The sequence below is a fragment of the Lepidochelys kempii genome, chromosome 1, assembly GCF_965140285.1.
Source record: "Lepidochelys kempii isolate rLepKem1 chromosome 1, rLepKem1.hap1, whole genome shotgun sequence".
In the NCBI taxonomy this organism is placed as follows: domain Eukaryota; kingdom Metazoa; phylum Chordata; order Testudines; family Cheloniidae; genus Lepidochelys; species Lepidochelys kempii.
The window spans coordinates 6,393,561-6,465,649 of NC_136380.1; the positions used below are offsets into that span (position 1 = coordinate 6,393,561).

Sequence of the window (72,089 nt, forward strand, 5' to 3'; positions counted from 1 at the left end):
GGGACCTCAGGAGGTCATCTAGTCCCACCCCCTGCTTAAAGCAGGACCAATCCCCAATGAAATCATAACAGCCAGGGCTTTGTCAAGCCTGAACTTAAAAACCTCTAAGGAAGGAGATTCTACCACCTCCCTAGGTAACGCATTCCAGTGTTTCTCCACCCTCCTAGTGAAAAAGTTTTTCCTAATATCCAACCTAAACCTCCCCCACTGCAACTTGAGACCATGACTCATTGTCCTGTCCTCTTCTACCACTGAGAATAGTCTAGAACCATCCTCTCTGGAACCACCTCTCAGGTAGTTGAAAGCAGCTATCAAATCCCCCCTCATTCTTCTCTTCTGCAGACTAAACAATCCCAGTTCCCTCAGCCTCTCCTCATAAGTCATGTGTTCCAGAGCCCTAATCATTTTTGTTGCCCTTCGCTGGACTCTCTCCAATTTATCCACATCCTTCTTGTAGTGTGGGGCCCACAACTGGACACAGTACTCCAGATGAGGCCTCACCAATGTCGAATAGAGGGGGATGATCACATCCCTCGATCTGCTTGCTATGCCCCTACTTATACATCCCAAAATGCCATTGGCCTTCTTGGCAACAAGGGCACACTGTTGACTCATATCCAGCTTCTCGTCCACTGTCACCCCTAGGTCCTTTTCCGCAGAACTGCTGCCTAGCCATTCGATCCCTAGTCTGTAGCTGTGCATTGGGTTCTTCTGTCCTAAGTGCAGGACCCTGCACTTATCCTTATTGAACCTCATCAGATTTCTTTTGGCCCAATCCTCCAATTTGTCTAGGTCCCTCTGTATCCTATCCCTGCCCTCCAGCATATCTACCACTCCTCCCAGTTTAGTATCATCTGCAAAGTTGCTGAGAGTGCAATCCACACCATCCTCCAGATCATTTATGAAGATATTGAACAAAACCGGCCCCAGGACCGACCCCTGGGGCACGTCTCTTGACACCAGCTGCCAACTAGACATAGAATCATAGAATATCAGGGTTGGAAGGGACCCCAGAAGGTCATCTAGTCCAACCCCCTGCTCGAAGCAGGACCAATTCCCAGTTAAATCATCCCAGCCAGGGCTTTGTCAAGCCTGACCTTAAAAACCTCTAAGGAAGGAGATTCCACCACCTCCCTAGGTAACGCATTCCAGTGTTTCACCACCCTCTTAGTGAAAAAGTTTTTCCTAATATCCAATCTAAACCTCCCCCACTGCAACTTGAGACCATTACTCCTCGTTCTGTCATCTGCTACCATTGAGAACAGTCTAGAGCCATCCTCTTTGGAACCCCCTTTCAGATAGTTGAAAGCAGCGATCAAATCCCCCCTCATTCTTCTCTTCTGCAGGCTAAACAATCCCAGCTCCCTCAGCCTCTCCTCATAACTCATGTGTTCCAGGCCCCTGATCATTTTTGTTGCCCTTCGCTGGACTCTCTCCAATTTATCCACATCCTTCTTGAAGTGTGGGGCCCAAAACTGGACACAGTACTCCAGAGGAGGCCTCACCAATGTCTAATAGAGGGGAACGATCACGTCCCTCGATCTGCTCGCTATGCCCCTACTTATACATCCCAAAGTGCCATTGGCCTTCTTGGCAACAAGGGCACACTGCTGACTCATATCCAGCTTCTCGTCCACTGTCACCCCTTGGTCCTTTTCCGCAGAACTGCTGCCTAGCCATTCGGTCCCTAGTCTGTAGCTGTGCATTGGGTTCTTCCATCCTAAGTGCAGGACCCTGCACTTATCCTTACTGAACCTCATCAGATTTCTTTTGGCCCAATCCTCCAATTTGTCTAGGTCCTTCTGTATCCTATCCCTCCCCTCCAGCATATCTACCACTCCTCCCAGTTTAGTATCATCCGCAAATTTGCTGAGAGTGCAATCCACACCATCCTCCAGATCATTTATGAAGATATTGAACAAAACCGGCCCCAGGACCGACCCTTGGGGCACTCCACTTGATACCGGCTGCCAACTAGACATGGAGCCATTGATCACTACCCGTTGAGCCCGACAATCTAGCCAGCTTTCTACCCACCTTATAGTGCATTCATCCAGCCCATACTTCCTTAACTTGCTGACAAGAATACTGTGGGAGACCGTGTCAAAAGCTTTGCTAAAGTCAAGAAACAATACATCCACTGCTTTCCCTTCATCCACAGAACCAGTAATCTCATCATAAAAGGCGATTAGATTAGTCAGGCATGACCTTCCCTTGGTGAATCCATGCTGGCTGTTCCTGATCACTTTCCTCTCATGCAAGTGCTTCAGGATTGATTCTTTGAGGACCTGCTCCATGATTTTTCCAGGGACTGAGGTGAGGCTGACTGGCCTGTAGTTCCCAGGATCCTCCTTCTTCCCTTTTTTAAAGATTGGCACTACATTAGCCTTTTTCCAGTCATCCGGGACTTCCCCCGTTCGCCACGAGTTTTCAAAGATAATGGCCAATGGCTCTGCAATCACAGCCGCCAATTCCTTCAGCACTCTCGGATGCAACTCGTCCGGCCCCATGGACTTGTGCACATCCAGCTTTTCTAAATAGTCCCTAACCACCTCTATCTCCACAGAGGGCTGGCCATCTCTTCCCCATTTTGTGATGCCCAGCGCAGCAGTCTGGGAGCTGACCTTGTTAGTGAAGACAGAGGCAAAAAAAGCATTGAGTACATTAGCTTTTTCCACATCCTCTGTCACTAGGTTGCCTCCCTCATTCAGTAAGGGGCCCACACTTTCCTTGGCTTTCTTCTTGTTGCCAACATACCTGAAGAAACCCTTCTTGTTACTCTTGACATCTCTCGCTAGCTGCAGCTCCAGGTGCGATTTGGCCCTCCTGATATCATTCCTACATGCCCGAGCAATATTTTTATACTCTTCCCTGGTCATATGTCCAACCTTCTACTTCTTGTAATCTTATTTTTTATGTTTAAGATCCGCTAGGATTTCACCATTAAGCCAAGCTGGTTGCCTGCCATATTTACTATTCTTTCGACTCATCGGGATGGTTTGTCCCTGTAACCTCAACAGGGATTACTTGAAATACAGCCAGCTCTCCTGGACTCCTTTCCCCTTCAAGTTAGTCCCCCAGGGGATCCTGGCCATCCGTTCCCTGAGGGAGTCGAAGTCTGCTTTCCTGAAGTCCAGGGTCCGTATCCTGCTGCTTACCTTTCTTCCCTGCGTCAGGATCCTGAACTCAACCAACTCATGGTCACTGCCTCCCAGATTCCCATTCACTTTTGCTTCCCCTACTAATTCTACCCGGTTTGTGAGCAGCACGTCAAGAAAAGCGCCCCCCCCCCCCAGTTGGCTCCTCTAGCACTTGCGCCAGGAAATTGTCCCCTACGCTTTCCAAAAACTTCCTGGATTGTCTATGCACCGCTGTATTGCTCTCCCAGCAGATATCAGGAAAATTAAAGTCACCCATGAGAATCAGGGCATGCAATCTAGTAGCTTCCGTGAGCTGCCGGAAGAAAGCCTCATCTACCTCATCCCCCTGGTCCGGTGGTCTATAGCAGACTCCCACCACTACATCACTCTTGTTGCACACACTTCTAAACTTAATCCAGAGACACTCAGGTTTTTCTGCAGTTTCGTACCTGAGCTCTGAGCAGTCATACTGCTCCCTTACATACAGTGCTACTCCCCCACCTTTTCTGCCCTGCCTGTCCTTCCTGAACAGTTTATAACCATCCATGACAGTACTCCAGTCATGTGAGTTATCCCACCAAGTCTCTGTTATTCCAATGAAGTCATAGTTCCTTGACATCACCAGGACCTCCAGTTCTCCCTGCTTGTTTCCAAGGCTTTGTGCATTTGTATATAGGCACTTGAGATAACCTGTTGATTGTCCCTCATTCTCAGTATGAGGTAGGAGCCCTCCCCTCACAGACATTCCTGCCTGTGCTTCCTCCCGGTATCCCGCTTTCCCACTTACCTCAGGGCTTTGGTCTCCTTCCCCCGGTGAACCTAGTTTAAAGCCCTCCTCACTAGGTTAGCCAGCCTGCTGGCAAAGATGCTCTTCTCTCTCTTCGTAAGATGGAGTCCGTCTCTGCCCAGCACTCCTCCTTCATGGAACACCATCCCATGGTCAAATAATCCAAAGCCTTCTCTCCGACACCACCTGCGTAGCCATTCGTTGACTTCCACGATTCGACGGTCCCTACCTAGGCCTTTTCCTTCCACGGGGACGATGGACGAGAACACCACTTGCGCCTCCAACTCCTTTATCCTTCTTCCTAGAGCCACACAGTCCGCAGTGATCCGCTCAAGGTCATTCTTGGCAGTATCATTGGTGCCCACGTGGAGAAGCAGGAAGGGGTAGCAATCCGAGGGCTTGATGAGTCTCGGCAGTCTCTCCGTCACATCGCGAATCTTAGCCCCTGGCAAGCAGCAGACTTCTCGGTTTTCCCGGTCAGGGCGGCAGATAGATGACTCAGTCCCCCGGAGGAGAGAGTCCCCGACCATGTAGCCATTGATCACTACCCGTTGAGCCCGACAATCTAGCCAACTTTCTACTCACCTTTTAGTGCATTCATGCAGCCCATACTTCCTTAACTTGCTGACAAGAATACTGTGGGAGACTGTGTCAAAAGCTTTGCTAAAGTCAAGAAACAATACATCCACTGCTTTCCCTTCATCCACAGAACCAGTAATCTCATCATAGAAGGCGATTAGATTAGTCAGGCATTAATTCAGAAGACTGAATTAATGTGACCCCACAAAAGAGGCTCTTGTTTTAAGTATTCCAGGCTGAGAGTAAGTCATTGCAAGGATCTTAGAGGGAGGGGCAGGGTGGCTGCAGGTCTACATCAGGCACCAAGGTGGCACTCTGTGATGGCCCACATCCGCAGGGACTTAGAATCATAGAATCATAGAATATCAGGGTTGGAAGGGACCCCAGAAGGTCATCTAGTCCAACCCCTTGCTCGAAGCAGGACCGATTCCCAGTTAAATCATCCCAGCCAGGGCTTTGTCAAGCCTGACCTTAAAAACCTCTAAGGAAGGAGATTCCACCACCTCCCTAGGTAACACATTCCAGTGTTTCACCACCCTCTTAGTGAAAAAGTTTTTCCTAATATCCAATCTAAACCTCCCCCACTGCAACTTGAGACCATTACTCCTCGTTCTGTCATCTGCTACCATTGAGAACAGTCTAGAGCCATCCTCTTTGGAACCCCCTTTCAGGTAGTTGAAAGCAGCTATCAAATCCCCCCTCATTCTTCTCTTCTGCAGGCTAAACAATCCCAGCTCCCTCAGCCTCTCCTCATAACTCATGTGTTCCAGTCCCCTAATCATTTTTGTTGCCCTTCGCTGGACTCTCTCCAATTTATCCACATCTTTCTTGTAGTGTGGGGCCCAAAACTGGACAAAGTACTCCAGATGAGGCCTCACCAATGTCGAATAGAGGGGGATGATCACGTCCCTCGATCTGCTCGCTATGCCCCTACTTATACATCCCAAAATGCCATTGGCCTTCTTGGCAACAAGGGCACACTGCTGACTCATATCCAGCTTCTCGTCTACTGTCACCCCTAGGTCCTTTTCCGCAGAACTGCTGCCTAGCCATTCGGTCCCTAGTCTGTAGCTGTGCATTGGGTTCTTCCATCCTAAGTGCAGGACCCTGCACTTATCCTTATTGAACCTCATCAGATTTCTTTTGGCCCAATCCTCCAATTTGTCTAGGTCCTTCTGTATCCTATCCCTCCCCTCCAGCATATCTACCACTCCTCCCAGTTGGCCAGAGTGTGTTGTGCTCTTGGAAGCCATTACCGCAGGGCGGAAGTAAGCCCAGCCCCCAGGCTGCTCTAAACTCTGCTGTGTCAATGGAAGAACAGGCCAGAGAATCAAACCCCTTTAACTGGCTCCTGGCCCTCCCCACTCTCTACAGTGCAGCTGGGCCTGTCACAGCTTGGAAGGTTGGTCCTGTCGTCTAGGCACTGCTCTGCAATGCAAGATAATTCCACTGCAACTTAAGAGAGATGGGTTTGATTACCTGCCACGTGTAACCATGGACAAGCCACTGGCTGTCTCTGAGCCTCTGCACACATGGATAATAGCCCTGTCCTGGCTCACAGAGGTGGCAGGAGGATACATTCATTCAAGGTGCTCAGATAGCCCTGATCTTAGGGTCTCAGACTGTGTCAGGGTTCCATAGAGCAACACCTCTGACATTTGTCTATAAAAGGCCTCTTCTCACAGCCTCCTGTGACAGCTGGCTTCTGGGAAATCCCGTGACTCCAGCTCTTTGGTTTCTGTGGCAGATGTTGGGGTGCTCGGGGGTGACAGTGAGGTGTAGGTAGTGGATTTCTGAGGTTAGTGTTGGAATATCATGGGGATGCCGAGCATTTCAGCACAGTCACCGGACCAGTGTTTTCAAGCCCTTGAGGCTGAATGGGTCTAACTGATGAGCAACAGCCACAGGGCTGTTTTGTTTATTTACTAGGTAATCTACTTTGATCTGTTAGCTATCACTTATAATCACTTAAAAATCTATCTTTCTGTAGTTAAAAACCTTGTTTTATGTTTTATCATAACCAGTGTGTTTTGAGTGAAGTATCTAGGAAAATCTCAGCCCCGTAAATAAAGGATGTTGCATATCTTTCACACTTTGACTAGAAAGCAGCCTATATTAATGAACTTACGCTATAGAGAATCCTGTGCAGTGCAAAATGGAATAATTTTTGGTTTATACTCCAGCAATCTGCAAGGCAGGGGAACTGTGAACTTGGCTGTTGTCTCCTGCCTGTCTTTGAATGGCTTAGTTAAAGCACTCAGGCAGCTCAGCTGGGTGTATGACACCACCTGTTGTCATGTTGGGTGATAACAGGGCTTGGAGACACTGGCTGTGTCATCATCAAAGCAGCGTAAGATTGACCAGCCCAGCTGGAGGGCTAAGCAGCATAGCAGTTCCCACAGCTCCCAGACTGCACCCCCTGGGTGACAACCTGTCACAACTGTTTGTGTTACTTAGCTTCCTGGGTTCATCAATAATCTCCATGGAGTCCAGTGAGATTAGTGATGAAGCCAGGAAGCTGAGTAGCACATACTGTCTCCTCAGCAACCCTGGAATCTCCATGGCACATACTAATAAGCAAAAACTTCCCTGTGCAAACCCCGCAATAGGGGGCAGATGTCCATAGCTATGCCAGGAAAAAAATTACCCTTTCCTGGCCCATTATGTCTGCCCCCTATGGTTCCCAACATTCTCTTAGCTTTTTTGACTGCCACTGTCCTCTGAAAACTGCAAACTGAGCAGATGTTTTCAGAGAACTATCCTCCATGGCTCCAAGATCTTTTTCTTGAGTGGTAACAGCTAATTTGGAACCATCATTTTGTATGTAGAGTTTGGATGATGTTTTCCAATGTGCAGTACTTTTCTTTTATCAACTCTGAGTTTCATTTGCCATTTTGTTGACCAGTCTGCTTTGGACTTAAGTATATTGAATAATTTTGTCTTGTCTGCCAGTTTTGCCACCTTATTGCTTACCCCTATTTCCAGATCATTTATGAATATCTGGAACAGCACTCGACCCAGTACAGATCCCTGTGAGACACCACTGGTTACCTCTCTCCATTCTGAAAACTGACCATTTATTCCTACCCTTTGTTTCCTGTCTTTTAATCAGTTACTGATAAATGAGAGACCCTTTCTTCTGCAAATGCTTACTTTTCTTAAGAGACTTTGGTGAGGGACCAAAGGCTTTCTGAAAGTCCAAATACAGATCACCCTTGCCCACAGTTTTGTTGACCCGCTCAAAGAATTCTAATGATTTCCCTGTGCAAAAGGCATGTTGATTCTTCCCCAACAAATCATGTTCATGTGTGTGTCTAATAATTCTGGGGTTTTTTTACTATAATTTCAACCAATTTGCCTGGTACTGAAATTAGGATTACAGGCATGTAATTTCTGGTATCGCCTGTGGAGTCTTTTTAGAAATCAGCATCACCTTAGCTATTTCCCAAGCATCTGGTACAGAGGTTGATTGAAGTGACAGGTTACATACCACAGTTAGTAATTCTACTTTTTCATATTTGAGTTCCTTCAAAACTCTTGAGTGAATATCATCTGGTCCTGGTGACTTATTACTGTTTCATTTATCAGTTTGTTCTAAAACCTCTCTGAAGGGTTCTCACACCCGGGGTACAGACTTGGAGCTGTTGGAATCACTGAGCCCCCTAACCATTCAGCTGGGCTGTCCTCTCTCATACTGCTCTACTTTTGACACAACAAATCTCTCCATGCCCCAGCATGACAGCAGGTGGTGCCACATACCCAGTTGAGATACCTGAGTCCTTTACCTAAGCCACTCCAGGAAAAACAGGACACAAGAGCCAATTTGCCAGCTCCCCAGATTACCTAGCTAATAAGCAAAATGCAAAATAAGCCTGACATGCTAGATAGATATGAATTAGCAATTTCTCACCCTGTCTGATGATACAAGCCATCCACCAAGTTTTCATATGCAAGCTAGAAATCCCTTTAGCCTGGGACCAGCACTTCCCCCAGTTCAGTCTTTGTTCCTCAGCTGTTTCCAGGAGTTCTCTTGTATGGGGAGTGAGGCCAAGAGATGATGTCATATCCCATCTTACCGAGTGGAAAAATACAGATACCAAAATGGAGTTTAGTGTTATGTGGTCTGGTCACATGCCCTTGCATTCCCTGCTGAGTCAAAGCGGCCATTTTCCATAGGTTGTCCTAAGTGTTCTCAGGAAGGCTCACCAGGTGGGGGATACGCTTCTCCTAGGGCCCATTGTTTCCACTAATGGCCCATGGCCCTGAATAAGCCCTTCACAACCTGCTGCCTAGACTGGAAACATTTTGCCTAGTGGGTGTCACCCAGATGTAACTACATTTGAAATACAGATACATAGTCAAGATTCATATCTTAAGAGACAGAAGTGATACATGCACAAAGATAGGATCATAATATTCTGCAAATCACAACTTTTCCATGGACCCTCAAAATACTCATTTTGTACAAGATGCATTATGACTATATTGTAATCATATCATAATTATTAGGGCTACAATTATATCACAGAGGTCACAGAAGTCACAGAGTCCTTGACTTCCTGAGACCTCCACAACATTTTCTGCCCCAGGTCTGGACTGCTATCAGCAGGCAGCCCCACAGCTCACAGCCACTACTGTCTGCAGCCCCCCGCAGCTCCTAGCTACTGGGCAGCAGGGGACCCTGGAGATCCATGGGGCCCCCAGAGCACCCACTCACTGCAGGCACCTGGGGTCCCCCCTGAAGCCCAACCACAGTGGGCATTGCGGGAACAGCCCCTGGCAGCCCAGCTGTGGTAGGTGACCCCCTCAACAGCCCAGCTGCGGGGACCCTGCAGGAGCCCAGGTGCATCAGGTGCCAGGAGCTCCCTAAGCAGCCCAGCCAACAGGACAGGGATTGGATGCAGATTGGATCCCACAGCAGCCCAGCCTCATCTCTTCCTCGGAGGCTCGGCCCCCAGCTTGGCCAGACCCAGGCTGCGGGACGAGCATCCCAGGGAGCCCAGGTCACTGTGGGGAGTGCCATATTCTCCACCTTCCCTTGATGGCATGCCCTGGGGGTTGGGGACATGGGCTGGGGGTTGCTTTCGGGCCCCCTGGCCTTCCTGACCATGGCAGGTGAAACATCCGGGCTCCCTAGGCAGCTGTTACCATGGCCTGGCTCACGCCGGGGGGAGTGGTTTGAGCATTGGCCTGCTAAACCCAGGGTTGTGAGTTCAACCCTTGAGGGGGCCATTTAGCGATGTGGGGCAAATATTGGAGATTGGTCCTGCTTTGAGCAGGGGGTTAGACTAGATGACCTCCTGAGGTGCCTTCCAACTCTGATATTCTATGATTCTAAGCTTCCAGGCTGGCCAGGATCAGAGCCTTGGGAGAGGAAAAGGAGCAGGGGGTAGGGCCTCAGGGGGAAGAGGAAGGGCATGGGGAGTGCCAAAGCTGTTTTGTTTTTGCCTTTTGAAAAGGTGGTCACCCTACAGTGAATGGGCTGGGCTGGGATAGGAATTAGCCATGCCTCTGTGGGGAACCTGAGGTCATTTCCACCCCTTTGCATTGCTGGGACAGCACAAACGGAGGGGAGGAGGAGGGAATCTGGGTGAGAGTGTCTTGCCAGGACTCCTGTGTTTCAGATCCTCCTTCCCACTCTCAGCTCTGCTTTGCCTCGGTGAAGAGTGGGCTCAGCAGGTGTGTTGGGTGCAGAGCCATCAACGGGGGAGAGTCTGACTGAATGGCTTCTCCTGGGGATCCTGCATTAATCATGTCTCAGACATGACTCAGTTTTAAGCACCTGACTGAGGACGTGGGGGAAGGGTGGGTGTCCATGACCCCTGAATAGACCCTGTCAACAGCGGTTGCAGCACGGCTGGGTCATGCAGCACCCTGAGTGCTCAAGAAAGGCCAGGACTATGACTACAGAACAGGTTTGCAGCTTTTTTTTCATGGCTTGTGGATGTTTAACCAGAGATGGGACAATGTGACAGGCCAGGTATAATGGGAAACAAGATCCACACCACTTCTCTTAGTGATTGTATTTGAAGGAATTCTGAGATTGGAGCAACAACTGATATGGCCCTTTATTAGCCAAGATCCCACGAGTCCCCTGCTTCTCCACGAATATACTCACTTTGTAAATGTTGCTTCCTGCCTTGGTCTCCTTCCTCCACTGCACTGTCCTCCCTCACCAGCCCCTCTCCCATTCCTTCAGGCCTTAGAACCTGTCTGAACCTCTCTGTAGAGAGTGGAGATAGCAGCTCATGTCACCATTGCAGGAGCCGGGTGATGAACTGGCCCTTCACTTGACGAACACCCTTATTATCCTTGCACGAAGGTGTTTGCTTTTCACACTGTACACAATTGGATTCATCAGTGGTGGGACCAGCAGGTAGACATAGCCCAGGAGAATCTGAAAGAAGTGAGAAGAGCTGTTCCCAAATCTGTGTATCACAGAAAGACCAATCACTGGAATGTAGAAGATCAGGACAGCGCAGACATGGGAGATGCAGGTGCTCAAGGCTCTGAGGCTCTCTGTGTGGGATGTGATGCTAAGCACTGTTTTGAGGATCATCACGTAAGATAGCAGGATGAGCAGTGAGTCCAGCCCCACCGTGGAGACTATTATGAACAAGCCATAGATACTGTTGACTGTGATGTCTGAACAAGCCAACTTCATGACCTCCTGGTGCAGGCAGTAGGAATGGGAAAGGACATTGGCTTGACAGTATCGGAACCGTTTCAGGAGAAAGGGGAGTGGGAATGCTAAGGCCACCGCTCTTAGCACAAGCACCAGTCCCATCTTGGCTATTCTCAGTGGGGTTAAGATGGAAACATATCTCAGAGGGTCACAGATGGCGATGAAGCGGTCAAAGGCCATCGACAAGAGCACAGAGGATTCAATGAATGAAAGAGAGTGGATGAAGAACAGCTGAGCAAAACATGCATCAGGGCTGATTTCCCTAGAGTTAAACAAGTATATGCCCAGTATCGTCGGTATGGTGGCTATGGATAAGCCAAGGTCCGTGACGGCCAACATGGAAAGGAAAATGTACATGGGCTCATGGAGGCTTGGTTCTGTTTTTATAATGAACAGAATGACCGAATTTCCTACTATGGAAATAACATACATTAAGCAGAAGGGGATAGAGATCCAGAGATGGACGTCTTCCTGCCCGGGTATCCCACTGAGAAGGAACACTGCAGAGCTGAATTTGGTGTCATTGACAGCTGACATAATGTACTGGGCAGGTCCGAGGAGTATTGAGCTTTCCTTCCTGAAAGGAAAAATAACAGGAGACTAGATTATATTGAACGAGACATCTTTCTTCTCTCAGTGCAAGTCTAAAGACTTCCAGGAGCTCAAGGAAGATCACCAAAACATAGTGCGGCAGAGCTCCAACCTTGCCCCCGTGGGTCCCATGCTTCCAGGCTGTTTATTATGTAGGCATATTCTTAATATTTGTAATTCTGCTTATAACATTTGTAATTCTCCTATTTGAAATAATTGTAAATCTGCAATATTGATTTGCAACTCCAGTTTATAATATTTGTAATTCTGCTTATAACATTTGTAATTCTTCTATTTGAAATAATTGTAAATCTGCAATATTGATTTGCAACTCCCCATAACTGTTGCCGGTGTCTGTGTTAAAGTTTGCAAACCTTCAATTGACTGTAAGTACCTTGTGAGCCATTAATTAACCCTAAGCGGTACTTTGTGATTAAGATAGACACCTGCAAACCTAAACCACTCAATTAACTCTACTCTCTCTCTAAACTGATACTTTGTTATTGAGATTGACGCTTGTAAACCTAAACCGCTCAATTGACTCTACTCTCTCTGAGTTGCCAACTTTCTCTTGATTGTAATTGAGATTGACGCTTATGAATGTAAACCACTCAATTAACCTTACTTTCTCAAATGGTTATGCTCAATTGACTCTACTCTGTAAACTGATACTTTGTAATGGAGATTGACATGTTTTCTTGTTATTGTAACAACAACCACGAAAAGCCGTTAATTGGAGCGGCGCTCATAGAAATATCACATAGAGACTCCCACCCTCCATAGTTTGTATCAGGAATGTTAAAAGAGGGGGAGTCTCAAATAAATAACACCTTTGAATGTTAAAAGAAAGTTAATACTGAAGGAATGTTAAGAGAAAGAGAGTCTCAAATAAATAACAATACTCGGTGAAATGATAAATGTGTTCTTATTAGAGTAAAGAATGTATGTGAATGAATGGTTGGTTTGGAATAATCGGGGAAGTGCCAGCCTAGGAATTCGGTATCAATCAGCCGAAGAAGGCACCAGGTGGAAACAACCAGAGAACCCCCGGAGGGCATACTGGGATCCACCCGACCAATTCAAAGGATGAAGAAAGCTGATGAGCACCTGACAGCCGTCCCGGAGCCGTCATGACTAACAATATGACAAAGCAATTTCCATGGACTGGCATAGGAAGAAATTCCTATAAAAACAGACTCTAAGGACTGAGAACTTTGAGTCTCCGGTTCTGCCACTACCCTTCAGGAGCATCGGATGCTCATCTGACACAGACTCGGCTCCACTCTTGTGTACAGGCTACCTGGCCAGTACTCTGTCACGAGCAACTTCTAGGCTGGTAACTATAACCCTTATGCAGAACTGGTATGAATGAATGAATGAATATATATATATATATATATATATATAGTTAAGTAAGGAATAAGCAATGATACAACAATGTGAGGTTTATATATATATATATATATATATATATATATTTATTATTATATTTACAATAAATGTGGCATTTTGCCTGGTCCCTTTAATAAGATCCTGCTGTTTCTTTTATTTTATTGGTATAACAATACTAGCTTCAGAGGCTCATCCATTTAATATTTTTACTTCGTTTGATTCTATGCTTTCTTTAACGTATAGTGCCACTACCCCACCGGCACGACCTGTTCTGTCCTTCCAATAGATTTTGTATTCTGGTATTATTGCGTCCCATTGATTATCCTCATTTCACTACGTTTCTGTGATGCCTGTTATATCAATAGCCTCATTTAATACGAAGCACTCTAGTTTCTGTGATTGCTATTATATCAATGTCCTCATTAAATACAAGCCACCCTAGTTCACCCATCTTAGTATTTAGACTTCTAGCATTTGTATATAAGCACTTAAAATTGTCACTTTTTAGCTTTCTGCTATTACGTGATGTAATTGAATGAGACTCTTTTTCATTTGACTATTTCTCATCAGATCCTACCTGTATTTTATCATCTTCCATCTTCTACTCACTAGGACATAGTGAATCTCCATTAATAGATCCCCTCCTAATGGATGTCTCTGTCCAAACCATGTGCTCCTCCGCAGCGGCCAGCTTTTCCCCAGCCCTTACTTTAAAAACTACTCTACAAACTTTTTAATGTTAAGTGCCAGCAATCTGGTTCCATTTTGGTCTGACACAGTTTAGCCATTCTTATGTTCTTATGTGCTGAATATAAGTGTTAGAAATGGCTTCTGGTTTGTTACCAGGAGACCGTATCATGCATCTGTTCACTGAACAAAGAATTAATAGCACAAACTCATTGCAAACAGTATGTGGAGTACTTCTCAAATACATGTAAACCCAATCTTTCCTCTCTGATCTTCTTTCAGAGATGATTTCTCAGGTTAGAGTGGGACTTAAAAAGTAACATCTGTCAACTGGATTTGTTCAGAACCCTGCATCTCAGCCATCAGCCAACCACTTGTCAGCAATCAAAAGTCTAGGAGCTCCTCTGTCCCTGGGTTAATTAATAGCTGACTGGTTCTCCTCAGGTTCTGTTCTGTCAGTCTGAAGCCTGTACCCGGAGTGGTAACAGGCACTGGGATCAGTACATGAAATATTCATTCTTTGGGCTCTCAGTCTCTAATACAGTGATTGTCAACATTTTTTTCATTTGTAGAGCCCTAATAAATTTTGAATGGAGGTGTGAATACCTTTGGAAATGTTAGGCATTGTCCGCAGACCCCCATGGGCCACAGACCACAGGTTGAAATCCACTGGTCTAGTAAAGTGGCAATTCTTCAACAAAAAAATCTTCAAAAACAGACTCCAATGAGAGACTGCTGAATTGGAATTAATTTGAAAACTGGATACAATTAACTTAGGCTTGAATAAAGACTGGGAGTGGATGTGTCATTACACAAAGTAAAACTATTTCCTCATGTTTATCCCCCCACCCGCCCACTGTTCCTCACATGTTCTTGTCAACTGCTGGAAATGGCCCACCTTGATTATCGCTACAAAAGGTTCCCTCCCACCCCCGGCTCTCCTGCTGGTAATAGCTCACTTTACCTGATCACTCTTGTTACATTCTGTATGGTAACATCCATTGTTTCATGTTCTCTGTGTATATAAAATCTCCCCACTGTATTTTCCATGGGATGCATCCGATGAAGTGAGCTGTAGCTCACGAAAGCTTATGCTCAAATAAATTTGTTAGTCTGTCAGGTGCCACAAGTACTCCTCTTCTTTTTGTGAATACAGAATAACACAGCTGCTACTCTGAAACCTACATAGTAACCACAGCACCTGTTATTCAGCCATGTTGAGGGTCTGCAGGACGTGTATTTCAAAGTCAAATGCATGTGAAATTTCATTTCCCACATGAAAGTAGTCTATTGCTTTCTGGCTGTCTGTCCTGTATTCATGAAATCCGTAGCACCCGAGAAAGGTATTGGGACAGGCATGGAGCTGAGTTGCCATAAAGAATGTGTATGTTAAACACAGTTCTTGGGATGTTTTCTGTAGAGCTGTATTGGGTTAACTACTGTAGTGTTTATGTTATGGCTACATTCGGTGAAACCAGTGTGGCTCTTCTCAGTTTAACAGCAGGCTGACGGAAAAGAAGCAGGAAGGGAAGCAACAGCTCAAGAAAAGCCATCTCTCAATAGGCACTTCAAGGAGGTTGAGAGACAACACTGGAGCTATAAACTGGGAAGAGCCTATTCCCAGGCTCCAGCCACAGCACATAGCTTGTTTTGCCAGCGCTGGGAGTCTGTCCAGAGGTGGGGCAGCTGTTGCTGAGAAGCTCTTCAGAATAACACGGACAGACACCGCTGGGGAAGTCTGAAAGTGCATGGCCTGCCTGGGCCCCTGTCTGAAAACCCTTATTCTCCCATGTTACACTTTATTCCTGCTGTTTAGATTAAACACTATTTTGGTTCACGGAGGCTGGCTGGTCACTCATCCCACCACTAGTCACGGGCTCACAAAGGGAAGAACCACAGGTGCCGAACCCACTCAGACCTGCTCTTCAAGCACAGTCAACCATGACTGTGCTGTAGCCAGAGCCCAGTCTGAGGGTGGGAGGATCGCGGGATTCCACCCCATGAGAGATAAGGCTACAAGGCCTGACATGTGGTACTCATTGACCAGAGAGGGGGCAGAGATGCCAGTAGCCCTGTAATTTTGAGGTGTCTCTACAGGGCATAAGTCCTGGAGCCCTCAGCCAGTCAGGAAACAGAAATATGCCCTATCGGACTTGTTACTACAGAGCAATGCAGCTCTGAATTCCTGCACTCACAATTGTCCATGACAATAAAACCTTTGAAAATGCATTTGCTGATTAAATTTCCAGGAGAAAATAAACTTGATGCAATTTGGGAACTAGTCACTGATATTTTGTGGGGTGTCCTCTTGCTCAGCCCCTGGCAGGATCGGGCCCAGAGCACACAGCAACTCTAGAAATGGGACCCCTGGAGAAATCCTGACTCGGGGCATCGGGATTTTAACATTAGAACCCCGCTTTGAATGTCAGATTTCTGTGTAGCTGGAATAATTCACCATGGAGCATGGGGGGGAGGGGATCCGTATATGTAACGGAGGGGATCCCATGCTACCCTAGCGCTAACTGACCTCCAGCCCCTTCACTGAGTCACCCCGAGAGCCCAGCTGTGTCCTCTGCCACTGCACAGAACATCTGGCAATGGAAACAGCTTCCAGCCTTTACCCTTCACTTCACATTTTAAAGATAGTGAAACCTGCCAACGTACCCAGTTCCTGGTAGGCGTGGAGATGCTGACACCAGAGGTCTTCACCCTAAACGACACGGAGTCATCAGAGAGATTGCACTGGCAGCAGGCAGTATCTGTTCAGATAGGGATGTGACTGTCTTTATGAAGCATGCCAGCACATTCCCTTGGGGGCCACTTGGCCATAAGGGAACCTCAGCTGATTAGTTTAATGTGCACCAGCTTTAATCCTTGGTTCATTCTAGTACGGGAAAAACTTCCTAACTGTCAACGTAGTTAAGTGATGGAATAAATCACCCATGGAGGTCAGGGTGGTTAATGACTGGAATAAATTGCCTAGGGAGGTTGTGGAGTCCCCGTCATTGGAAAATTTTAAGAGCAGTTTAGACAAAGACCTGTCAGGGATGGTCTAGATAATATTTAGTCCTGCTATGAGCACAGGGGTCTGGATTCAATGACCTCTACAAGTCTCTTCCAGTCCTATAATTCTCCCAGAGGAATAAGCAAGGGGCCCCAGGATCCAGGGATCTCCATAGTCAGGCACAGACCTCAGCTATCCACTTGTAGGTAGGCCCAGCCACCCACAAATCTGTGGGCCTCCACAACTTCTCTAGGACCCTCTCCAGCTCCCGGCTAACACAGGTTAATCAGAGATGTGCTACCAGAGCCTGTCACAGTAGCTACTACCCACCTTCATAGACATGGGAAGGCTGGTTAGAGTAGCTGATGGGCACAATACATCACCCATAGCCTGGCAGGGATGTTTCGACCTTCCATACTCAGAATGCAGCCATAGACTCCGTCAGTGCAACCTTAATTTATGTAATGAGGAACAGGCAGATAAAAACCTCCAATTTCTCTTGGGGATCCAGGTAGTTGCAGCTGAGCAGCATCATGGCATAAGAACATAAGAACTAAGAACGGCCATACTGGGACAGACCAAAAGTCCATCTAGTCCAGTTTTCTGTCTTCTTACAATGGCCAATGCCAGGTGACCCAGAGGGAATGAACAGAACAAGTAATCATCAAGTGATCCATCCTCTGTCGCAATTCCCAGCTTCTGACAGAGAGCGGCTAGGGACACCACCCCTGCACATCCTGGCTAATAGCCATTGATGGACCTATACTCCATGAACTATCTAGTTATTTTTTGAGTCCTGTTATACTCTTGGCCTTCACAACATCCTCTGGCAAGAAGTTCCACAGGTTGACTGTGCATTGTGTGAAAAAACAGCTGGCAGCTGAGCTTTCAGAGAAAAATGATCCATTTTCTATGAAAACTCGCTGGAAAAAAAAAAGGATGAAAAAGAAACATTTTAGTTTGGGCCAACATTTCTCATGGGGGAGGCGAAGAAAGTGTATTTTCCAGCCCAGCTCTAGCTCAAACCATGGGCCTCTATCACTCATGCTACAGGACCATACCCCTAGGTGACAATACTAGCCCCCATCAGCCTCCCTCACAGAGCAGCCCCTGGACATCTGCTAGTGTGTCTCTATGCCAGCTCTATATCAAAGGGATCCCCTGGAAATGGCTTCTCTGCAGCAGTCCATCCATCAATGGCACAATTGAAGAACATAATAACTGCCATATTGGATCAGGCCAATGATTCATCTAGCCCAGTGTCCTGTCTTCTGACACTGCCCATGTAAATACTTCAGAGGGAATGAACAGAACAGGGCAATTATTCAGCCATCCATCACCAGTCATCAGCTGTCAGATTCTGGCAGTCAGAGGTTTACAGACACCCAGAGCCTGGGCTGCATCCCTGACCATATTGGCTAATAGCCATTGATGGACTTATCCTCCATGAAGTTATCAAATTCTGTTTTGGACCCAGTTATACTTTTGGCCTTCACAACATCCCTTAGCAATAAGTCCCACAGGCTGACTGTGCATTCTGTGAAAAAGAACTTCCTTCTGTTTGTTTTTTTTTAAACCTGCTGTCTAGTAACTTCATTGGGTGAGCCCTGGTTCTTGTGAAGGGGTAAATAACACTTCCTGTTTCACTGTCTTCACTCCACCCATGAATCTATAGACTTCTATCATGTCCCCCCTTAGTGGTCTTTTTTCCAAGCTGAACGGTCCCAGTCTTATTAATCCCTCTTCATATGGAAGATGTTCCATACCCCTAAAGATTTTTCTTGCCTTTCTCTTTACTTTTTCCAGTTCAAATATGTATATTTTGAGATGGGGCAAACAGAACTATGTGCAGTATTCAAGGTGTGGGTATACCAGGGATCTATACAGAGGCAACATGATATTTTCTCTCTTGTTACCTGTACCTTTCCTAATGATTCCCAACATGGGCAGCAGGCGGAGCCCACATTTGGGGATGCTATCCCCCATGGCCTCACCCCCTTTACCCAAGGCACAATCCCCCCACCCCCGCAGCCAGAGCGCAAAGCTCCCCCCCCCCATCCTAGAGAAGCCCAGAGCCTCCCGAGCCCCCTAGGCTGGAGCCCCGAACCCCACCCAACCACGGACCGGCCAGAGCCCCGCCTCCCAGCCATGCAGCTCCTCCTCTCATGAGACCCCCAAGTCACCCCACAGGAAAAGCTTGTCTCCTCCAAAGAACGTGAGCTTTTTATACGTGCCATGCAGATTCCAGGGCAGGGGAGGCGGCCATTGTGACACTGCCCTCATGTGATTATGACATAGTTATGATGCATTGAGTACAAAACATACCTTGTGAGGTGTCTATGGAAAAGTTATGATTTGCAGAATACGATGATCCTAGTTGTAAGCATGTATCATTTTATGTCTGAAGTTATGGATGTTGACTATGTATCTTTATTTCAAATGTAGTTGCGCATGGGTGACACTCACTAGACAATGTACTTCCAGTCAAGACAACTGGTTCTGAAGTGCTTATTCAGGATAATGGATCAGTAGGGGGAACAATAGTCCCTAGGAGAAGCTTGTCCCCCACCTGGTGAGCCTTCCTGAGACTGCTCCAGACAGCCTATGGCTAATGGCTGCTATGACTCAGCAGGGCATGCCAGGGCATGGGACCAGACCATATGACACTAAACTCCATTTTGCTACCTGTATTTTTCCACTGTATAAGGTGGGGTGTGACTGCAAGCATAAGCCAAAGGTGAAGAAATTGCCTCAAGTAAATTGTACTCCATTTTGTTTATTTTGCTTTATACTCCATTTTGATAGCTTTGAATTAGTAAGAAGAAATTGTTCTGAGTTTATTCTTTGTTGATTGTACTAATGATTTTAATGCTTACTGTTTGGTATGTGAGTGAAGAATGTATGGGAATTAACTAAGAAAAGACAGCTGGGCCGGATGGTCAAGGAGGAAGTGGAGGAGTTGAGAGGCACCAAATTTCATCTGTCTGGCAGATTGACAATCCTAAAGCAAAGGCAGACACCCCAAGGACAAGATAAAGAGTGGAGCCAGAGGGATGAGATAAGAAACAGCTGCAGATAACTCCCAGTAACAACCCAAATGATGTTGATTGGAGCAACCTTGACTAACAGCTCCTATGTAACACAGCAAGGTCCAGACACTTGGGTGGGAACTTATTACTGTAAAAGAAGGGTGTGTTGCCATGGCACTTTGGGTTCATTCTACATCAATATCGGCTCTTTGAACGTGTTCGACAGAGGCCCAGCTCCCCTCTCTTGTGTGCAGTTTCAGCTGGGCACTGGAACTGACCAAGCAACACTAAGGACTGGTAACTATAAAATCCAGCTGCAGAACCTTTGGGGGCAGGGGGGAGGGGTGGTGAATGGAATCATATGCTGATTTTAATGCTTAAATTGTACTCTCAATAAATGTGGCATATTGCCTTATCCTCTTTAAAAGATTCCATATGCTTCTTATGAGCATAACATGACATCATCTCTTGGCTGCACTCCACAAACAAGAGCACTCCTGGAAACATCTGAGGAACAAAGACGGAACTGGGGTGGCGGGGTGAGGGTGGAGTGCTGGGTCCCAGGCTAAAGGGATTTCTAGCCTGCATATGGAAACCTGGTGGACAGTTTGTATTATCATTCAGGCTAACAAACAGAGGCTGGCTGTCTCACCAAAAAAGCAGTGCAAGATTGCCAGCGCAGGTTAAGGGGCACAGCCTGGAACTTGTATGGTACATTAAAAGACCCAAAAACTTCTCTGTGCAAACCCTGCAACTGGCGTCCAGTGGCCACAGCTGTGCCGGAGGAGGCTTAGCCTCTCCTGGCCTATTATATCCACCACCTATTGTTCCCAACATTCTGCTAACTTTTTTTGACTGCTGCTGCACATTGAGCAGATATTTTCACAGAACTATCCACAGTGACTCCAAGGTCTCTTTTTTTGAGTGCTAACAGCTAATTTGGAACCATTATTGTGTATGTGTAGTTGGGATTATATATTTCCAATGTGCATTACTTTGCATTTATCATCACTGAATTTCATCTGCCATTTTGTTGCCCAATCACAATGTTCTCTGAGATCCCTTTGTAATTCTTCACAGGCTGCTTTGGACTTAAGTATATTGAATAATTTTGTCTCGTCTGAAATTTTGTCACCTCACTGCTTATACTTTTTCCAGATTATTTATGACTAGGTTAAACAGCACTGGTCCCAGTACAGATCCCTGTGGGACACCATTATTTACTTCTCTCCATTCTGAAAACTGACCATTCATTCCTACCCTGTGTTCCCTATCTTTTAACCAGTTACTGATCCAGGACAGAACCTTCCTTCTTATCCCATGACTGCTTACTTTTCTTAAGAGCCTTTGGTGGGGGACCTTGTCAAAGGCTTTCTGAAAGTCCAAGTACACTATATCCTCTGGATCATCCCTGCTCACATTTTTGCTGACCTGCTCAAAGAATTCTAATAGATTGGTGAGGCACGATTTCCCTTTGCAAAAGCAATATTGACCCTTCCACAACAAATCATGTTCATGTATGTGTCTGATAATTCTGTTATTTACTATAGTTTCAACCAATATGCCTGCTACTGAAGTTAGTATTAGTGGCCTGTAATTACTGGGATCATCCCTGGGCCTTTTTTTTTAGAAATGAGCATCACATTAGCTATTACCCAGTCATCTGGTTCAGAGGCTAATTTAAGTGATAGATTACATACCACAGTTGGTAGTTCTGCAATTTGACGTTTGAGCTCCTTCAGAACTCTTGGGTGAATATCATCTGGTCCTGGTGACTTTTACTGTTTAATGTATTAGTTAATTTTAAATCTCTGTGATGGGATATAACCCCCGTAATGCAGTCTGGGAGTGGGTGGAACCGCTGAGCCCCTTAGCCATTCAGCTGGGCTGGCCTCTCTCACACTGCTCTGCTAGTGACACGACCAGCCTCTCCAGTCCCTGTTATCACCCAACAAGACAGCAGGTGGTGCTGCACACCAAACTGAGCTACCTGAGTGCTTTACCTAAGCCACTCAAAGACAAATAGGAGACAACAGCAAATTTTCCAGCTCCCCAGCCTTGCACCCTTGCTGCAGTATAAACCCAGATTTATACCACCTTGCACTGCACAGGTATCTGCACATTCCAAACTCATTAATATAGGTCCCTTTCCCCTCGATGTGGGATAGATATGCAACAGCTCTTTTTTTTTACAGAGCTGAGGTTTTTCCAGACACTTCACTCAAAACAAACGTTATGAGAAAACATAAAACAAGTTTATTAACTACAGAAAGATAGATTTTAAGAGATTATAAGTGATAGCAAACAGATCAAAACAGATTACCTGGCAAATAAACAAAACTGCAAATTAAGACTAACATACTAGATAGATAGGATTTGAATTAGTCATTTCTCACCCTGACTGATGAAACAAGCAGTACACCAAGTTTTCATGCAGAGGTTAGAAATCCCTATAGCCTGGGACCCCAACATCCCCCAGTTCAGTTTTGTTCCTCAGGTGTTTCCAGGAGTTCCCTTGTGTGGGGAGTGAGGCCAAGAGATGATGTCACTACCCACCTTAAGTGTTTGTTCCATATGGTAGGAACCCTTTGTTTCAAGCCAAGTTCCCAGCCCATAGTGTGAGGTTACATTAACAACAATGTGTTAACCCTTGAGGGCTCAGCAGAGTGCTAGTTAATTATTGAGAAGTAAGGCATTCTCTGGGAACTATCCCACCCTCTGACTCCACCACCTCATCCAAACTTCACAATCATCATTGTTGTGTACAGTATTAAACTGTTTAAAACTTATATTGTGTGTGTGTGTGTGTGTATATATATATATAGTCTTTTGTCTGGCAAAAAAAAATCCCTGGAACATAACCCTATTTACAGTAATTCTTATGGGGAAACTGGATTCACTTAACATCGTTTCACTTAAAATAGCATTTTTCAGGAATACAACTACAACGTTAAGTGAGGAGTTACTGTGTATTTTTTAAAATAATGTAAAAATGTGAGGGCTCTGGGGTGGGTATGGTGATGAGGGGTTAAGGGGTATAGGAGGGGCTCATGCAGAGGTGCAGCGGTGAGGGTTGTGGAGTGGGACTGGGGTGTGGGGGGGCTCAGGGATAAGGCAGAGGGTTGGGGTGCAGGCTCTGGGTTGGGGCAGGGCTGGAGATGAGGAGTTTGGGGTGCAGGCAGGCCAAAGAGGAGGACTCCCCCCAGCCCTCTCCCCACTGGCAGCAGCGAGCTCCAGGGGAGGGGCCCCGTCTCCTCTCACAGCAGCACATTCACCTCACGCCACAGTCACTGTGTGTGCTCCTTGGTCTCTTCTCAGGCTCAGGAAGCCCCTTCGCCTCCCCTGTGGTGGGTGCTGGGGATGATGGGGGACAGAGGGCTGCCATCACATTGGGCCTTGTTCTCTGCTGCTGCCCCTCATTGTAGCCTCACTGGGGGTGGGGCTGCCCCGGTCCATCATGGTGCAGGAGCGGTGACTGTGGGCGGGGGGACCCCATGTGTTGGTGGAGGGTCCCACCAGAAAATGAAAGGGTCTGAGGCGGAAGGGCAGTCTCAGGGTCAGCCTGCCCTGGCACTAGTAGATGGGGGCACTAGGACCCTGCACCATCAGTTGGAGAGGCAGAGATGCTCCGGGCCTGGGGGAGGTGCATGGGGGCAGCAAGTGGGGGCTGGGGGACACTCACGGGAGGCATGTGGGTGCAGCAGGTGGGGATGGGGGAGAGACCTGGCCCCAAACATTGCTGGAGCCCGGGCACCATGGGCCCATACAACTCTCCACCCCTGCCAAGGAGTTCTTGGGACCCAGCTTAGTTTCCCTGTGCCTCTGAGAGCATCTTCCCATCTGTTTGCCCCTTTCTTGTGGAAACAGCCTTTGCTGAAACCTGTGTGAGCCTGGTTCCAGTCACTGCAGTGCTCAGCCACGTCGTGATAGAGCACCAGGGTGTGAAGCTGACTTTTGCCCTGAGACCTTTCTCCCAGCCAGACCATCTGAGATGAGGCCGCCATGACTGTCTCTCCATTGTTTGGCAGTTAGACTCCAGGAGAGGCCAACACTCCACTCAGAAATACACTACCTACCCCTCACTGTCACCCACAAGCTCCCTCACATCTGCCACAGACACCAAGGAGCTGGAGTCACAGGGCTTCCCACAAGCCCACTGTCACAGGAGGCTTTTGATAAGAGGCCTTTTACAGAAAAGTTTCAGGGACGTTGCTCCGTGGAACCCTGACACAGCCCTGATCTTAGGGTCTCGGAGAATCTGAGAACCTTGAATGTATTTATCCATCCGCCACCACTGTGAGGCAGGGCAAGGCTACTATACACCTGTGCAGAGGCTCAGAGAGAGCCAATGGTTTCCCGACTGTCACATAGAGCAAGGGAATCAAATTCAGCTGTCTTGAGTCGCAGAGCCATGCTCAGACCAACTGGCCCAGCCTTCCAGCCATCTGAGCAGTGACAGTTACAGGGGTTTGATTTGCTGGCCTGTTCTCCCCCTGCCACATCAGAGTTTGGAGCAGCCTGGGGGCTGGGCTGACCTCTGCCCATTGGTAATGGCTGTCAAGAGCACAGTCCACCCCGGCCAAGTCCCTGAAGATGGGTGTCACCCCAAAGTGCCCACTTGTGGCTTGAGGTAGCCCTGCAGGCACCCTGACCTTATCTTTTGGAGAAATCTGTAGAAATGTGACCCCACAAAGGAGGCTCATGTTTTAAGTATTCCTTAAAAGAGAATAAGTCATTACAAGGACCTTAGAGATAAGGTCTTCTAGCCTCTGGCCCCATCCTCCTCCTTTACTTAGGAGCCACCCACCTCCCTGTTTGCTGGGCTCTGCATTGGTTCAGGCTTGCTGCACCTCTTTTTCCCCTAAAGCCCGGCTTCTGCCCCAACCTTCCCCTCAGGTCTCGCCCCCTGTTCCTCCTTCTCCCCCAAGGGTCCATGGCCAGGCCAGGGCCGGGCCATGGTAAGAGGTGCCTTGGGAGCCCAGGCCGCTGATGGGAGTCCCAGACAATCCATCTTCTGGGTTGTAGGTCCTAGGGGGTGAGGACACAGGCTGAGGGCTTCTCTCGGGGCCCCCAGAGCCCTCTCCAGGGCAGGTGGAGGGTCTGGGACCCCTCACAGTGGCTTTAACTCCCTGGGCAGCTCTTACTGTGGCTGGCTCTGGCTGGTGGGTGGAATCTCAGGAAAAGAGAAGTAGGGGGTGGGGTGCTGGGGGAATAGAAGGAGCAGAGGGTGGGGCTACAAGGGGGCAGAAGGGGGCAGGGGCAGGGTCACAAAGGGGATGGGTCTCCTGCTTGTGTCCCACTTTTGCTTTTTGAAAAGTTGGTCACCATACACTGAATGGGATAGGCTGGGATAGGAGCTAGCTGTGCCTCTGTGAGGGAGCTGAGGCCCATTTCCATCCCTTTGCATTGCTGGTACAGCATGGACGGAGTGGCCGGGAAAGGAATCTGGGCCTGACTCTCGTGCCAGGACTCCTGGGTGTCAGACCCTCACTCGCACAGGCAGCTCTGCTCTGCTTCGGTGGGGAGTGGGCTGATCAGGTCTGCTGCGCTCAGAGCCATTAATGGGGGGTTGGAGGGTTGCCAGAATGGCTTTTCCTGTGCTCCTGCGATAATCATGTCTCCCACACGACTCAATCACAAGTGCGTGGCTGAGGGCGTGGGGGAAGGGTGGGTGTCCGTGCCCCTGGAATAGCCCCTGTCCACAGCTAGTGCAGCCCCCATGGATCACGCAGCACCCAGAGCGCTCAGGAAGGGCCAGGACTGCGACAGCAGAACAGCTCTGCAGCTTTCTTCATGGCCTCTGGATGTTTAACCAGAGACGGGACAGGGACAGGCCAGGGGTAACGGGAAACAGCATCCAAACTGTTAGAAAAGAGAGCAGGATAACCCGGAGGCAGATTTGAGTATGGGTGTCTTTATTGCGATACTTGTTGCCCTTGACCTAATTGTCAAGTAAGCACTAGATTAGTTACTGTACACCCTTTATATCTAAGTTACTCTGTAAACGCCTACATCTGTTACAACACCCCAAAACCATTATTAAGTAATAGAAACACCCATACTATTAGTATACCCACCCCTATCTATTATTCACAGCATTATGCATGTTATACAGGCATTATTACCTTGAAAATACATTTCTTTGCAGTAATTTGTTGCTACACGGTCCCTTAATCAGCAGTTCTCAGGGGAGGGAGAAAGGGGCCATGAGCAGTTTTCGTTTATGTAGCTGGGAAAGGAAGGGAGGGGGAGAGAACTGTTCTTTACACAAAGGGTATCCTTTTGACAATTACATTTCTTATGCAGCTGCAACACTTACTTATTCCCAACAAGCTGAAAGGGATGGCGAGGGATGACACTTAGCTATTAAGCGAAGAAATGGGGCCTGCCTGTGACTTTACTCCCCAATAACGTACCAGCACACAAGCGGTTTCCCATGTCTCTACTTAACCCTTACATATCCCAACACAAACCCCTTTACTTTGTTGAGTTCATAGGCAGGAATTCTGAGGTCAGAGCAGCCACCCATATGGCTCTTCATGGGCCAACATCCTACCAGTCCCCTGGCTCTTCATGAACACGGTCACTTAGTAAGTGCTACTGCCTGATTTGGTCTCCTTCCCCAGTACCCTGCCCTCCCTCATGAGGCCCTCTCCCACTGCTCCAGGTCTTAGAACCAGTTGGATCCTTTCTCTACAGAGTGGAGATCAGTAGCTCATGTCGTCTCAGACGTAAGGGTCCAGGATGCAATATGTGGCCCTGACTGTGGCCTATGTTTTTCATCTCTCATGTCGCCAGCGGTGGAGCCAGGTGATGAACTGACCCTTCACTTGAAGAGTGCTCTGATTATCCTCACACGAAGGTGTTTGCATTTCACACTGTAAACTATTGGGTTCATCAGGGGCGGGATCAGCAGGGAGATGTAGCCCAAGAGAATTTGAAGTAAGGGAGAAGAGCCCTTTCCGAATCTGTATAACAGAGACACACCGATCTCTGGTGTGTAGAAGAGCAGGACGGCACACAGGTGGGAGATACAGGTGTTCAAGGCCCTGATGCACTCTGCGTGGGAAGCGATTCTCAGCACTGTTTTGAGGATCATCACATAAGAGAGGAAAATGAGCAGTGAGTCCAACCCCATAGTTAAGATCTTAGCAGACAAGCCGTAGATGCTGTTGACCGTGATATCTGAACAAGCCATTTTCATGACGTCGTGGTGCAGGCAGTGGGAATGGGAGAGGACATTGGTTTTACAGTATTGGAACTGTTTCAGGAGAAGGGGGAGTGGGACTACTACAGCCAACCCTCTTAGCAAACACAACAGTCCCATCTTGGCTATTCTCGGTGGGGTTAAGATAGAGCCATATCTCAGCGGGTCACGAATTGCAATGAAGCGGTCAAAGGCCATCAACAAGAGCACAGAGGATTCAGTACATTGAAAAAAGTGGATGAAGAACAGCTGGGTGAAACAAGCATCGAGGCTGATCTCCCTAGAGTTAAACAAGTATATGCCCAGTATCGTCGGTATGGTGGCTATTGATAAGCCAAGGTCTGTGATGGCCAACATGGAAAGGAAAATGTACATGGGCTCATGGAGGGCTGGATCTGTTTTTATAATGAACAGAATGACTGAATTTCCTACTATGGAAATAACATACATTAAGCAGAAGGGGATAGAGATCCAGAGATGGACATCTTCCTGCCCAGGTATCCCGCTGAGAAGGAACACTGCAGAGCTGAATTTGGTGTCATTGACAGCTGACATAATGTACTGGGCAGGTCAAGGAGTATTGAGCTTTCCTTCCTGAGAGGAAAAAGAACAGAAGACTAGATAATAGTTATCTATACATCTTTCTGCTCTGAGTGCAAGTCTAGAGACTCCCAGGAACTCAAGGAAGATCAGCAAAAACATAGTCTTGGATCTACACAATTGATAGGAAGATAGGCACTGCCAGACTAGATCAGATCTGCAGTATATCTAGTGCACTATCCAGTGTCCAGTTCCAGATGTTTCGGAGGAAGGTGGGAAAAGCCATTCAATAGGGCGCGATGAGATAATCTGCTCCGGGGAAAAATTTCCCCAACACCCAATAATTAGACATATTTTGCTGTGTAAATCAGGAAGGTTTAGAGCCCTTCCAAGACTTTTTCAAACAATCTCACTACTATATTTGGTTTTTCTGGTTACCCATATAAACATCCAGTCCTTCTTTGAATCCTGCTAAATTCCTGGCCCCCTTGATATCTTGTGGCTGGGAATTCTGCAGCTTACTTCAGCATTGTGTGATTTTACAATTGTGACCTTCCCACAGACACTCTTTCTGGCCCTCCACTTCTGAGTGTGGCCCATTGTATCATGACTTGTGTGTAAACACATGGCAAGTGCATGGTGAAAAAATTAATTGTGCTATTCTGTCCTGCATTGAAGCCATTTATAAATGTGTTTCATTGCCTCATTGTATATACTTTTTTATTCCCCTCCACTCCTGAGAGTTCAAATTATGCCACTGCATCTTTGCAGTACATGCAATAAATTCTTAGGACCAGGTTCTTAATTCAGTAACAGTAACATCAAATGCATCACTCCAGATTTACACGTGTAAATTCGATCAGAACTCGGCTCCATTAACTTTCCCTTAAGAAATGCTCCCAGTGATACACTCTGACCCCCAAGAATCCCTCCAAGAGAAGGGGAAGTGCTTTGCCTAGCCAGTAAATCCAGAGAGTCTGATCATCCTACAGGCTTCTCTTCATCCTCACAGGATCCGCATCCTCTCCCCATGCAAGGGTCTGTTGATATCTGGCAAGGTACAAGCTGACAACAGATGGTTATTTCAGCTGGGTGGGGTTGATGTAAAAAATGGGAGACTATGCAAACACTATGTTTGCAGTAATATCAATCTGAGTGTGCAAGTTACTTCAGCCATGCATGTGTAAGAAGTAATGGCTGTAAATTACATACAACCACTATAATACTCCCCTTTCCTGCACCTCAGCTTCACTCTTTTCTGAAACACAGGCCAGCAGTTCTGTTCTCTCAGGACTTTTTGGAAAATCTTGCACAGGTATTGCAGATGGATTGTATTCATGACCCTGAATGCAAGTGTTAGAAACAGCTACTGGTCAGTTACCAGGAAAGAGTATCATCCAACTGTTCACTGAACAAAGAGTTAATAGCACAAACCCATTGCAAACAGTATGTGGAGTACTTCTGAAATACTTTCTAAAGCAAAAGCCGTTAAGCAGTAAAATTACCACTGCTCCTTCCTGCAGAGATTCCAACAACTCTGCTGCTAGCTTTCGATATACAGGCATGTCATGAATGTTTGGTTTGTAATATTTGTATTACCCTGAAAAGTTTTGGCTTGTAATATTTACACATCTGTACTTTAGTACACACAGGTCAACCCATTCTTTCCCCTCTGACCTTCTTTCAGAAATGAGTTCTCAGATTAGAGTGGGGCATGAAATCTAGCATCTGTCATCTGGATTTCATCACAACCTGAAAAGATTGCAGTGTCTCAGCCCTCATTCAGTCCCTAGTCAGCAAACAGAAGTCTAGTAGCTCCTCTGTCTCTGGGTTAATAGCTGACTGGTTCTCCTCAGGTTCTGTTCTGTCAATCTGCAGCCTGTATCCGAAGTGATAACAGGCATTGGGATCAGTATAGGAAATATTCATTCCCTGAATTCTTACTCTCTAGTACATAGTAACCCCAGCACCTGTTATTCAGATGTGATGTGAGTTTGCAGGCAGTGGATTTCATGTAAAATGCATGAGTATTCATGGAAATGGAACTTCATTTCACATATGAATGTAGCCTATTCCCCTCTCTCTCTCTCTCTCTCTCACTGCCTAAGTCCTATATTTATAAAATTTGCAGCACCTGGGAATAGCACTGGGATAGACGTGCAGCTGAGCTGCCATAATGATATGTGTATGTTAAACCCAATTATTGGGATGTTTGATGTATGGCTGTATTTGATTAACTATTGGAATGTTTATGTCACGGCTATAGTGGGTTAAACCAGTATGCCTCTTCTTCGTTTCATAGAGGGCTGCTGGAAAACAAGCAGGAAGGGAAGCAACAGCTCAAGAAAAGCCATCTCTCAGTCAGCACTTCAGGGAGGTTGAGAGACAACAGGGGAGCTGCAATTTCGGAAGAGCCTATTTCTGGGCTCCAGGCACATTCCACAGCTTGTTTTGCCAGCACGGGGAGTCTGTCCAGAGGTGGGGCAGCTGCTGCTGAGAAGCTCTAAAGACTGACAGGTACAGACACCGCTGGGGAAGTTTGAAGGCCCTCGGCTTGCCTGGTCCCTGTCAGAGTGGGAGGGTTTGGAGTTCAATGTACAAACTGCTGTTTGAAAACCATCTTATTTTCTCATGTTATGCTTTATTCCTACTGTTCGGATACAAGAGTATTTTGTTGCAAAAAGGCTGGCAGATCACGTGTCTCATCACTACTCTGAGACTCCTAGAGGGAAGAACCACAGGTGCCAAACCCACTCGGACCTGCTGGACAGGCACAGTCAACCTGCAGTGTGTTGTAGCCCAGGGCCCAGCCTGAGAGTGGGAGGATCGCGGGATTCCACCCCATGAGAGGGCAGGGTATGAGGCCAGAGATGGGTTAGAGATGCCAGTAGCCCTGTAACTCTGAGGAGAATCTACAGGACAGAGATTCTAGAGCCCTCAGCCAGTCAGGAAACAGAAATATGCCCTAGCAGACCTGATACCACAGACCAATGCTGCTCTGAATTCCTGCGTTCACAATAGACTCAGAGAATAAAATATTTGAAAATTAATTTGGTGATTAAATTTCCAGAAGCAAATATACCTGAGGTGATTTGCAAACTAATCACTGATATTCCATAGGGGCTCCTCTGGATCAGCCCCTGACAGAATTGGGCCCAGAGCACACCGGACCTCCAGAAATGGGACCCACTGAGAAATCTGGACCCAGGACATCAGAGTTTTAACACTCTGAGACCATTTTGAGTCTGTGTATCTTAAATAGCCCAGTGTGCAGCATAGGCACATATAGGGGAGGGGTTCCCAAGCCACCTAGCGCTGCCTGCTCTCCAGACCCTGTCACGGAGTCACCCCGACAGCCCAGCTGAGTCCTCTGCTGCTGCACAGAACATTGACACATGTAAACAGCTTCCAGCCTTTCCCCTTCACTTCACATTTTAAAGACAGTGAAACCTGCCAACATACCCAGTTTTTGCTAGAAGGGGAGTTGCTGACACCAGAGTTCTTCATGGTAAAGGACAAGGAGCCATCGGAGAGGTAGCACTGGCAGCAGGCAGTATCTCTTCAGATAGGGAGGCAGGTGTCTTTATGAAGCATGTTTGCACATTCCCTTGGGGGCCACTTGGCCATCAGGGAACCTCAGCTTCTTGGCTTAGAGTGCACCAGCTTTAACCTCCATGAGAGCCAATGGCAGACTTCAGGAGGCCAAATCACAGGGGATGCATGGTGATGCTTCCCAAATGGACTGCAGCCCCAGCCCTGCAGCAGGCTTTATTACTGGAATCCGGGTTTGTCATCACTGTTTCTGTGGTTCTGATTACCCACATGGCTACCTCAGTGGCAGCCTCGTGATAACGATGAAGCTGTCAGAGCTGTGATCTAATAATAAATAAAATAATAATAATAATAATAATAATAATAATTGGTAGACTATTTTTTCCTCAGCAGCCCCTTTTCCTGCATTAGAATCCCACGGTGTAGGCAGGGAAGGGCGATTCTATAAGCTCCAGACATGGAAATTTGTTTCGAATCATTCCAATAGAAGAAGTCCTTTCCTGTTGTGAAAGGGCTATTTAGAGTAATGGGACATTAGGGGAAACAATAGACCCTAGGAGAAGCTGATTCCCCTCCTGGTGAGTCTTCTTGAGAATGCTCCAGACAGCCTATGGAAAATGGCTGCTTTGACTCAACAGGGCATGCAAGGGCCTGAGACCAGACCATATCACGTTAAACTCCATTTTGCTCCATTAAACTCCATTTTTCTACCTTTATTTTTTTCACTATATAAGATGGGATGTGACATCATCTTTTGACTCACTCCCCACACAGGGAACAGCTGAAAAACAGCTGAGGAACAAAGATTGAACTGTGGGAAGTGCTGGTTCTAGGCTAAAGGGATTTCTAACCTGCATATGGAATTTGGTGGACTGCCTGTATCATCAGTCAGGGTGGGAAACTGCTAATTCACATCCAATCTATCTAGTATGTTAGGCGTAATTTGCATTTTTGTTTATTTGCTAGGTGATCTGCTTTTATTTGTTTGCTATCACTTATAATCACTTATAATATATCCATCTTTTTGTAGTTAATAAACTTGTTTTATGCTTTATCTTACAAGCATATTTTGAGTGACATGTTTGGGAAAATCTCAGCTGTTTGTGCAAAGGCTGTTGCATATTTTCCCCACATTGAGGGGAACACGATCTATATTAGTGGCTTATACTGTATGAACACCTGTTCAGTGCAAGACGGTATAATTATCAGTTTATACTTCAGCAAGGGTGAAAGGCAGAGGAGCTGGGAAATTGGCTGTTTTCTCCTGCCTGTCTTTGAGTGGCTTAGGTAAAGCACTCAGTCAGCTCATCTGGGTTTGCTGCTCCACCTGATGTTGTGTTGGGTGATAACATTGCTTGAAGAGGTAGCTCTGTCACCAATAAAGCAGTGTAAGGTTGGCCAGCCCAGATGGAGGGTTAAGGGGCACAGTGGTTGCACCACTCACAGACTGCACCCCAGGATTGACAACTTGTCACAGCAGTATGTGTTACTCAGCTTCCTGGTTTCATCAGTAATCTCTGTGGAGTCCAGGGAGATTACTGATGAACCCAGAGAGCTGAGTAAAACATTGCCTCCTCAGTCACCCTGGAAACTGAATGGCACATAATAATAAGCAAAAAATTTCCTGGGCAAACTCTGCAACTGGCATCTGGCAGCTGCAGCTGTGCCAGGAGAGGCTTATCCTGTCCTGGCCTATTATGTCCATGTAGCAGGGTAGTCACCTGCTCCGGGCCTGAAAGGGTTACAGCCAGCCCTGGGAGAGGGCTGGGGCTGTGAGCCAAAGGCTAGGCTGATGGGGAAGGCAGCCACAGCTGGGGCCACACCCCAATCAGGCCACAGCTAGCCTTATAAAAGGCTGTGAGCCAGGCACTCAGGGAGTCTCTCTCTAGCTGTGAAGAGATGGGCCTGGCTGCTTAGGAGCTCATCAGGGTACCTAGAGTGAAGCAGGGTTGGGAAAAGGCAAGAGGATCTGGGAAGCTCCAGGCTGGAAACCCCCCCCCCCCCCCCCCCCAGACTGCAGGTGTTGCTGAAAGCCTAAAGCAGGTACTGGGGTTGCAGAGGGGCAGCCCAAGGTTAGGCGAAGGCAGCAGGTCCAAACCCTCCTTACCAATGAAGAGTGGTACAGACTGCAGTCTGCCCCAGTGTGTTGGGGCTAGATGAGGACCAGCAGTAGCCGTGAGGAATGGTGGGGCTAGAGGGTGGGGATTCCTTAGGGAGGGGAGACTCAAACTGGGGGGTTACTACAGGGGACAGAGCCCTGATGTAGAGGGGCAGTTGGGTCTGGGAGGGACATGGGAGCCTAAAGCAACTGGGACACTGGCCTGCAGAGGGCACTCCAGAGGCTGGAGAGCTAATTCCCAGGCTGACCATTAGGAGGCACTGTGAAGTGAGCTGTCGCTCATGAAAGCTTATGTTCAAATAAATTGTTTAGTCTCTAAGGTGCCATAAGTACTCCTTTTCTTTTTGATTGCTACAGTCCATCACCTATGGTTCCCAACGTTGTTAGATTTTTTTTTTTGACTACCACTGCACTTTGAGTGGATGTTTTCAGAGAACTATCCACAATGACTCCAAGATCTTTCTTGAGTGGTAACAGCTAATTTAGATCCCATCATTCTGTATGTACAGTTGGGATTATGTTTTTCCAATGTGCATTTCTTTGCATTTATCCACATTAAATTTAATCTGCCATTTTGTTGCCCAGTCATCAAGTTTTGGGAGATCCATTTGTAACTCTTTGCAGTCTGCTTTGGACTTAAGTATATAGAGTTATTTTGTCTTGTCTGCTATTTTTGACACCTCCCTGCTTATCCCCTTTTTCCAGATAATTTATAAATATGTGGAACAACCCTGGTCTCAGTACACATCCTTGTGGGACACCACTAGTTACCTTTCTCCCTTCTGAAAATTGATGATTTATTCCTACCCTTTGTTTTGTATCTTTTTTTAAGCCATGACTGATCCAGGAGAGAACCTGCCTTCTTATCCCATGACTGCTTACTTTCTTAAGAGGCTTTGGAGAGGGAACTTTTCAAAGGCTTTCTGAAAGTCAAAGTACACTATATCCTCTGGATCAGCCTTGTCCACATTTTGTTGATCCTCTCAAAGAATTCTAATAAATTGGTGAAGCAAGATTTCCCTTTGCAAAATCCACGCTGGCTCTTCCACCGTAAATTGTGTTCATGCATATGTCTGCTAATTATGTTTCTTACAAGAGTTTCAACCAATTCGTTTGGTACTGAAGCTAGGATTACTGGCCTGTAATTGCTGGGATCACCTCTGGAGCCTTTTTCAAAAAAATCAGCATCACGTTAGCTATTTGCCAGTTGTCTGATACAGAGGCTGATTTAAGAACATAAGAATGGTCTGACCCAGTAGGGCCAAAGGTCCATCTAGCCTAGTATCCTATCTTCCAACAGTGGCCAGTGCCAGGTGTCCCAGAGGGAATGAACAGAACAGGTAATCATTAAGTGATCCATCCCCTGTCACTCTTCCCAGCTTCTGGCAAACAGAGGCTAGGGACACCATTCCTGCCCATCCTGGCTAATAGCCATTAATTGACCTATCCTCCATGAATTTATCTAGTTCTTTTTGGAACACTCTTTTAGCCTTGGCCTTCACAACATCCTCTGGCAAGGAGTTCCACAGGTTGACTGTGCATTGTGTGAACAAATACTTCCTTTTATTTGTTTTAAACCTGTTGCCTTTGTATTATTTTCTATTATCATTTCTACAGTGCAAATATTTGTAAACAAAAGAAATAGTATTTTTCAGTTCACCTCACATAAGTACTGTAGTGCAATTTCTTTATCATGAAAGTGCAACTTACAGATGTAGTTTTTTTGGTTACATAACTGCATTCAAACAAAACAATGTAAAACTTTACAGTCTACAAGTCCACTCAGTCCTATTTCTTGTTCAGCCAGTTGCTAATAGAAACAAGTTTATATTTATGGGTGATAATTCTGCCCATTTCTTAATTACAATGCACCTGAAAGTGAGAACAGGCATTTGCATGACACTGTAGTAGCTGGCATCACTAGATATTTATGTGCCAGATGTGCTAAAGACATTTTTTTGGACTATCTGTGGAACATAATGTGGGAAAATGGGACCAAACAAAACCAGGTGTGAAGGGAAACCTTTTGACATGAAATTTGAAACATGGTGGGAAAATGGTAAAAATTTGACATGGGACTATTTAAAACCAGGGGACCTGAACACTCTGAATTGAACTTTGCTTTAATGTAACCACTCTAGATGTGGCTCATGAACAAGAGCTGGCTGTCATGTGAGATGGAATGAGTCGATGTATCTTAAATTATGACTATACAACGTTATGGTGAATCCTTCCATAATGGCAAAATTGAGTTGCTCCAGAATACTTAATGGGGGGGGGTGCATTATTGTTGATCAAATGATCTGGCTGGAGGGATTGCAACTGAACATGAGTTACTTTCATTGTTAACGTGACAGCAACAATGGGAAGATGGAGCTAAAAGATGTAAAAAAGGTGTAGGAGAATATATTGTGGGTGGCATTGGTAGTGGGGTCGGGGTACTGAATTAGTTTAATATTGAGACATTACGAGGGAAAAATCAACCTTGAGTGAGATTTTGGGAGCCATACGGATGCATGTAATACAGACTTTTGGTACATGATCAGAGAAAGGAATAAGGAATATAGTGCTGCAATTAAAAAAGCACAAGCCTTGGAAATATCTCTAAACGTGAGTTTGAGTGTCAGAAATTAATAAGACTGCATTAGCAATACAACGTTTACAGATGCAAACTTATGGGATACAGTATATAGAAAGGATGGTCAATCTACTGAGTAAGGGCAGTGGCCCTTTGAGTGGTTTAAAGACTCCCATATATGGAAACATTGAATTATAGGATGGAAGAAACACCTTGGACTTAATTTTAATCAAACCACTCTCAAAGGGGATTGGAAGGGCAGAATGCTATTACATAATACTGGGGAAAAAAGAAGAGTTGCAATGACCTGGGTGCTGACAATGATTAACGGAGAATTATGGCAAATAAACATAAGTGGAACACATTTGATCCAGGAAGAGGGGGGCCATATATTGATGGAATTGACAGAACATTGTGTGGAGTGAGGGAAAATAAATGGGTGTGCCCACAGATAACTTGGTCCCTAGAGAGATATCTAAACCGTTCAAGTGGACAACATATAATACAATATTTAGCCCTTAATGGCACAAAATGGGTGTATTTCTGTGGGTCACCATTGAAAAATATATATTTTGGGGAAATAGGACAGAAAAAGGTCCAACTGAGTCATGCAAATGTAATGGAGATTATTATTGAAGGAACTGTCAGGCACCTATAATCAGGCACCCTTATTTTTTAAAAAAAGAAATTGTCTGGGAACCAAAAGATGTGGACTAGTCTTTGAATCTAGTGATACATTGGGAACAACGGGAGGAATTGGTTGACAAAATTGAAAGAATAAAGCAATATGCAAAGGATGTATCTATATCTGCCCAGTTAGGAAAGATAAGTATTTTGTTGCATAATGGTCAAATATTAAAATTAGGAAAAGAAGGGAACAAATTGACAGTCCACCATTGGTCATGTGAGACAGTATTAAAAGCCTTACTAAAGTCAAGATATACCACATCTATCCCCCCTATCCACAAGCCATTTTACCCTTTGAAAGAAAGCTATCTGGTTGGTTTGACATGATTTGTTTTTGACAAATCCATGCTGACCTTTACTTATCACCTTATTTTTTTCTAGATGTTTGCAAATTGATTTCTTAATTATTTTCTCCATTATCTTTCCATGTACAGAAGTTAAGCTGACTGGTCTGTAATTCCCTGGGTTGTCATTATTTCCCTTTTTATGGATTGGCATTATTTTTGCCCTTGTCCAGTCTTCTGGAATCTCTCCCATCTACTGCGATTTGTCAAAGATAATTGCTAATGGCTCAGATATTTCCTCAGTCAGCTCCTTGAGTATCATAGGATGCATTTCATTAGGCCCCGGTGACTTTAGGAGATCTAACTTGTCCAAGTAATTTGTAACTTCTTCTTTCCCTATTTTAGACTCTGATCCTTCCTCATTTTCACTGGCATTAACTATGTTAAATATCCATTCACGATCAAACTTCTTGGTGAAAACAAACAAAAGTTGTTAAAAAGCTCTGCCATTTCCACATTTTCTGTTGTTGTCTTTCCCCCCTCATTGAGTAACAGGCTTACTCTGTCCTTGGCCTTCCTCTTGCTTCTAATGTATTTGTAGAATGTTTTCTTGTTACCCTTTATGTTTCTAGCAAGTTTGATCTCGTTTTGTGCCTTGGCCTTTCTAATTTTGTCCCTGCATACTTGTAGTATTTGTTTATATTTGTTAGAATATAGATATTCAGGCCTGTCTGTAAAGGCCTATACTTTAAGTACTTAGGTGTATTTTTATCACTTAGCTAGTTACAGGGGTATAAAAACAAAGAATCAAAATCACAGTTCACTTGTGTACAGGCCTTCTCTCACTAGGAGAGTCTGAGGCCTTGTTCTTAGGCTAAGGCCTTTGGCTAAGCAACAGAGGCAGCCATAAGCTGGGAAGCAAGTGGTCACATCCTCATTCCTAACCAGTCACACTGAAATAAGGTGGTATTGGGCTGTTAGGAAGATGATCCTGTCCTGATAGTGCCCATCACCACCAGATAAAGAAACCACTCTTAAGAGGGTTAAAGAAAACTTAGTTTGATAGCATCCAGTCTGGCAAGAAATCACTTATCTATGGTTGTGGTTTTGAAATCCTCATTTCTATATTATATTTTCTTTATGGCCCTCACTTTTCTCTTGTTTCTGTCTGCTGTATAATGTTGTTAGGTGTAAGTTAATTAGGGTGGTGGAATATAATTGGTTAGAAACCAATCCTAACATATTGTAACATAATTTAGTTAAATGTCAGTAAAATGATTGGTCCTAGTTTATATAGTAGTAATCTCAGCTATACCTTAGCCAAACAGGAAGTGGGGGGGAAGGGAAATTGGAATCATGTTTGCTGAGGAGGGGAAATGGAAACATGGACCAGAGACACAGACAAGGCTCTGTGGAGTCAGAGTTGGGAAGGGAACACTGGGGAACAGACTCTATTGGCAAATAGTGATAAACCCGACTGGCGTGCAGGGTTTTGGAATATGCTTGCTTTGAAACTAAACCAAATAAACATTGCATTGTTTGCACTTTGTACTTCTGGTCTTCAGGTTTCTGTTTGTGCCAAGAACCAGAGAGGAGGGTGAAGGGAAAGCCCTCTAACAATATTCATCCTTTGTAATTTGACCTTGTCAAGGTTCCTCCCCCACTCTGATCTCTAGGGTACAGATGTGGGGACCTGCATGAAAACCTCTTAAGTTTACTTTTACCAGCTTAGGTTAAAACTTCCCCAAGGTACAAATTAATTTTATCCTTTGTCATTGGAATATCCACTGCCACCACCAAACTCTAACTGGGTTTACTAGGAAATGTAGTTTGGACACGTCTTTCCCCCCCAAAATCCTCCCAACCCTTGCACCCCACTTCCTAGGAAAGGTTTGGTAAAAATCCTCACCAATTTGCATAGGTGACCACAGACCCAAACCCTTGGATCTGAGAACAATGAAAAAGCATTCAGTTTTTTTACAAGAAGGCCTTTAATAGAAATAGAAGTAAAGGAATCACCTCTGTAAAATCAGGATGGTAGATACCTTACAGGGTAATTAGATTCAAAACATAGAGAATCCCTCTAGGCAAAACCTTAAGTTACAAAAAAGACACACAGACAGGGATAGTCATTCTATTCAGCACAGTTCTTTTCTCAGCCATTTAAAGAAATCATAATCTACCACATACCTAGCTAGATTATTTACTAAATTCTAAGACTCCATTACTGTTCTATCCCCGGCAAAAGCAGCATACAGACAGCTACAGACCCTTTGTTTCTCTCCCTCCTCCCAGCTTTTGAAAGTATCTTGTCTCCTCATTGGTCATTTTGGTCAGGTGCCAGCGAGGTTACCTTTAGCTTCTTAACCCTTTACAGGTGAGAGGAGTTTTCCTCTGGCCAGGAGGGATTTTAAAGGGGTTTACCCTTCCCTTTATATTTATGACAGACCTAGTTTCCACTTTTTGTAGGACTTTTTAAGATGGTTGACGATCTCCTGCTTAAGCCAGGGTGGTCTCTTGCCATATTTCCTATCTTTTCTATGCAGTGGGATAGTTTGCTCTTGTGCCCTTAGTAATGTCTCTTTGAAAAACTGGCAGCTGTCTTCAATTGTTTTTCCTTTCAGACTTGCTTCCCATGGGATCTTACCTACAAACTCCCTGACTTTGCTGAAGTCTACCTTCTTGAAATCCATTGTGTTTATTTTGCTGTTCTCCCTCCTACCATACCTTAGAATCATGAACTCTGTCATTTCATGATCACTTTCACTGAAGCTGCCTTCCACTTTCAAATTCTCAACCAGTTCCTCCCTATTTGTCAAAATAAATTCTAAAATAGCCTCTCCCGTAGTAGCTTTCCCCACCTTCTGAAATAAAAAAAAATGTCTCCAATACATTCCAAGAACTTTGTCTGATAATCTGTGCCCTGCTGTGTTGTTTTCCCAACAGAGGTCTGGGTAGCTGAAGTCCCCCATCACCACCAAGCCCTGGTCTTTGTGATGTTTTTTTTTACTTTTTAGAAACAAAAAAGCCTCACCCACCTCTTCTTCCTGGTTAGGTGGTCTGTAGTAGACCCACACCATGATATCACCCTTGTTTTTTTTACCCCTTTTATCCTCATCCAGAGACTTTCAACAAGCCTGTCTCCTATTTCCATCTCAACCTCAGCCCAAGTGTGTACATTTTTAATATATAAGGCAACACCGTGTCACACCTCCCCCCTTAGTTTACTGCTGGAGGGTTTGTCACTGATGAATGTGGAGGCAGTGTGTCTAAGTTTCTCTTTAGCTTTTGGCTATACAATTTCCAAGTGTTAACAAACATTGTAGTGTCACCCTCAGGTGTTGTTGCGAAGTTCTGTGTTTCTTTTTCTGGGTTGCCAGAATACGTTTTTTGTGCAACATTGTTAACTTAAGGCAGATATTAATGTCTTCTAGAATGTACGTATTTTAGCGTTTAGCAATTAATGCCATGAGGTGTGCCTCAGTTTCCCCTTCCACACAGTAGACCTGGTTTGTTATGGTTTTCCTGCTCTGACAAGTTTTAAGCCTGTTTACAGATAATAGCTGAGAAACAGTATCCTTTTAGGGGTTCTTTGTGTTGCCCGATATTTAGATTATGTATTAATTATATTGATTACTTAAGAATCCCCAGTTAATTACTTTGCAGGTTAACAGATTCTTGTCCCAAGATTGGGCCTCATATTATTTAAATGGTTATATAGTTGGGAACTCCATTGTGCACAGTTGCAACATTCACACTATAGGAACTCTTTTATATTTACAAATATAGTTTATTAATACATTTAGCACAGTCACAAACACCCCAACTCAGTAAGGTAGAGATACTACAGAATGTACATCTGCACATCCATATACTCACACCATCCCTTATAGAACAACTTAAAGTGTTAACCACCATCTTCCTCATCATCATCCCCTTCCACATCACCAGTGGCCATCACTCTGGCACCTCCCAAGGACTACATCTATTCTACTTCCCCGAGGCTGCAATGCCACGTTTATAATATGTTATGCTGATGCCATTATGTTTGATACACAGAATTATAGAATATCAGGGTTGGAAGGAACCTCAGGAGGTCACCTAGTCCAACCCCCTGCTCAAAGCAGGACCAATCCCCAACTAAATCATACCAGCCAGGGCTTTGTCAAGCCTGACCTTAAAAATTCCTAAGGAAGGAGATTCCACCACCTCCTTAGGTAGCGCATTCCAGTGTTTCACCACCCTCCTAGTGAAAAAGTTTTTCCTAATATCCAACCTAAAGATCCCAAACTGCAACTTGAGACCATTACTCCTTGTCCTGTCATCTGCTACCACTGAGAACAGTCTAGAGCCATCCTCTTTGGAACCCTCTTTTAGGTAGTTGAAAGCAGCTATCAAATCCCCCCTCATTCTTCTCTTCCACAGACTAAACAATCCCAGTTCCCTCAGCCTCTCCTCATAACTTATGTGTTCCAGTCCCCTAATCATTTTTGTTGCCCTCCGCTGGACTCTTTCCAATTTGTCCACATCCTTCTTGTAGTGTGGGGCCCAAAACTGGACACAGTACTCCAGATGAGGCCTCAACAATGTTGAATAGAGGGGAATAATCACATCTCTCGATCTGATGGCAATGCCCCTACTTATACATCCCCAAATGCCATTGGCCTTCTTGGCAACAAGGGCACACTGACTCATATCCAGCTTCTCCTCCACTGTAACCCCTAGGTCCTTTTCTGCAGAAATGCTGCCGAGCCATTCGGTCCCTACATATTCGGTAGGGGATTTTTCTCCTTTTCCTTATTTGTATTTCCTCAACTTACTAATGTCAGTGTCTTTTTCCTATAAGTTAGTGTATCAATGATATCCACTTATGATCATATACTTCAATTTGTTACCATGGCCCTTTTGTGGTTAAGTATCGCATTTGTTATTTCTGTCCTAACCAGTTATTTCAGTTCTTTCCAAGTTTGAAGTTGCAGTGTACATGTTCATACCCTTTTAAATTTAACTTAGGGGAACTCCTATGCCAATTTCCTTTAATGCATTCTCTATGTTAAAGGTCGCAGCCATATATGGACATTATCCTTTAGCTTCTCACCATCGATCTAAGTGTAAGGTCCCAAACCAAAATTATATATAACATATAGTTACAATTAAATTGTTCATTGAGAAACACAGCTTTTTTATGACTGATATTTGCAAAGATTGAACCACCACAGGTGTCTTATACGGACACACCCATGGGGGTTAAACCCTAATTATAAATACTGTGATACCACAAAGAAAAGTTTTATTAATATTTTTATTAGTATGTACATTCTTGTGTGATAAATAGTTGCAACAAAAATATCCCCCCAAAAGCATAATTTAGTCATGTTACACAAAACATAGAACTCACAGACAAGTAATTACAACCCTACCACCATTGGATTAAACATTGTTCAGAGCAGGTCCAGGAAACCGAAGGGTTGAAATCATTAATCATTTTGGGTTTGCACATTGGTTTGCCTATAAAATAGGTCTAATGATTTAGTTAGGAGCCAAATATTTTTTGGTGACTTTAGACCCTAGATTAAAATACAGGTGGGTAAGAGACAAATATTAACATAGATTAAAATGTTAATTTAATATTAAAGGGAAACTTGCAAGAAATAAGTCAAATATTTTCTTTTGGTGCAGTAAGACTTGTAACAGTAACTACGATTTACGTTGTGGGTAGAAAAGACTGCTGCACTTCCTGTGTAAAGCAGAAAAATTATACATTGCTGGCTTATACAATACAAATTTATATAATGCTGAGTATGTTTGAAATCACAGCTAACTTGGTACCTATTTTTGGAATCACGATGCACAGCAACTGATTTAAACCCCAAAGTTGTGTGACTGTAATTTGCTAATACAAATATGCAAGTAACAAAACAATGATTATTTTCACCTAAGGGGAGTTACCCTCACTACTTTTCCTTTTGCCTACCACTTACAGGTTAGGGGGTGGGGGAGGTAGTAAGCAAGAGTTTGCTTTATCTTGTACATGTACATTAGACATAGTCCAATGAATTAAAAGGATGCTGAATTAGATGTTCTACAAGTTTTTAATTTTAATATTATTTGCCTACTTCCTTTTTTTCTCCCAAACACTCAGAAGCATTTCCCCTGCAGTTTATACAGGAACCTGTTAGCTGCTCATCAAAGATTCTGATTTTTTGTTTCCTGTTGGCTTAGGGTGCCTACCTACCAGTGGATCACTGAGATCTGTGCATAACTTTGGGGATCCCTGTATTCTGGGTCACCCTTTTCATTGCTCATGGAGAAAGAAAGGGAAAGGAAGGGACCTCCCCCACTGGAATGATCTGAAGGAAGTTTCCCTGTACATATGTAACCCACACACCTTCTGGGTGTGGTTCTCCATCTGATCAGTGACACTGAGACCACTTAAAGAGAGAGAGATAAAATGAGGCCCCACTTCTAAAGCCATCAGCAGGTGGGGTTGAACCGGAGACCTCTGGAGCTAAGTACATGAGCCTCTACCGCATGAGATAAAAGGAATCTTCCTTTTAGTTAAGGCTGTAAAGCAGACTCATTCACACCTGCTCTAGGACCTTCTCCAGCTCCCTGCTAGCACAGGTTCATCAGAGATGTGATACCAGGGCCTGCCACTGCCTGCAGGGTCTGCTGACGGGGCATTGGACAGGGTGGATGGGGCTACACAGAGATGGGAAGGCTGGTTAGAGTAGCTGATGGACACAATACCACTGCTATAGACTGGTCGGGAAGTTTTGTTGTTTCTATAGCCTGTGTGCAGCCACAGACTCAGTCAGTGAAACCTTCATTTCAGAGTCATTGTTTCCCAGGATTGGTCCACCATCTGGTAAGGATGGCCTGTGTCCCTTGTTCCTAGATGTAAACCTTTACATGGAGCCATATTAAAAGCACATATTGCTGAGATGGCAAGGGACTAAGTGAGTTGCCCAAGGTCACAGAAGAAGTCTGTGGAAGACCCTGGAACCAAAGCCAGTGCTTCTGAATCCCAGGCCAGCACTTTAACCACCAAACCATCCTTCCTCGATGGGGCAAATGGCTGGGAAGGAGGCAGCTGCCAGGTCACCATGCTGAGATTACCAGAAATTCAGGGAATTAAACTCCTGTGACATCACTAAACAGAAGTCCAAGAACAATTCCTTTTCCGGATGATAACGCTGAATCATGATCCCTCCTGAATCTGAGGGAGAAATCCATTGGCGAGGGCCCAGGGTAAGGTGATAGTGGATATGCAACTCCACATGAACTCCCAGTGTGATGCAAAATAGGCTAATATGACCCATAGTGAAATAAGCCAGGCAGGGACCTCTTGAATCAATGAGCCCAGTCCCCTGCTATGGCAGGTGACCCTAGCATATCGTCTGGTACATAAGCCTCTGTCAGCATGGTGTGAATGAGTTCTCCCCTGACAGCAGGCTGGGAGACGGAGAGACTTTGGGAGCAAACTGTATTTACATGAACATTTACTCTGCCTAGATATCCAGCAGATAGAGAGGTCCTTAAAGTGTTAACTTTGGCTGGTATTGGGTTACAGATCACTGTAGTGCTGAATACAGGGGATAGTGAAATATTGTTACCAGTGTTATTGTCTTTATGGTATGAATAAAGGGGAACAGAACACTGCTTAGCCTGTCCCAAATGACATGGTCACCCTCAGCTGAAATAAACTGGCTAAACCAGGGTCTCGAATACCTAAGCTTTGTTAGAGCAAGAGGGGTGGGGACAGGTGCCCAGACAAGAAATGTGGACTTTCCCTAAGTGTCCCCAGTCTAGTTTAACTTATTCTTCCCCACTGTTCAAAGATAGAGTTAAAGACGCTTCTTTGGGAGCTGTTTGTTATTTTAAGTGCTGAAATCACTTGTGGTGGGAAAAAAGTGTCTCTGCCTGGCATCCTACAAGCTGGAAATATCTAAGAACCAACAATCACTAAAAGAAAAGGAGGACTTGTAGCACCTTAGAAACTAACCAATTTATTTGAGCATAAGCTTTCGTGAGCTACAGCTCACTTTATATGAATGCATCCAATGAAGTGAGCTGTAGCTCATGAAAGCTTATGCTCAAATACATTTGTTAGGCTCTAAGGTGCCACAAGTCCTCCTTTTCTTTTTTTGTGAACACAGACTAACACAGCTGCTACTCTGAAACAATCACTAAGACTGACCTGCAGAGGTCACAGTGGAGGGGCACGTGTCAGCAGAAGGGACCTGACAGTCACCCAGCAGGAGCAGAATGAGCAGCTGGCAGAGTGGCTACAGAGGTGGCTACAGGGCAGCCAGCCAGAGCAAGTTCTCAGATGGCAGAGCAAGCAAGATGCCTTCTTTCCCGGGTAGATGCATCTCGGAGCCCTGGGTCCTCCCTGACCAAGGACAACGACAGTGAGTGGAGTGAGGTGAGGGCACAGAGGGGCACAGTAAAGTAACTGTTGGTAGAACTGAAGAACATGAGGCAGAAGACAATGCCCCATGCACTCTGGGGTGGGGTGTCCTGCTCACAGTTTTATGATCATGAATCCTGCTTGCGGCATTTTCCGTAATTAATGTCTGGTGACTTCCCTCCTTTCATTAAAATTTTCTTTTCTGCCCTTAGACTCTGTGCTTGTGAATGGGGAAATATTGCCTCCCACAGGCACCCAGATGTGGGGTGCAATTTTCCCAGGTTACTTGGTGGGGACTTCAGCCAATTCTGTGTTGTATTGTTGAAAAAGAACCCCTGAAGACTGAACTCAGCCCTGGTTGCTTCCCATTCCACCTGGCAGAACGGTGACACCTATCAAGCTCCATCTTAAAACCAGCTGGGTTGTTCACCCCCGCAATGCTCCTGTTGGGAGGCTGTTCCAGAACCTCCCTCCTCAGATGGTCAGAAATCTCCATCTCCTTTCCATCCTCAGTTTAGTCCTGGACAGTTTCTACCCATTTGTTTGTTTGCCAACATTGTCCTTTAGCTTCAGGAGCTCATCTTCCTCCCTGGTATCCCCCCCCCCCCCACAAAATGTATTTATAGAGCAATCTGATCCCTCTCAGCCTGTGTTGTGTTAGACTGAACCAGCCAAGCTCTTCCAATCCCCTTGAAGCCAGGCCCTCCATTGACCTGACCATCCTAGAAGCCATTCTGCAAACCTGTTCCAGCCTGAATTCATCTTTCTGGAATAGGAGTGACCAGAATTTTACACAGTTTCCCACAGGAGGTCTCATCAGTGTCTGGTATAAGGATATTAATACGTCCCTATCTCGCCTGACACATTCTAGGATCTCACCTGCCTTGTTCACAGCCGCATCACATCCGTGGCTCACAGTCATCCTGGGACTTATTAATACACCCAGGTCTTTCTCCTCCTCTGTCATTTCCAATTTCCCTTGGCTGTATAAACAGGGGTATAGTGATTAGAAGTAGGGAAGATTGAGACCTGACTTGATGACCGTGTACAAGCACTTTCACATGGACAAAATACCAAGTATTAACAGGCTCTTTAATCTATCAGGGAAAGGCATAACAAGAACCAATGTCTGGAAACTGAAGAAAGACAAATTAAATTTGGAAATGAGGCACACATTTTTAACAGTGAGGGTGCTGAACCACTGGAACGAACTCCGCAGGGAGCTGATGGATTCTCCTGCTATCTCCAAACCAAGACTGGATGCCTCCCTGGAAGATACGCTTTAGAGGAACTCAAGTGATGCATTAGTCAAACACAAGTCATTGGGCTCAATAGGGGGAAATTCTGCAGCCTGTGCTACACAGGAGGTCAGACTAGATCTGTGGTTCTCAAACATTTTGTGTCACACCTGCTTCTTTGTGTCTGTAGTAATTTAAGCCCCCTTTCCACCACACAAATACATATACGGGTATATGCGGGGGTGGGGCTTCACTACAATCAGTTTTGGCTTCATTGTTTTTCATTTGAGGGTTTTTTTTGTTGCTGTTGCACGGATGGGCCAACGATCCACTGGAATACCGAAGAACAGCAAAACTGTGTTTGTGGTCCCTGCTTACAATGCAATGTGCACACCGCACCGTAGCAAACGGACCCATGTACGGCTGCCACTGACTTTATATCATGCTATGCAAGTGTAACGCCGACAGACCCTGGTTGTCAGTGGGTGGGATCGAACCTGGGACCTCTGGAGCTTAGTGCATGAGCCTCTGCTTCATGAGCTAAAAGCAAACCGGCTCTTAGCTAAGGCTGCACATTCATTTTAGCTCTGTCTCTAAGGGATCTTGTTGCCAATAGATGGGGCAGAACACCACAACCAGGAGGTGTTTGGATTACATAAGCGTAACAGAAATCTGTCAAAATGCACAGCGCCGTCTGAGGACTGGATCTGTCTGGAGGAATCAGCTTGACTAGTTATTCATTGCTGTGGGTAAAATGTGCACAGGGAAGGTTTTTCCCTAAAACCTTTCACCCTCCCCCCTGCCCCCGAATACATTCTGCACCCCCCCCCCCCCCCAGGAAGGCCTGCCCCACCAGTTTGAGAACCTTTGGACTAGATGTTCTAGTGGCTCCTTCTGGCCTTAAATTCTATGACTCTGTGATCATTGCCTTGAACAGATTGTTATCTTGGATGCAACTTGAATAAATTGCTCCTCTGAATGCTGACAGGCACTCAACAAGGCTAGACACTGGTCATGAAGAACCAGGATTGTCAGAATAAAACTGGGATATATGGTCTCTTTACCCTCTAAACCAGGTTGTTTCTTGTGCTGGAGAGAATCTCACAACTGTCCCACTCTTTGAGCTGGTAACAACACCCCATCCATGCTAAACACTTATCACCAAGTGTCATAAATATAAAGGGAAGGGTAACCACCTTTCTGTATACTGTGCTACAGTGGCTTCACACCGTCAAGGACAATAACAAAAAAAACTTCTTCAATGGAGTTTAGCTCTCCAAGATTTTGATTTTGAAATACAACACATTTCAGGAACTTCTAACAAAGTGGCTGATATACTCTCCAGTGAAAGTTTCCCAGAATCAACTGATTAAAATCATCCTTGAAATGTGGAAAATATTGTTAGTTTTTATATAGTCAGTAGTATATCTAAAGGTACATGTGTCTTATTAACTCTGTTTTCTCCTAGAGCTCTAGGAAGAAATCACAGCCAGTGTGGAACCAGCTGTCCGACACTATCTGTGATTTGGGGGGCATGTCATAAATATAAAGGGAAGGGTAACCACCTTTCTGTATACCGTGCTATAAAATCCCTCCTGGCCAGAGGCAAAATCCTTTCACCTGTAAAGGGTTAAGAAGCTCAGGTAACCTGGTTGGCACCTGACCCAACATGACCAATGAGGGGACAAGGTACTTTCAAATCTGGACGAGGGGGGAAAAAGGCCTTGGTCTGTCTGTGTGATACCTTTGCCGGGAACAGATCAAGGATGCAAGCCCTCCAACTCCTGTAAAGTTAGTAAATAATCTAGTTAGAAAATGCGTTAGGTTTTCTTTGTTTTTTTGCTTGTGAAATTCGCTGTGCTGGAGGGAATGTGTATTCCTGTTTTTGTGTCTTTTTGTAACTTAAGATTTTGCCTCAAGGGATTCTCTATGTTTTGAATCTGACTTCCTGTGAGATTATCTTCCGTTCTAATCTTACATAGTGTTTCTTTTATCTTTGTTCTAATAAAGTTCTGTTTTTAAAGAATCTGATTGGGTTTTTAGCATCCTAAGGAACCCAAAGCTGGTCTGTGCTCAACTTGTTTATTCACAAGCCTCCCCAGGAAAGGGGGTGTAAGGCCTTGGGGGGATTGCTGAGGGAAGAGGAACTCCAAGTGGTCCTTTTCCCTGATTCTTTGTTAAATCACTTGGTGGTGGCAGTATTCCTAGCCCAAGGACAAATAGAGATTTGTGCCTTGGGTAAGTTTTTAACCTAAGCTGGTAGGGGGTCTTTCATGTGGGTCCCCACATCTGTACCCCAGAGTTCAGAGTGGGGAAGGAACTCTGACACCAAGCAAGTTCCACTTTTCCCTTTGGGTGCTTGTGACTAGAGCTATACAGTCATCCCCAGTGTCCTTAAAACTAGCAGTTTTATTAGGAAACAGCACAAAGCATTTGCAACAATGGTTTTAAGATAGCAGGCAGCTGTCACATGTCTACACTGATCTATCACTAAAAGCTAAATTAGACAGGCTTTGGTCTGGAGATACAAGAACAGAACTGGCCCAACTTACATTCTTTTAGGACACCAAGGAGCTCTTGGGACCCAGACTAGTTTCCCTGTGTCTCTGAAAGCACCTTCCCATCTGTTTGCCCTGTAGTGACGAGGTGTGGACTCCCTCCAAGAGTGACAAGGATGGATGGCAATACCCCTGCTGGTGGGCCGAACCAGGAGACCCATGTCCACCCTGCCAGAAACAGAAGGGTGGGACAGGAAGAAGTACAAAAGGTGGTCTCCACAGCTCAGTTAAGGGGGAGCCACCACAGGAGACAGATGCATCCCACCTCCTCTGAAGCCTGCAGCTTGAGGACTGGCCAGAGTTCCCCGGGCTGCTGGCTGACCGAGACACTGAGGAGCTTTTGGGGCTGCTTCCTGTGGACTGGCCAGCATTCCCCGAGATGATGGGCATGGGTACACCTGAGAGGGAGAGAGGAAGCAGCCCAAGGAAGCTGGGCAAGCATCTGGTTGAGAAATGGACTGATACAAGATCAGTGTGTTGTGGCTGGATCCTTGCTGACCCGGTGGCTGGGATGCGGTTGACTTGGGCAGGCCCCCGTCTCCCCTGCCACCCCACCCCGGGGCTGGCTGTACTCCCCCTCCTTCGGCCAGAAGGCCTGTGCTTCTCAGGCCTCCTACCCGCATTCTTGAGCCTCTACACTTTATTGGTGCTCACCCTTACCTGGCCTGCTAGACTGCTTTTCCTCTGCCTTCACTATGGCTTTGCTGCCCTGTGCTTACTGGGCCTGGGGCTCATAGACTGCTTAGCCGCTCTGCCCTGATTGCAAGAGGGAGCCTACTCATTGGCTACTGTCCCACTCTGGCTGATGACCCGGGGCTCAAGGACTACTAAATTGCTCTGTCCTGCTTGCAGGTCAGACCCTACCAATTGTTGGTTGCCGTACTGTTCTGCCCGGCCGTAGGACCGGAACACAAAGTGTAGCTAATTACCCGCTTTGAGCGCATCTTTGGAGGTATGTGACAGCAAGAAAGTGTGGCCTACAGCCCCTTTCTTGTGGAAGCAGCCTTTTCTCAAAGCCTCCCTGTGTGAGCCTGGGTCCAGTCACCACTGCGCTCAGCCATGTCCGTGTTACAGGGCCAAAGTGTGGAGCAGACCTTTGCCCTGAGACTGCTTTCTCCCAGCCAGACCATCTTAAATGAGGCCCCCATGGCCTTTGCTTCATTGTTTGGCAGTTAGACCCATTAAGCCTCAATGGCTGGCAAACACTGGTCGGGTGACTGTGTTGAAATGCTCAGCATCCCTGTGATACTCCCCTCAGAAATCCACAACCTACCTCTCACTGCTACCTCCGAGCAACCCCACATCTGCCACAGACAACACAATGCTGGAGTCAGGGAGCTTCCCAGAGGCCAGCTGTCACAGGAGGCTGTGGTAAGAGGCCTTTCACAGACAAATGTCAGGGGTGTTGCTCTGTGGAACCCTGACACCGCCCTGATCTCAGGGTCTCAGAGTATCTGAGCACCTGGAATGTATTTATCCTTCTGCCAGCACTGTGAGGCAGCGTAGGGCTATTATCAGAGACAGCCAATGACTTGCCCACAATCACACTAGGCAAGGGAATCAAACCCAGCTGTCTTGAGTCACAGAGCCATGCCCAGATCACAGGACCAGCCTTCCAGCCCTCTGAGTGGTGACAGGCCCGGCTGGATTCTCTGCTGCGCCAGCAGAGCTCCCCCCGGCACTGCAGAAAGTGGGGATGGCCAGGAGCCAGTTGATTCCTTGGCCTGTTCTCCCACTGCCTCAGCGGAGTTTAGGGCAGCCTAGGGGTTGGGCTGACCTCTGCCTGGTGGTAACGGCTTCCAAGAGCACAGCACACACTGGCCAAGTCCCTTCTAAGGTCCTTGCAATGACTTACTCTCAGCCTGGGATATTTAAAACAAGAGCCCGCTTTGTGGGGTAGCATTAATTCAGTTTTCTCCAAAACACAACGTCTCCTATCCTCCAACTTCTCCCTCCTCCTTTACTCAGGAGCCCCCGCTTGCTGGGGTCAGTGTTGGTTCAGTCTTGCCACACCCTCTGCTCCTCCTTTTCTCCCTGAAGCCCTGCTTCCTGCCCCATCTTCCCCTGAGGTCCCATCTCTGCCCCATCTCTTCCCAATATGCCCTGCCCCCCACTCCTCCACTTCCCTTGATGCTCTGCCCCCTGCCAGGTCGGAGCCGGGCTACAGTAAGAGCTACCCCAGGATCCCAGGCCACTGTGGAGAGACCCAGACTCTCCTCCTTCCCTGGGTTGTACATCCTGGGGGGTGGGGACACAGGCTGGGGGCTTCTCTTGAACCCGCCAGCCTCCTGTCCAGAGGAGGTGGAGGGTCTGGAAATCCTCTCAGTGGCTCTGGCTACCTGGGCAGCTCTTACCATGGCCTGGCTCTGGCTTCCACACTGGAGAGGCGGCGGAGCTTCAGGGGAAAAGGAGGAGCAGGGGTGGGGTCTCGGGGGAAGAGGTGGGGCAGAGGGAGGTGCCTCAGGGGAAGAAGATTAGTCGGATGTAGGGTGTCAAGGTGGAAGAAGAGGGGCAGGGGCGGGGACTCAAAGGGGACGGGTCTCCTGCATGGGTCCTGCTTTTGCCTTTTGAAGAGGTGGTCACCCTACACTGAATTGGCTGGGCTGGGATAGGAGCCAGCTGTGCCTCTGTGGGGGAGCTGAGGCCTGTTTCCACCCCTTTGCAAGCAGCTGGGGCAGCACAAACGGAGGGGCCAGAGAGGGAACCTGGGCCTGAGTCTCTTGCCAGGACTCCTGTGTGTCAGACCCTCACTCGCACACGCAGCTCTGCCCTACCTGAGGGGCATGACAGTTGGAGAGGGGTGGGCTCAGCAGATGTGCTGTGTGCAGAGCCATCAACGGGGGGACGGGTTGCCTGAGCGCTCAGGAAGAGGAAGCACTGTGACAGCAGAACAGCTCTGCAGCTTTTTTAATGGCCCCTGATTGATTAACCAGATACGGGACAGTGACAGGCCAGGTGTAATTGGAAACAACATCCACGTCCCTTGTTTTTATTGACTGTAATGATGGGAATTCTGAGGTCGGAAGAGCCACCAATACAGCTCTTTATGGGCCAACATCCCACCGGTCCCCTGGCTCTCCATGAACACAGTCGCTCTGTAAATGTTGCTGGCTGCCTTGGTCTCCTTCCCCAGAACACTGTCTTCCCTCACCAGCCCCTCTCCCATTGCTCCAGGCCTTAGAACCCATCTGAAACTTTCTCTACAGTATGGAGGTCAGAAGCTCATGTCGTCTCAGATATAAGCGTCCAGGACACACTAGGTGGCCCGTGTTTTTCGTCTCCCATGTAATCAGCACTGGAGGAGGGTGATGAACTGACCCTTCACTTGACGAACACCCTGATTATCCTGGCACGAAGATGTTTGCTTTTCACGCTGTACACAATTGGATTAATCAGGGGCGGGACAAGCAGGGAGACGTAGCCCAGGAGAATCTGAAGCAAGTGAGAAGAGCTATTCCCAAATCTGTGTATCACAGCAAGGCCAATCTCTGGTGTGTAGAAGAGCAGGACGGCACAGAGGAGGGAGATGCAGGTGTTCAGGGCTCTGAGGCACTCCCTGTGGGATGTGATGCTCAGCACTGTTTTGAGGATCATCACATACGAGAGAAAGATGAGCAGTGAATCCAGCCCCACCGTGAAGAATGTAAGAAACAACCCATAGATGTAGTTGACTCTGATGTCTGAACACACCCTCTTCATAACGTCTTGGTGCAGGCAGTAGGAATGGGAGAGGACATTGGCTCGACAGTATTGGAATTGTTTCAGGAGAAAGGGATGTGGGAGTATTACAGCCATCCCTCTTAGTACAAGCACCAGTCCCATCTTGGCTATTCTTGGCAGGGTTAAGATGGAGGTATATCTCAGCGGGTTACGGATCGCGATGAAGCGGTCAAAGGCCATCAACAGGAGCATGGAGGATTCAATTTTTGAAAGCGAGTGGATGAAGAACAGCTGGGTGAAACAAGCATCGAAGCTGATCTCCCTAGAGTTAAACAAGAATGTGCCCAGTGTTGTCAGCATGGTGGCTATGGATAAGCCAAGGTCCATGATGGACAACATAGAAAGGAAAATGTACATGGGCTCATGGAGGCTTGGATCTGTTTTTTATAATGAACAGAATGACTAAATTTCCTACTATTGAAATAATATACATTAAAAAGAAGGGGATAGAGATCCAGAGATGGACTTCTTTCAGCCCAGGTATGCCAGTGAGAAGGAACACTATAGAGTTGGATGTGGTGTCATTGACAGCTGACATAATGTACTGGGCAGGTCCGAGGAGTTCTGAACTTTCCTTCCTGAAAGGAGAAAGAATAAGAGACTAGATGATATTTAACGAGACATCATTCTGCTCTCAGTGGATATTTAAAGACAGCAAAGAGCTCAAGGAAGATCAGCAAAAACATAGTCTTCGATTTACACCACTGATAGGAACATAGGCATTCCCAGACTGGATCAGACCTGTAGTCCATCTAGCCCACTATCCAGTGGCCAGTTCTAGATGCTTCAGAGGAAGGTGGAAGAAGCCCTGCAATGGGCCACTATGAGATAACCTGCTCTCATTGAAAATTACCCCTGACACCCACTAGTTAGACATATTTTGTGGTGTAAATCAGGAAGAGTTTATTGGAATTCTAAGACTTTTAAAAAAAAATCTTCACCAGTATAATTGGATTTTTTGGTTACCCATATAAACATCCCATCCCACTTTGAATCCTGCAAAGCTCTTGGCCCCATTGATATCTGGTGGTTTGGAGTTCCGCAGCCTACTTGAGCACTTTGTGATTTTACAATTGTGACCTTCCTACAGACACTCTTTCTGGCCCTCCACTTCTGAGTGTGGCCCATTGTAGCATGACATGTGTGTAAACACATGGTATGTGCATGGTGAAAACCGTCAATGTATTTCTCTGTCCTGCATTGAAAGTGTTTATAAATGTGTTTCGTAGCATCATTATATGTATTATTTTTTTTATTTTCTCTAGTCCTCAGAGTTCAATTTTTTCCACTGCCTCTTTGTAGCACATGGGAGAAATTCTTAGGGCCAGGTGCTTAATTCAATAACATTGATTTTAACTGCATCACGCCAGATTTACATGTGTAAATTCAATATATGTGCTGATCCCCAAGCATCCCTCCAAGAGAAGCTGAAGTGCTTTCCCTAGCCAGTGCTGACTGAATCTAGAGAGTTCAACATCCTACAGACTTCTCTTCATCCTCACAGGATCTGCATCTTCTCCCCATAAAAGTGTCTGTAGAGATCTGGCAGGTTACAAGTTAACACAGACAGTTACTTCAGCTGGGCGGGTGACAGGTTGGCGTCACAAATGCATGCATGGTGCAAACACTAGGTCTGCACTAATATCCAGTTGAGTGCGTAAGTTACTTTAGCTAAGCTCGTACAACATGTGATAGGAGTTAATGCCGTACAACCACTATTACACTCCCCTTTCCACCACGTTAGCTCTACTCTTTGCTGAAACACAGGCCAGCAGTCCTGGTCTCTCCTGACATGTTGGAAAGACTTGCACAGGTATTGCAGAGTTATTGAGTGCACAACCCTGAATGTAAGTGTTAGAAACAGCTTCTGGTCGATTACCAGGAAATAATATCATACAGCTCTTCACTAAACAAAGTGTTAATAGCACAAACCCTTTGCCAACAGTATTTGGAGTAGTTCTGAAATACTTTCTACATAAAAGTCATTAAGCAGTAAACAGGTCTCAGAGTAGCAGGAATGTTAGTCTGTATCCACAAAAAGAACAGGAGGACTTGTGGCACCTTAGAGACAAACACATTTATTTGAGCATAAGCTTTCCTGAGCTACAGCTCACTTCATCGGATGAATTCAGTGGAAAATACAGTAGGGGGAATTTATATACACAGAGAACATGAAACAATGGGTGTTACCATACACACTGTAAGGAGAGTGATCAGGTAAGGTGAGCTATTACCAGCAGGAGTGGTAGGTTTCTTACTGGAAACCTACTGACCACTATACTTACCTACATGCCTCCAGCTTTCATCCAGACCACACCACATGATCCATTGTCTACAGCCAAGCTCTACGATACAACCGCATTTGCTCCAACCCCTCAGACAGAGACAAACACCGACAAGATCTCTATCAAGCATTCTTACAACTACAGTACCCACCTGCTGAAGTGAAGAAACAAATTGACAGGGCCAGAAGAGTACCCAGAAGTTACCTACTACAGGACAGGCCCAACAAAGAAAATAACAGAACGCCACTAGCCGTCACCTTCAGCCCCCAACTAAAACCTCTCCAACGCATCATCAAGGATCTACAACTTATCCTGAAGGACGACCCATCACTCTCACAGATCTTGGGAGACAGGCCAGTCCTTGCTTACAGACAGCTCCCCAACCTGAAGCAAATACTCACCAGCAATCACACACCACACAACAGAACCACTAACCCAGGAACCTATCCTTGCAACAAAGCCTGTTGCCAACGGTGCCCACATATCTATTCAGGGGACACCATCACAGGGCCTAATCACATCAGCCACAATATCAGAGGCTCATTCATCTGCACATCCACCAATGTGACATGTGCCATCATGTGCCAGCAATGCCCCTCTGCCATGTAAATTGGCCAAACCGGACAATCTCTACGTAAAAGAATAAATGGACACAAATCAGATGTCAAGACTTATAACATTTAAAAAAACAGTCGGAGAACACTTCAATCTTTCTGGTCACTTGATTACAGACCTAAACGTGGCAATATTGCAACAAAAAGAACCTTCAAAAACAGACTCCAACGAGAGAATGCTGAATTGGAATTAATTTGCAAACTGGATTCAATTCACTTAGGCTTGAATAAAGACTGGGAGTGGATGTGTCACTACACAAAGTAAAACTATTTCCCCATGCCCCCCCACCCCCACTGTTCCTCACATGTTCTTGTCAACTGCTGGAAATGGCCCACCCTGATTATCACTACAAAAGGTTTTTTTTCTCTCCTGCTGGTAATAGCTCACCTTACCTGATCACTCTCCTTACAGTGTGTACGGTAACACCCATTGTTTCATGTTTTCTGTGTATATAAATTCCCCCTACTGTATTTTCCACTGAATTCATCCGATGAAGTGAGCTGTAGGTCACGAAAGCTTATGCTCAAATAAATGTGTTAGTCTCTAAGGTGCCACAAGTCCTCCTGTTCTTCTTGAGCAGTAAAGTTCCAATGCTCCTTCCCATAGAGAGATTCCAACAACTCTTCTGCTGGCTTTCAATATACATACATGTCATGAAAGTTTGCTTTGTATTATTTGTATTACAATGTTTTGGCATAACATTCACACAACTGTACTTTAGTACACACATGTCAACTCATTCTTTCCCCTCTGATCTGCTTTCAGAGATGAGTTCTCAGGTTAGAGTGGGACTTAAAATGTAGCATCTGTCTTCTGGATTTCTTCACAACCTGAAAAGATCGCAGTATCTCACCCCTCATTCAGTCCCTTGTCAGCAAACAGAAGTCTAGTAGCTCCCCTGTCCCTAGGTTAATAGCTGACTGGTTCTCCTCAGGTTCTGTTCTGTCAGTCTGTAGTCTGTCTCCGGAGTGGTAACAGGCACTGGGATCAGTGTAGAAAATATTAATTCCCTGAGCTCTCACTCTCTAGTACGTAGTAACCCCAGCACTGGTCATTCAGGCACGATGGGGGTTTGCAGGAAGTGGATTTCAAAGTCAGATGCATGAGTATTCATGGAAATGAAACTGCATTTCACACATGAAAAGAATCTCTCTCTCTCTCTCTCTCTCTCTCTTCTCCTACCCTCTCTGCCCCCCCTCCACCCTGAATTCATAAAATAAGTAGCACCTGGAAATGGCATTGGGACAGACATGAAGCTGAGCTGCCATAAAGAATGTGTATGTTAAGTCCAGTTCTTGGGATGTTTGCTGTTTAGCTATATTGGGTTAACTATTCGGATATTTTTGTTATGGCTATATTAGGTGAAACCAGTTTGGATCTTCTTAGTTTAATAGCAGGCTGCGAAAAATAAGCAGAAAGGGAAGCAACAGCTCAAGAAAAGCCATCACTCAGTCAGCACTTCAGGGAGAACGAGAGACAACACCAGAGCTGCAAGCTGTGAGGAGCATATTCCCAGCACTGGGAATCTGTCCACAGCTGGAGCATCTGTTGCTGAGAAACAATTCAGAGCTGACAGGCACAGAGAGTGCTGGGGAAATCTGAAGGTCCTGGGCCTGCCTGCATCCCCGTCAGAGCGGGAGGGTTTGGGGTTACAGATGTGTACAGACTGTTGTTTGAAAACCCTCTTATTCTGCCACATTATGTTTTATTCTTACTGTTCAGATTAAACAGTGTTTTGGTTCAAGAAGGCTGGCTCGTCACTCGTCCCACCACTAGTCACAGACTACTAAAGGGAAGAACCACAGGTGCCGAATGCACTCGGTCCAGTTCGGCAATCACAGTCGTCAAGCAGTGTGCTGTAGCCCAGGGCTCAGTCTGGGGGTGGAAGAATGGAGGGATTTAGCCCCCTCACAGGGAAGGCTATGAGGCCTGTCATCTGGCACTCAGAGACCAGAGAGGGGACAGAGATCCAGGTAGCCCTGTAACCGTGAGGGGTAGCTACAGTGCAGAAGGCTGGAGACCTCAGCTAGCCAGGAAGTAGAAATATGCCTCATCGGATCTGTTGTCACAAAGCAATCAGGTGTGAATTCCTATGCTCACAATTAAGTCAGAGAATAACATCTTTGAAAATTCATTTGTGATTACATTTCCAGGTGCAAATAAACCTGAGGCGATTTGGGAACTAGTCACTGATATTCCGTGGGATCACCTCTCTCTCAGCCCCTGGCAGGATCAGGCCCAGAGCACAGGGCACCTCTAGACATGAGACCCCTAGAGAAATCCTGACTCGGGGAATCAGGGTTTGAACATTACAACTTTGCTCTGAATGTCAGATTTCTGTGTAGCTTGAATAGCCCACCCTGGAACATGGGCAGATGTGGGGGAGGGGTTCCCAAGCTACCTAGCGCTGCCTGCCCTCCAGCCTTGTCACTGAGTCACCCCGACAGCCCCGCTGAGTCCTCTGCCTCTGCACAGAACATCTGAAAATGGAAACGGTTTGCAGCCTTTCCCCTTCACTTCACATTTTAAAGGTAGTGAAACCTGCCAGCGTACCCAGTTCCTGCTGAAGGGGAGCTGCTGACACCAGAGGTCTTCACCGTAAAGGACAGAGAGTCACTGGGGAGATTGCATAGGCAGCAGGCAGTATCTGTTGAGATCAGGGAGGCAACTTCCTTTATGAAGCATGCTTACACGACTCCTTGGAGTCACTTGGCCATCAGGGAACCTCACCTGCTTGGCTTATTGTGCACCAGATTTAACCCCCATCGTGGCCAATAGCAAACTGCAGGAGCCCAAATCACAGGGGATGTGTGGTGATGCTACCCAACTGAACTGCAGCCCAAGCCCTGCTGCAGGCTCTGCTCCTGGAATCTGGGCTTTTCATCACAATTCCTGTGGTTCTGTTTCGTCCCATGACTACCTCGGGGGCAGCTGAGTGGTAAATCACAGCTGTGATCTTTCTGAAATAATATAAAAGAGAATAATTATAATAATAATATAGGACTAGATTTTTCCCCAGCAGCCCCCTTCCGTGCATTACAAACCCAGGGTTCAGGCCAGGGATGGGAGAGTCCACATGGCTCCCTACATGGAAATTTCCCTCCGATCGTTCCAGGATGGGAGGTCCCTTCCCTTGTCTCTGAGGAATGAAAATGAAAAGGGGGCCCCAGGATCTATGGTCCCCAAAGTTATGCACAGATCTCAGTGATCTAGCGAGGCCCACCCAAAATCTCTGTGCCTCCACAACCCTCTCCAGCTCCCTGCTAGCACAGGTTCATCAGAGATATGCTACCAGGGCCTGTCACTCTAGCCACCTCCAGCAGGATCTGCTGAGGGGGCATTGTACACTGTGGAGGGGACTGCACAGAGATGGGAGGGCTGGTTAGAGTAGCGGATGGGCACAGTACCCCAGCCACGGACTGGTCGGGAGGTTTCGACCTTTCCATACCTAGAGTGCAGCCAGAGACTCCGTCAGCAAAACCTTCATTTACATTACGAGGGAGATGCAGATGAAAAGCCTCCAATTTCTCCTGGAAATCCAGGCAGCTGCAGCTTGGCAGCATCATGTCAACTGAGGTTTCAGAGAATGATCCATTTTCTATGAAACCTCACCCCGAGAAGTGAATGAAAAAGGAAACATTTCAGTTTGGGTCAAAATATTTCGGGGGTTGGGGGGGAGACTGTTTTCCAGCCCAGCTCTAGATCAGACCATGAGCCTCTGTCCTTTGTGCTACACCACCACACCCCTAGGTGGCAGCACTAGCTCCCCATCACCCTCCCACACTGAGCAACTCCTGGACATCTGCTAGGGTGGCTAAGCCAGCTCTATAACAGAGGAAGCCCCTGGAAAAGGCTTGATTGCAGGAGCCCATCCCCCAGTGGAGAAATTTAAGAACATAAGAAAAGCCATATTAAGTCAGACCCATGGCCCATCTAGCCCAGTGTCCTGTCTTCTGACCGTGGCCTGTGCAGATACTTCAGATGGGATGACCAGAACAGGGCAATTATCAAGTGATCCATCCCCCATTGTCTGCTCTCAGAGGTTTAGAGACACCCAGAGCATGAGGTTGTGTCTCTGACCACCTTGGCTAACACCTATTGATGGTCCTATCCTCCATGAACTTATCTAGTTCTTTTTTGGATCTGTTATACTTTTGGCCTTCAAAACAACCCCTGGCAATGAGTTCCTCAGGCTGACTGTTCATTGTGTGAAAAAGTACTTTCTTTTGTTTGTTTTAAACCTGGTGCCTACTAACTTCATTGGGTGACCCCTAGCATTTGTGAAGGGGTAAATAACACTTTCCTTATATACTTCCTCCACACCAATCATGATTTTATAGACCTCGATTATACGCCCCCCCCTTACTCATCTCTTTTGCAAGCTGAACAATCCCAATCTCTTTTCGTATGGAAACTGTCCTAAATATTTTTTGTCACCCTTCTCTGTACTGTTTCCTATTCCAATATATCTTTTTTTTGAGATGGGGCGACCAGAACTGCATGCAGTATTCAAGATGTGGGCATACCAGGGATTTATATAGAGGCAATATAGTTTCTGCCTTATTACCTATCCCTTTCTTAATGATTCTCAACATTCTGTTAGTGTTTTTTGACTGCTGCAGCACATGGAGTGGATGTTTTCAGAGAACTATCCACAATGACTCCAAGATCTCTTTTTTCTCTAAAAACAGCTAATTTAGATCCCATCATTTTGTGTGGCTAGTTGGGATTATGTTTTCCAATGTGTATTGCTTTGCACTTATCAACACTGAATTTCATCTGACATTTTATTGCCCAGTTAACCCATTTTGTGAGATCCCCCTTTGTAACTCTTCATAATCTTCTTTGGATTTATGTATTGTCATAAATATAAAGAGAAGGGTAACAACCTTCCTGTATACTGTACTATAAAATCCCTCCTGGCCAGAGGCACAAAATCCTTTTACCTGTAAAGGGTTAAGAAGCTCAAGTAACTTGGCTGGCACCTGACCAAAAGGAGCAATAAGAGGACAAGAGACTTTCAAATCTGGTGTCGGGGGGAGGGGGGGAAGGCTTTGTCTGTCTATTCTGGGTGCTTGCTGGAGAGAGATCAAGAAAACAGGCAATCCAACTCCATTAGAATTAGTAAGTACTAGCAAGGAAATGCATTAGTTTACTTTTGTTATGGCTTGTGACTTTCTCTGTGCTGAGAGGAAGGTCTATTCCTGGTTTTCTTTTTGTAGCTTTAAAGTTTTGCCCAGAGGGAAATCCTCTGTGTTTTAAATCTGATTGCCCTGTGAGATTAGCTTCCATTCTAATTTTACAGAGGTGCTTCTTTTACCTTTTTTCTTTCTAATAAAATTTTGTTTCTTTTAAGAACCTGACTGATTTCTCTATTGTCCTAAGACCCAATGGTTTGGGTTTGTGATCACTTTGTAATCAATTGGTTAGGATATTATTCTCTAGCCTCCCCAGGAAAGGAGGTGTAAGGGCTTGGGGAGATATTTTGGTGAATAGAAACTCCAAGTGGTCCTTTCTCTGATTCTTTGTTAAATCACTTGGTGGTGGCAGCATACCCTCCAAGGGCAAAAAAATTGTGCCTTGGGGAAGTTTTAACCTAAGCTGGTAGAAATAAGCTTAGGGTGTCTTTCATGTGGATCCCCATATCTGTACCCTAGTGTTCAGAGTGGGGAGGAAACCCTGAAGTATATATTGAGTAGCTTTTTATCATCTGCACATTTTGCCACCTCCCTCTTTACCTCTTTTTTCCAGATAATTTATGAATATGTTGAATAGGACTGGTCCCAGTACAGACCCCTGGGGGGCACCACTATTTACCGCTCTCCATTCTGAAAACTGACCATTTATTGCTTCCCTTTGTTTCCTAACTTTTAAACAGTTACTGATCCAGGAGAGAACCTTCCCTCTTATTCCATGACTGCTTACTTTTCTTAGGAGCCTTTCATGAGGGACCTTGTCAAAGACTTTCTGAAAGTCCAAGTACACTGTGTGCCCTGTATCACCGTTGCCCACATGTTTGTTGACCCCTCAAAGAATTATAATAAATTGGAGAGGCAGGATTTCCCTTTGAAAAGCTGTGTTGATTCTTCCCCAACAAAGTGTGTTCATTCTGTTCTTTACTATAGCTTCAGCAAATTTGCCTGGTACAGAAGTTAGGCTTACCAGCCTGTAGTTGCCAAGATCTCCTTTGGCGCCTTTTTTAAAAAATCAGCATCACAGCTCCAATCGTCTGGTACAGAGGCTGATTTAAGCGATAGGTTACATACCACAGTTAATAGTTCTTCAATTTGGTATTTGAGTTCTTCAGAACTCTTGGGTGAATCCCATCTGGTTCTGGTGACTTATTACGCTTTAATTTATCAGTTTGTTCCAAAACCTCCTCTACTCACACCTCAGTGTGGGACGGTTCCTCAGATTTGTCACCTAGAAAGAATGGCTCAGGTTTGAGAATCTCCCTCACATCATCTGTAGTGAAGACCGATGCAAAGAGTCCACTTAGCCTTTCTGCAAAGGTCTTGTCTTCCTTGAGTGCTCCTTTAACCCCTCGATCTTCCAGTGGCCCCCCTCAGTATTTGGTAGGCTTACTGCTTCTGATGTACTTTAAAAATGTGCTTTTAGTTTTTGTGTTATTTGCTAGTTGCTTTTCAGATCTTTTGAACCATGTACACATGATCACCAAGCCGCACACAACAAGTATGAGTCATGCCCACCAAAAAAAAAAAAAACCCATGAGATTGATTTAAAAATAATGAGATTTTAAAATATACTAATGTGGGGTTCACTTTCATTTGCATTGGTGTCTGAACCTTTGGGGTGCACCTGCATCAGGTTTTCTAGCTTTTCTGCAATTCACTTTAAAAAAAACAAAAAAAAAAGTTTTAAAAAAAACCTGAAAGCAGAGATTCCTGTGTGGTGTCTAGATCCCAGAAGTTGGGGCTTTAAGAAAAACAGGAAATAGTGCGAGACTGCCAATAAAATCCCCAAAGGGGGCGCTTCTGGCCCTACCTCAGGTGGAGCACCCATAAACGAAGGCACTGAAGGTTAGTTAGTGGACATTTCTGGTCACACAATCCATTAGTGCAGAGACGTTATTTCCCTCTGCACTGGGGTACGGAACAGGGTTATGCCACAGACATCTGGACATAACAGGTACTGTTATGGCAGGCACAGCTCAGAGGGTCTCCTCCTCTTGATCAGGCATGAGACATGCATACACAGGGTAAGCAAGGCCATGCACATTCTTAATAGAAAGGGGTGTAACCCAAGCCCAGCTCCAAATGCCTGCTGCTAACTTTCTATTGCACCAAAACAACCCCCTCCCCCTGATCCTGCTACCCCCAAACTTGGTGATGATGAAAATTTGGATGCAGGGTGTGAGGTCGATCTCCAGCGCTGGACCAGCTCTCACTGTTCATGGAGGGGGTGGGGGTCAGGATCAGACTGAAGGGCAGCCCCGCTGGGCTCTGTTCAGCCAGGTGACACTCTCCAGACCCTTCACTCTCTGAAACCACATCCTGATTCCCACTATTGCTGCCGAGCTGGAGGAGGGGCCCAGAACTCCCTCATCAAAGGGGGCTGTGCTAATGACAGGCCTCATCACCAAGGGGTGTTGGGAAGAGTTCAGTTCAGTTCTCCAACCAGTGCCCCAAATTATTATTATGAGGCAAACAGAGCTGAAATCTCCCTAAGGCGCGTAACTCTGGCCCCAGTTATCGCAGTGTCCGAGCGCCTCTCAGTCTGTAACCTATTTGTCAGTACAACACCCCATGCAGCAGGGCTGTGCTAGTAACACCACTGGGCAGATCCCAAGACCAGAAGACACCACTGTGAGCACCTTGTCCGGCCCCCTGCCTAGCACAGGCCAGAGACCTGCCTCACAATAACCCCTAGAGCAGAGCTGTTAAAACAACCTCCTGCTGTGATTTAACAGTTTTCAGTGCTGGAAAATCTACCAGGTCCCTTGGTAAATTGTTCCAATCGTTAATTACCCTCATTGTTAAAAAAATTACACCTTAGTTCCAGTCTGAATGTGTCCAGCTTCAGCTTCCAGCCATTGGATCCTGCTATAACTTTCTCTGCAAGACTGAAGGGCCCATTGTTAAGCTTTTGTTCCCCATTCAGGTACTTACAGACTGTGATGAAGTCACCCCTTAACCTTCTCTGGACACAGTTTGGATGGGTCATTCAATCCTTTGTGCAGAGCTTCAGTTGGTAGTAATAGTCCTCCAGAGGTAAGAAGACAAAATGGAGAAGACAAAATGGAGAAGATGCAGCTGCCTTTTATAGTCTTTTGCCAGAAGGCTTATGCTTCCTTTGTTTCAAACAGGAGCTGCCCAGCACATGGCTTGGAAGCCTTTTCTGTCCATAGGCACGCCCCTGCATGCCTTGCTGAGTCATAAGGTGTATCTGCCTTCTCTCAATGGGTCAATTGTACAGCTGATGGTCCTTTAATGGGCCATCAAGTAGGTTACACAGTGCTGATGCCAGACTGTCTGGGGTGTCACTCAGAAGCATAGCACAAGTTTGACTATAACTCATAATACAGAGGTGATACAAGCATATAAACAAGATTATCATATCTGGCAAATTATAACATTTTTGAAGATATCTTACATGGCATATCTAGCATAACTCATTGCAATTTTACAATATTGTTATTCATAATATTCTAAAGTGTCCCCCAGATTCCATACAGCGTCACAGCTCCATCTGAAAACAAGCTCAGCTTTTGTCCCCCAATCTCCACTGGTCCTGTTGGGAGGCTGTTCCAGAACCTCCCTGCTCGGATGGTCAGAAACCTCGTTCTCCTTTCCAGCCTCAGTTTTCTCTTGACCAGTTGATCCCCGTTTGTTCTTGTGCCAACACTGTCCTTCAGCTTCAGGAGCTCGTCTCCTGCCCTGGTGTTTACCCCTCCCCTGCCCCAATGTTTTTATAGAACAATCTGATCCCTGCTCAGCCTGTGTTGTCTTAGGCTCAACCAGCCAAGCTCTTCCAGTCTCCTCATAAGCCAGGCCCTCCATTGCTCTGACTATCCTAGGGGCACTTCTCTGCACCGGTTCCAGTCTGAATTCTGCTTTCTTGAATACGATTGACCAGAAATTTACAGTTTGCCAGAGGAGGTCTCACCAGTGTCTTGTATAAGGATATTGTAGTGATGCGTGGACTCAGCGGTGCGGCGCTTCCTGCTGGTCATCCAGGGAATTAGCTGACCAACTGTCATAGCACCCTCTGCCGGCCGATGTCCCACCTGTCGCTGACCCCGTGTCTCTCCCTCGAATCCCGGTGCCCCTTCTCTCGAGGTCCTGCCCTTGGCAGTACGCCCACAGTCTCTGGGTCTCCCCTCCTTGGGAAACCCCCCAACCCTCTATCCCCACCTCGCCGCAGTCAGTGGCTTCTGCCAGTCACCATCTACTGGGGCAGACTGCAGTGTACAAGCCATTCATCATCGGCCAGGAGGGTTTGGACCTGCTGCCTTTGCCTCACCTTTGGCTGCCCCTCTGCAACCCCAGTACCTGCTTTAGGCCTTCAGCAAGGCCTGGAGTTTTTTCCAGCCTGGAGCTTCCCAGCTCCTCTGGCCTTTCCCCAGCCTTGCTTCACTCTAGGTACCCTGGTGAGCTCCCCAGCAGCCAGGCCCGTCTCTCTCAACAACTAGAGAGAGACTCTCCTGAGCTCCTGGCTCACAACCTTTTATAGGGCCTGCTGTGGCCTGATTGGGGCATGGCCCCAGCTGTGGCTGCCTTCCCCATCAGCCTAGCCATTCGCTCACAGCCCCAGCCCTCTCCCAGGGCTGGCTGTAACCCTTTCGAGCCCGGAGCAGGTGACCATCGTGCTACAGATATATATATATATATATATATATACACACCCCACCCCCCGAATACATTCCACACATCCCCAGGGGGGCCCGCCCTCAGTTTGAGAATCTCTGGACTACATGATCTAATGGCTCCTTCTGGCCTTAAATTCTATGAATTTCATGAATCACTATCCTGAGTGGATCATTATCTTGGATGCAGCTTGAACAAGTTGCTACTCTGAATCATGATAGGCACTCAACAAGGATAGACACTGGACAAGAAGAATCAGAATTGTCACAATAAAACCGGGATATATCATCCCTTTACCCTCTAAACCCGGTCTTTCCTGTCTTGGAGGAAGTCTCACAATTGTCCCACTCTTCGAGCTGGGAACAAAACCTCATCTATGCTACACGCTTATCACCAAGCAGGTCTGACTGGACACCTTAGTCCCTTCTCTTCAGGTGCTTTAGACCAGAGCTATACAGTCACCCCCAGACTCCTTAAATCTAGTAGTTTTATTAGTAAAGAGCACAAAGCATTAGAGAAACAGAAAGTTGGCTAGATTGTTGGGCTCAACGGGTAGTGATCAATGGCTCCATGTCTAGCTGGTAGCCGGTATCAAGTGGAGTGCCCCACAGGTCGGTCCTGGAGCCGGTTTTGTTCAATATCTTCATAAATGATGTGGAGGATGGTGTGGATTGCTCCCTCAGCAAGTTTGCAGATGACACTAAACTGGGAGGAGAGATAGATACACTGGAGGGTAGGGATAGGATACAGAGGGACCTAGACAAATTGGAGGATTGGGCCAAAAGAAATCTGATGATATTCAAAAAGGACAAGTGCAGGGTCCTGCACTTAGGACGGAAGAATCCTATGCACCGCTACAGAATAGGGACCAAATGGCTAGGCAGCAGTTCTGCAGAAAAGGACCTAGGTGTTACAGTGGACAAGAAGCTGGATATGAGTCAACAGTGTGCCCTTGTTGCCAAGAAGGCCAATGGCATTTTGGGATGTATAAGTAGGGGCATTGCCAGCAGATCAAGGGACGTGATCGTTCCCCTCTATTTGACATTGGTGAGGCCTCATGTGGAGTACTGTGTCCAGGTTTGGGCCCCACACTACAAGAAGGAGGTGGAAAAATTGGAGAGAGTCCAGCGAAGGGCAACAAAAATGATTAGGGCTCTGGAACACATGACTAATGAGGAGAGGCTGAGGGAACTGGGATTGTTTAGTCTACGGAAAAGAAGAATGAAGGGGGATTTGATAGCTGCTTTCAACTACCTGAAAGGAGGTTCCAAAGAAGATGGATCTAGACTGTTCTCAGTGGTAGCAGATGACAGAACAAGGAGTAATGGTCTCAAGTTGCAGTGGGGGAGATTTAGGTTGGATATTAGGAAAAACTTTTTCACTAGGAGGGTGGTGAAACACTGGAATGTGTTACCTAGGGAGGTGGTGGAATCTCCTTCCTTAGAAGTTTTTAAGGTCAGGCTTGACAAAGCCCTGGCTGGTATGATTTAGTTGGGGATTGGTCCTGCTTTGAGCAGGGGGTTGGACTAGATGGCCTTCTGAGGTCCCTTCCAACTTCCCCAGCCACTCCACTCTGCCAGCTGTCCCATGAGCTGCTCCAGCTGTCCGCAAACTGCTCCGCAACATATCTTCAGGCTCCGCCACTACTTAAAACAACACTCAGTGATTTCAGCTCTTAGTAATTTTAGCTGTTTTGTGAATTCAGCTCATAATAGGGGAGCCTCAGTGCTGGTGCACCATTGGCCCAAAGTGAATTCAGATCAGCAGCCTGTAACTAGACTCCTAATGGAATCAAAATTAGCTCTGACATTCCACAGTGGAGGGAGAAGGAGGTCCAATTGGCATGTAGGGCCCTCACCAGGGGCCCATACCACCAGGTATTAATACCTGTCCCCAGCTTCTCTCAATTAACTGCATTTTGGAACCCATGTCCCTTACCTAGCAAGTGCAAGTCCCTCCATCATAACAAAAGGCCAAGTACAGTTCCACTGTCCTTGATTCACATAATCAGGATAATAACAATTTATTCTTCCTGCCCCAATAAGAGAGAAACTGGGGATCCCAGAGCAGCCAAAGTGACCATTTCGGCAGTTATGGGCTCATGCTAGGCGGGGTGGTGAGCCTATGCAAATGAGATCAACACCTGAAGTTCTTTTCCACAAGTTGCCACAACTCACCACCAGTTGTCAGGGTGGAGCTCATCCTGACTTTGCTTACCCATACATTAAGCAGAAGGGGATAGAGATCTAGACATGGACGTCTTTCTGCCCCGGTATCCTGGTGAGAAGGAACACTGCAGAGTTGAATTTGGTGTCATTAACAGCTGACATAATCAACTGGGCAGGTCTGAGGAGTTTTGAACTTTCCTTCCTGAAAGGAAAAAGAACAGGAGACTAGATGATATTTAACAAGTAGAGCTGTCAAACAATTTAAAAAAATAATTGCAATTAATATTGTGATTAATCACACTGTTAAAAACTAATAGAATACCATTTATTTAAATATTTTGATGTTTTCTACATTTTCAGATATAGTGATTTCAATTACAACAGAGAATACAAAGTGTACACTTCTCACTTTATTTTTATTAAAAATATGTATGCTGTAATAAACAAAATAAATAGTATTATTCAATTCTCCTCATACACGTACTGTAATTAAATCTCTTTATCATGAAAATTGAACTTACAAATGTAGAATAATTTACAAAAAAAAAACACATTCTAAAATAAAACACTGTAAAAGTTTAGAGCCTACAAGTCCACTCAGTCCTACTTCTTGTTCAGCCAATCGCTCAGACAAACAAGTTTGTTTACATTTGCAGGAGATAATGCTGACTGCTTCTTGTTTACAATGTCATCTGAAAGTGAGAACAGGCATTTACATGGCACTGTTGTAGCTGGTGTTGCAAGATATTTATGTGCCAGATTCACGAAACATTCATATGTCCCTTCATGCTTCAACCACCATTTCAGAAGACATGTCCATGCTGATGACAGGTTCTGCTTGATAATGATCCAAAGCAGCATGGACCAATGCATGTTCATTTTGATCATCTGAATCAAATGCCACCAGCAGATGGTTGATTTTCTTTTTTGGTGGTTCGGGTTTTGTAGTTTGTGCATTGGAGTGTTGCTCTTTTAAGACTTCTGAAAGCATGCTCCACACCTTGATCCCTCTTATATTTTGGAAGGCACTTCGTCCAAAAGGTTGAGTTGCTGTAGCTATCCTTAGAAATCTCACATTGTTACTTTCTTTGTGTTTTGTCAAGTCTGCAGTGAAAGTGTTCTTACAATGAACAACTTGCTGCGTCATCATCTGAGACTACTATAACATGAACTATATGTCAGAATGTGGGAAACACAGAGCAGGAGACAGACTATTCTCTCCCAAGCAGTTCAGTCAAAAAAGTAATTAGCATATTTTTTAACAAGTGTCATCAACATGGAAGCATGTCCTCTGGAATGGTGGCCAAAGGATGAAGGGGCATACACATTTTTAGCATATTTGGCATGTAAATACCTTACAGTGCTGGCTACAAAGTGTCATGTGAACACCTGGTCTCACTCTCAGGTGACATAAGTAAATGAGAAGTAGGAAGCAGTATCTCCCATAAATGTAAACAAACTTGTTTGTCTTAGTGATTTCCTGAACAAGAAGTAGGACTGAGTGGACTTGTAGGCGCTAAAGTTTTACATTGTTTTGTTTTTGAGTGCAGTTATGTAACCAAAAAACCCATACATTTGTAAGTTGCACTTTCACGATAAAGAGATTACATTATGGTACCTGTATGAGGTGAATTCAAAAATACTATTTATTTTGTTTATCATTTTTACAGTGCAAATATTTACAGTGCAAGTAAAAATAATATAAAGTTACCACTATATACTTTGTATTCCGAGTTGTAGTTGAAATCTATATATTTGAAAATGCTGAAAAAATCCAAAAATATTTAATACATTTCAATTGGTGTTCTATTGTTTAACAGTGGGATTAAAACTGTGATTAATCATGATTAATTTTTGGTTAGTTAATCATATGAGTTAACTGTGATTAATCAATAGCCCTATTAACAAGACATCTTTCTGCTCCCAGTGCAAGTCTAAAGATTCTCAGGAGCTCAATTAAGATCAGCAAAAACGTACTCTTGGATTTACACAACCAGTAGGAAAATAAGCACTGCCAGACTGGATCAGACCTGTAGTCCATCTAGCCCAGTATCCAGTAGCCAGGTCCAGATGCTTCAGAGGAAGGTGAAAGAAACTCTATAATAAGCAGCTATGAGATAACTTGCCCCCAGGGAATGTTTCCCCCTGACACCCACTAGTTAGACATATTTTGTGTGTCAGTTAGGAAGGTTGAGAGCCCTTGTAGTACTGATCAATGAAATTGTTTTTAATTGTTCACTTTATTAATATAACTTCATAAGTAAAGTTTTATGAATGAAACTACATTCATTCATAAAACCAGGTACCCCAATAACTGGCTAATTGAGTTTCACTTTCAATCCAATTGCTGCTTAAATCGCTGAAACTTGCACTGTTTCAACATTGTAACCTCTGCTCACTGTTTGTCGTTCATTATACTTGTCTATATTGTAACTCAAACTCCATTTTAACTTGTCCCAAACTCCATTTTGAAATGCTCACTCCATTTTGTAAAAGCTTGCTGCAACCTTCATTTTTGCAAAACCCGGCCGTAATCTTATTAGTTTAGTTTAGGTGTGTGAATGAGGTATGTATGGATAATGGAATCAACCTCCAGCCCCAGCCAGACTTGATGAAATAAAGTTTAAACACCAATGGCTGAAGATGCAGACAACAGCCCTAACCAAGTAAGAAGGGTCCACCCTAAAAAGAAAAGAACAACAAAAGTACAATGGAAGGAAGATCAAAGTCAGGTTCCAGGCTGAAAGTCATGTTTGCAATTGATGGGTGATCAATCACACTGAACCCAGAGGCAGTGTGACACAGCAAAACCTATAGACTTTGGATTCAAACTAAAAACCTTTTTCTGAAAAGTCAACACAGTATTGAAATGTGATGCTTATCTGATGCAGAGAGTAGATGAAATATTAGAATAGTTGTGAGCTGCCAGATAGATATCCACTTTAGACCTTACAAAGGGATATTGGCAAATACTTTTGATGCCAGAATCCTGGGAGAAGAAAGCTTTTTCCACACCCTTCAGCTTGCATCAATTAAGGACCACTTCATTTGGCCTTCACAGAGTGGCATTGACTTTTCAGAGGCTAGTGCACTGTATATTCCAACTGCCTGGGCAGTATGCAGCGGTACACTGCTACGATCAATTGAAAATGGTTTTTGGTCCCCTGTGTGGTAGCAGCATTCCCATACATAGTGCAGATGGCAGAATAAAAAAAAAAAAACACAACTATTGTCAATTGCTAGGTTGAACAGACTGCAAGACTCAGTTTGCCCTGACAATCTGAGCTCCTTTGTTATTGGCGAATATTTTCTTCTGTCCCGGGGGAGGCTCTCAAGCTGTAGTTCTCCAGGGTCTATTTTCTGCTCTTCCCCCTGCTCACGGAGCTAAGGGAATTGTCTGTGAGTCCTGGCCAACCAGAGAGTTCGCAGGGGAATCATAAAGGTCACTGTCCGGCATACTGAGTGTCAGATGTGAGATTCATACACTGATACTTAGGGCTCTGCTTTCCTGTCGCAGTAAGGATATTTCCTCTCTTTGCTGAGTGGATTTTGGTGAGTTGCCTGTTTCTGCATTAAAGTTAGTGCTGAGGGTTCAGAAAGGGTTCCAGGGTTCAAGTCAAGAACCATCTAGCCAGGAATTCACCAGCGTGCTGACTTGAACTGTTTAGTATTTAGTAGTACAATACTAAACAGTTCATGAGATTTACAATGGGAAATACAAATGTACTGGAAGTAGTTTAGACAAATATTTGTTTTTCAGATCAGTTCCTTGTTTCTTACTGTGTCCTTCTGTCTGTCTTGGTAGCTTTCTTTTTTGGGCTGTGTGGTTTTACCTCTGTTCACTCAAGTTTTCCAGTTCAGCAACGTCATTGTCCTTTTAGGAAGTTCAGCCAAAGCCTCTGCAGTGGGTATCTGTGAACCAGAGTGTTCACAACAAGAATGGGTCTCACACTGGCCAGATTCTGCTCTCACATTCTGCCTTCACACTGGGCTCCCTGACAGCAAAATCAGGGCACATATGTTTTGGAATCCCCATCTTTCATGATTTTCACAGCTGGTAGCCAAAAGATAAACATTAAGGGTGAAATCTTGGTCCTACTCAGATCAACGGCAAACTCTAAACACGGCCAGGAGTTCACCCTAAATCCACATATAGGGACTTAAATAAATGTCCTGATTTACATGGGCCATGAGCCTCCAGTGACTTCTAGGGCTGGGTGAGCTTATCAGGACCAATGATGAACTGACAGGAGAGCTGCTGAAATCTCACATTCACAGTCTTAGAGGTTCAGAACTATCAGGAGAACATTTTTTTCTGAGGGGAGAAAGGGGTCAGCTCTTTCTGTGTCCCTGCATCTCTGGAAAGGATGAGAATCCCCAAAGGCAGTAATAATAACCAGGTGG

General features: G+C 45.7%; 2 protein-coding genes and 1 pseudogene across 2 annotated transcripts; all 3 read right to left on the reverse strand.

The window, feature by feature from the left end:
• Positions 1-10,792: 10,792 nt before the first annotated feature.
• On the reverse strand, positions 10,793-11,728 carry LOC140894957 (olfactory receptor 51G2-like). Its single transcript, XM_073303998.1, has one exon. The coding sequence runs from the start codon at positions 11,726-11,728 to the stop codon at positions 10,793-10,795; it is 936 nt and encodes a 311-aa protein (XP_073160099.1).
• A 14,992-nt stretch (positions 11,729-26,720) lies between these two features.
• LOC140895006 (olfactory receptor 51G2) lies at positions 26,721-27,656 on the reverse strand. The gene has a single exon (XM_073304125.1). The coding sequence runs from the start codon at positions 27,654-27,656 to the stop codon at positions 26,721-26,723; it is 936 nt and encodes a 311-aa protein (XP_073160226.1).
• Positions 27,657-52,391: 24,735 nt separating this feature from the next.
• On the reverse strand, positions 52,392-53,328 carry LOC140905595 (olfactory receptor 51G2-like; annotated as a pseudogene).
• Between the last annotated feature and the right edge of the window lie 18,761 nt (positions 53,329-72,089).

Bases quoted from the DNA above. Each gene is read 5' to 3' on its own strand.
- LOC140894957 (XM_073303998.1), bottom strand. From the start codon at position 11,728: ATGTCAGCTGTCAATGACACCAAATTCAGCTCTGCAGTGTTCCTTCTC.
- LOC140895006 (XM_073304125.1), bottom strand. From the start codon at position 27,656: ATGTCAGCTGTCAATGACACCAAATTCAGCTCTGCAGTGTTCCTTCTC.